At 36.2% G+C, this 72,089-nt stretch overlaps 1 protein-coding gene across 1 annotated transcript; it reads left to right on the top strand.

Moving 5' to 3' along the window:
- The first annotated feature begins 35,668 nt into the window (after positions 1-35,668).
- LOC131068939 (GDT1-like protein 5) lies at positions 35,669-64,626 on the top strand. Its single transcript, XM_059207812.1, has 11 exons — positions 35,669-36,142; positions 36,494-36,562; positions 55,282-55,341; positions 55,505-55,552; positions 62,411-62,499; positions 62,607-62,643; positions 63,087-63,155; positions 63,274-63,318; positions 63,429-63,490; positions 63,797-63,869; positions 63,953-64,626. Exons 1-11 carry the CDS (start codon positions 36,122-36,124, stop codon positions 64,025-64,027), a joined length of 648 nt encoding a protein of 215 aa, XP_059063795.1. The 5' UTR covers positions 35,669-36,121; the 3' UTR covers positions 64,028-64,626.
- Positions 64,627-72,089: the final 7,463 nt, after the last annotated feature.

Here is a 72,089-nt window from a genome sequence, read left to right as displayed (position 1 = left end):
CCAATCCTTATCCAATACTGCCTTCTTACCAAGGGTTTCTTGCTCAAGCTGATCTGGAGCCTTCCTATAAGGGTCCTCTATATCTTCCCCTTCTATCAAAAACTTAAGTTTATTAGCCAAACCCTCCTCAATAGATTCCTTACCTTTTTATGAACAAGACAATTTGAGGTAGTGTGGGCAACCATCTTATACTACTTACAATAATCCATTTCAAGAATCCTCAACTTCTATCAGTTGCCACCAAAACCCAACATTAGTCCTAATTTCCATGGATTTTGGTAGTGGGTAGAAAGGTTTCCAACTTATACAAATTTGAGCATACATGCTAAAATCCTTTTTTTCATTTGCCTCATTTGGTTTGATAAAAAAACTCAATTTATTACCAATGTTTTTGAGGGTTTCCACATCCTAATATTCTCAAAGTCTTAGCCAAATAGAGATTTCATCAATACTTGTCTTAAGAGGATTGAAGTTTCATTCTCGGTGCATTCAGAGGGTTTGCAACTTGGATGATCAAGGCTTTAAGGGCTTCTATACTTGGTGATCAACCACTCGTGGGAGTATTAGACAACTCAAATATTCAGAGGACAACTGAGAGGGGGGGTGAATCAGTTGTCATCAGATTACAAGACTTTAAGCATTCCAAACCTTATTACTGGAACACATAAACTAAATACCATAATAAAAAATATAAAAATTAAACATAAGCATAAATCACAGAAGAATTACCATCCATCCATAACACATGACACCAAGATTTGTATGTAAAAAACTCAGTAAAGGGAAAAACCATGGTGGGAAGCCTACCCACAGTCAGATAATACTTTTGCAGTAAGTATGTGATTACAATATGAGGGAACTACACGTGCAGAAAGGCCAATAGCCTAGAGGGCACTTCTCATCACAAAAAGGAGCCTCACTGACTACAAATACATCAGACTACAATTCGGAAAGAAGAGTGAACTGCAAGTATAGCATCTCCTATGCCTGAGTACAGTTTTGGTTAATCTCAATACCGGAGGCCTTAAACCTCTCTTACAAACCCAATTCGATCACCTATGATCGACCAAACCTTCTACATATGATTACAACATTATTTGTACACAGATAAACCTATAACCCACATACCATATACCCATGATCTACAAAGAGATCTTACATCATATTTATACCAACCTGGGGCCTAAACAATTAGGTCGGCCACCTAAAAGATAATACAATAAATTCATAACATAAACCCACAATCTAATGATCAACCAGGTCATCTTAAGTCGAAAACAATGTAAACCAATCCTTAAATCCCATCGGTAATGCATCAGGAACATCCTCCAACACATTACATAAACCGATCCATAACATAGATAACACTGGACCCAAAATAGGTCGCCATAAACCAAATCCAACACCATCGATGAACTGGAATGTGAACAAGATAACCAACAACATCCCGAAAGCCATCTAGAAGCTGCACCAACACCACTTATCACGTGCATCAAAATATCTTCAGCAAAGCTCTGTTGGTAAAACCCTTACCGGTGACCAAAAGGCATACTAGAATAAATGATAGCTCCTGATTCATCAAATCCCAAACCAACTGATCGTGATACACATCTAAATAGCATGAATGACAAATCCAAACCAATTCCACAAACCAAAGCATACCGGATCATCTAGATCAATATCATAAACCAACCACTCTACCAAAACCAACTTGAAACTAGTAAACAACCGATGTTGCCATCAATGATAAAACATCAATGCAACACATAATCAATTCCTCCAAATTGCCAACAAGGCTTACCTCACATAGGCCTAGGTCGACTGGCCTTGATTGTTCAAGACTGCAATTCATGGTCATTGGTGAGTGCCTTGTTTTATGGGCTCATTACCACTGAGAGATGGATCCAATTTGGGCACCGGTTTGAGGAAAGTTAGAGTTAAATATTTCAAGAAGGTAGTGGTAGAGAAGCACAACCTCCCCAAAGGAGTCGAATTCCTCACCAAAGACGTGGAGAAGGGCAATAGTGACAATGGCAGAGGAAGAGGTAAGGAAGTCCCTGCTGAATCTTTGGTTGTTTTTCCTAATATTCAAATGGCTAGTGTAATTTTAACTGAGAAGAATAGGCTTAGACATTCGACAGTTTTCTTAGTGGCTTTGGACTTTCTAAGTTACCATCTAGAAATTTTATGAATGATTGGTTGCATAATATTTGGGTGAAGAAGTTGGGGTTTGCATTTTTCTTCTATGGAATGATTCAAAAGGGTCTTTTCGCATTTTACTAAAAAACCCTAATAGCCAAAAAGTAGTGGAGCAACAATTTTGGGTGATAGGGTTTGGGTGTTTTAGGGCCTTATCTTGGGACCCAGATGCTAATAGTGATGAAATTTTGGCTCTGTTGAGCCCTAGATGGGTCACGATTAAGAATATTCCTCCATATTTATGGAATGTAATTCCTAATGCAATGGAACCTCTTGGAAGTGTGCTCTGAATGGATGAATCTACATCTTTGTTTCCTCACATGGATGCCCATCTATTGTTGTCTATGAAAACTGGGAGAGATATTCCCAAGGATATCAAAATTAAATTAATTAATGAAATTGTTACCTTCCCTATTGAATTTTTGGGAGGCATAACTACCTGCTTCCTCTGCAAAAGAGAGGGGAATCTCAATAAAGAAATCTCTCTCCTAAAAAAGAAAGCTAATGTGGTTAAACTCTAACTCGAACCCTTCTGCTACTCTTATTAATTTTGTTATTCCACCCCTATTGATTACTCAAGTGCCCCCTTCTCCTCTTTGACCTCTCACAACTCCTCAAGTGACCTTCTAGGTGGCACCAAGTCAAACCTTGTTGAGACTATTGATAATCACATACATTGCCCTCTATTGGTGGCTCCCGCAGACCCTTCTTGTAAGGCCTCCTTCTCTACTGGTAGTACCCTTTTGATGGAAAAATTAAACTCCTTGAGTGTTGAGATTAGAAAAGTTAATTGTTCTTCGGTTGGGTCTAAGCCCACCACTCCCCCTTCTATTGATAAAATGGGTCCCCCTAAGCACATGACTCTTAATGCTCAACAAATTATTTTGGAGAAATTTAAAAAGTTGAATAACACCAAACTTAGAGTGCAGAACTTGATGGAGTCTGGGTCTGGGGTGAATAAATCCACTGAGCATAATGTGCCTTCATCCTTGGAATCACCTTATTAGGTTTCCCCTTCTCGTGATAGGCCCAATTCTGATAGGAGAATTTCCCCCCAACTCTGTTGGTAGCCTGTCGAAGCCCGAAAAGGTGGGGTCTGATTAGGGGTCTAAGAAGTTCAGGACCAATAAAGAATTCAATAGCTCTTCTGGTGATCAAGATAAGCATTTTGATGACAAGATGGTCGGTGAGGGTTTGAATTGCCTTTTAAAGGAAGATATCCCCCATGAGACCCTCCACACCCCCCCTTTCAGATTTGGATTAGAACCTAACAAAGGGGTGGATATTCCCCGTTTGAGCATTGAGCCTATCATGAAGGATGGGTTTCTTGATAAAATGGAAGTGGAAGATTATGTTGAGATGATTAGCTCTAAAGGAAAAGCTGAGAAATGGGCCATAGTCTCATTTAAGGGTGCTCCCAATCATTATGAAGGAAGCTATGAAAGAAATAGGACTTATAAAGGCCAACAATAAGAAAGGATCTAAAAAAAATAAAGGAAAGAAGGTGCGAATAGATACCTCTCACCCAGGATCTGAGAAAATTTTTGAGTTTAAAAGGAAAAGAGGGAGGCTCAGTGGCTCCTCTGCTATCTCTAAAGAGATTAAGGCCCCTAAAGGTCAATTTACTAAATGTTATAACAATTTTAGGGAACCTCTGGATTCTACCTCCTAATGTTATCCATGGAAGTTAATATCACCTCTTGAAAAGTGAGGGAACTGGAAACCCCAGACATAAAATACATTGTGAAAAGGTTCCTTAAATTATATTAAAAAAATGATATCATTCTTCTGCAAGAGTTAAAGGTGGTTGAGTTTTGGCTTGACATCAACCTTAAGTGCATATGGAGAGATGTTGAATATTTTACCACCAAGCATGTCAAGGGTAAAGGAGGAGCGGCTACCATGCTGAGTAATAAATGGAGTAAATATGTTTCCAGATGGGGTTGTTCTCCTTGTAATAGGCTTGTGAGGGTTGTTCTGAAATTCAAAGACGTGGAGTTTGGGGTATGATTCGTGTATGCCTCTAACGATTATAAGAATAGAATAAAACTTTTGAAGTGGATGTTTGACTTAGAGAACATTCCTTGGTTAATTGGAGGGGACTTTAATATGGTGGAGTGTCACAGAGATAAATCTAGGGGTTGCAAGGTGGAATTCAAAGGGGAGGAGAGATTCTTCTGGAACAAGATGATCAAAAACTTGACCTTGTTGACCCCCTAGCAAGTTGCAACAGAGAAGAGCAGGCAATCTGGTTTACATGATGTAATTGCTAGAAAGGTAGTAGGAGGATCTAATACAGACTTTATAGATTTTACCATAACAAGGATTTCTTCAGAGTTGGCAAAGGCCAGGATGGTTCCACTATGAGGGCCACCCCCTACACTCTCTCTCACCACCATCCTATCCAAGTTGTTTTTGTCACAAGACTCTACCCCAGAGATTGAAGAGTAACCAAGAGGCTTTTTCTATTAATATTAGTCTATTAAAAGAGGAGGTGAAACAAGCAATTTATATTGTTAGGCAATTTAATAAGAATATCAGCCAACATGCTAGCCCAATACATGAATGGAATCAAAATGTGCTTAGTTGGAGAAATTTGTTTCGGATAGTAGGGAGGAAGATGGACAAAGATACTAGAAGAGAGGAGACTATTGCCTACCTTTGTAATATCAAAAATATTGTCCCTTGTAATTAATGTGACAAGTGACACTTTTCCTCCATATCGTCGGAGGTCAGGATCCGCCATCATGTCCGTTTGTCCACTCAGATCATCCATGTCAGCTTTGGCTGAAGCATTACCAACTCTACCAACTTGTCACCTTCAGGGATGAATACACAATGCAGAGATGCCCACACGGCACGCTAGCATCCCGCAAATCTGACAGTCTGCAGGTGGTCGTTTGAGTGTTACGCTTGTGCCTGGAAGGAATTGTAACGCCTTTGTATGCACCCACCAACATTTGTTTTCCTTCCAGAACCTTTATATATCAATTTCAAAGGCATTTGGGAGGATTCTTTGGCAAGTTTGGTAATCTTCTTGCAGGTTAAGCTCTTGGAGATCACTTTGGACAACATTCCATCAACACCACCATTGTTGCAGCATCTCAAGCACACTACACCAGCATTTCCAACAACTATCCGTGACATGGGAGTTTCCTTAATCTCTTTCTTTCATTTCCAATACTTTTTATCAATCTTTTGTTGCATCCTTTCAATTATCTTTATCATATTATTATTCCCGTGGCTTCTTGGGTTGTTCGTGGAGGTGAAAACACCAAAACAGGGGCCTGACTTAGGCATGCTCCAAAACACAACCCCAACATTTTTCCTTCTTGCTTGTGTGTAGATTCATGAAAGTGAGAGAATCATCATTTAGCGAGAGGCTTCAATCATGGACTGATTGTGAGTGTTTTCATCCTTCTCCCTTCCTTTTCTTTTATTTCAGTCATTTTGCATCTCGCAACTTTTATCTTAGTTCATTCATTTTCTGTGTTTCATTATATTATCCATGTATCAGAACTTTTCGTACGTGCTCTGTACTTCTTCCGTATAGGGTGACAACGCGCCACATTGGTGTCCCAGCTCTACATGCTCTTCCTTGGGACAGAGGCTTGACAAAGCCATCCGTGAGTCCTAGATCGTGGGAAATTGCCCTAGTTTTTTATTTTATAACCTGGCTCATCTCAGCGCCAGTTCGCAGAGGTAATCGAAAGGACAATTTATCCTCAAGGATGTATCATCCTTGAGGTGGCAAATTCCCTCTGTTACATTTTGGTGAACCTGACATGAAACAAGATTATCTTTGCATTACTTGCTTTTTGCTTCATTAGGTGCATTTAGTCTTTTAAATTTTAAAAATTTTAAAATCTGAAAAAATTTTAAAAAAAAAGAAAAAAAAAAAGAAGAGGAAAACCAAAAACCAAAAACCAAAAACTTTCATTCTCATTTAGTTTAAATTTTTGCATTTTCCATTTATCATTTAAAACCAACTTTATCATTCGATGTCCCTGTAGTGTGGTCCTAAACGTCGTGTAGCTTGTCTATGAGCTTTACGACTCAGATTGCAATAGGAGTTGTAGTCAGGAGGTCATCCAAGTGGAGATTTTCCCTTGATCGCTATAGTCCCCGACACCATGCAGGGTGAGCAGTCATTCGATCCCAATGAGTTCTTGACCTCTCACAATCTGAAATCTATTCTAACTAGGGGGTCTTCCTCTTTCTAATTTGCAACCTAACTCTCCTAGAAGTTCTACCCCATCAAAAGTAGGGGTATTTGGCCTCAGGGAACAAGGGACTAGGGGCAAGAACAAGAGCAAGAAACAAATGCTTATAATTAGAATTGATTAATAGGAAGGAAAGAAAAGAACAAGAACAAGAGACAAGGGACGAGGAACAAGAACAAGAGACAAGTTGTTCTCTCTTGATCGATCATGATTTTGCGGCCATTATAGAATTTGAGAAGATCATCATGTTGGAGTAGAATATGAGAGACTTTGAGGGTTTCTTGCATAGACAAAATTTCCTCCCCCAGGCCGAGAATGTCGTGAGTACCTTGAGAGAAAAGTTAATCTCCAACAAGAGAGGACTGGAGATGTTGAGGGCCTTGTCCATGATTTTTTTTAAAACCATGTGCCCCTGGAGGATGCACCCTTAGTGGAAAATCAATATGATCCTTTTAGTTCCCAGGTTAGTGTTAGCATTCCAGGGCTAAGCACACACATGGTGGACTCCACCATACCTATTGTTAGTGCTTCACTCACTCCCTTGGGCTACACAGGTATGACTAGTAGTTTGACCTCCACCGCTGCTTGGGTTTTAGTAATCAGCGCTAGCACTACATCTGTTGGTGGCACTAGTCCTTCTGGAGGGTTTGGTGGAGGTGGCGGTGGATTTGGCCCACCTCCACCTCCTTCACCTTCTAATCTTGTCCTGAATACAATCTTACAGAACATGGGGTAGTTGTAGTTGCAGTTGACGAACTTAGTCTCTACCTCTAGTCAAACATCTATGCATGTGTATTACAAGAAGAGTCCCCTTAGCATTACCATCCTGAATACTATCCTTCCAACTTCTGTTGAGTCCCTGAAGTTTGATAGGTTTAATGGTGATGGGGACCCGAATGTGCATATAGATTCCTTTATGACTATGTGTAGTGACTACCATAGTCTAGATTTCATCTTGTTGAAACTATTCTCGTGCTCCCTCAAAGGGACAATGTTAGAATGGTATAGCTCCTTACCTAACCACTCTATTTGTACCTTTGATCATCTTATCGACCTTTTCCTCAAGCAGTTTCAGGCAAACATTGGTAGCAGGGTCACTATCACTGACCTTGTTAATTGTAAACAGAAGCCCAATGAGAAGATCACTGATTTTATTTCGAGATATCAAGCTATCTCCACCAAGATCCCCTTTGCCCTACCAGATACTGATTTGTAGAGAATGTTTATCGGTAATCTACAACTGGCATTAAGGGAGAAACTATCTCTTAATCGATATCAGAACTTTGCTAACATGTGTTCTGCTCTCACCGATTACCAACACATTATGTCGCAGTTCAGAGATACTTCTTCGAACCCTCGCGGTGGGTCCTTTGCAGGAATGACCATGGATGGGTCCCGGAAGAATAAGGTTTTCGCTAATACTGTGGCTATTCCTCCGATGGTTGTTATGCAAGCCTCGCAACAAAATAGAGTCTTCACTAAGTTGAATGACTTCTACTTGAGCATAATGTAACGGTTGTTGAAAGACAACCTTATTACCCTTCCAGAAATCAAACCATTGTCTAATAGTCAGCCTTATCCACATTGGTATGATGGTTCAAATTTTTGTCATTATCATTATGTGCCTGGTCATGACACTGAGCGATGTTATCATCTTAGGCATGTTGTCCAAGACCACATCGACAGTGGTGCAATCAAGGTGGATGCACAAAAGCACAAATCAAACAAGTCTGTTGATAAAACCAAAAATGACTTGCAGATTTATAGTGATCCTTTCCCTCCGCATTTGACAAGCTTTATCTTTGCATCAGATCCTTCTTCGAATGATGGTCCATATGTGAACATGGTCACCATCATCCCCATTAGCTCACCTCCGGCCCATAAGGGGAAGATATCTGATTTATCCTTATCATTTACCCCTCAGGATACCCCGTATTGCAGAGAGCCTGCTCCTCTTTACATCCCTGCCAAGCTGAATGATCAGACTATCATAGGTGTGATGATTGACCCATCTAGAAAAGTCGATGTTATCACAGAGGAGACTCTCTTTGTGAATGATTGGCATAGACTGACGTATGATGAATGTCATGCAACTTTGAGGACGCATGATGGGTTCTCTATCTGCCCCTTGGGTAGTATCACCTTGATGATCCTCGTAGGGCCTAAGGCGGTGTCCTATATGTTCATCATCATTCCTGAATCAAACCTCTTTCGAGTTAAGCTCGACATTCCTTGGCTGATTTCTATAGAAGTTGTCCCCTCGGTTGTACACAAATGTCTCAAGTTTCTCATGAGAGCATGATGCATGTCATCCAGGACACTAGATACTAGCCCCTAATCACCCATGGGGATTTTTTGTTGGAGCACTTTTGGCTTGCTTTGGTGGGGCCCATGCTTCCCCATGGTGATTTAATGTACCGCGCTTATTATTAGCATAAAATGGGGGAGTCGACCCCTAAATCTATGCAACCTAGTGTTTCATTGCCACCTCCTGCATCAACCCCTCCTCCATCGATTCTGGTCTTGGAGTAGGTAGTGCCTCATGTCTCCTCATCATTGAGGGTCGAGGCTAAGCCTGCTCCCTCAAACAGACCTCTACATCCGCCTAGGACAATACAGCCTCCAACGGTGTCTATTGTTCTTGCGACTGCGCCAAGTGCAGCCAAGGGAAAGGCACCCATGCTGTCAAAGTCTGCGCCCCGCCCTCCCTTCGAGCTCTCAATCATGGTTGATATTCCTTAGTCCTCTCATTATGAGAAAGGGAAGTTCTCTTCTTGTGTCCCTTCATCACAGCCTATGTCGATGCCCTCTATTCCTCTGACCACTCCTCGAGCAAAATGAGGTCGAGTGTCCGTTGTTGTGGATGTGGTGCCTCTCTAGGATGCACCTCTTATTTCATTGGTTGGGCCTTCTCTCATCCTTGACACAATTATGGAGGCCTCCCCTATGGAGAACAATTCTTCTAAATCCTCTCCAACTTTGGTTGGTGGTCTTCACCTTTGTCAAAATCAGTGTGCACGTGAGCATAAACACTTTCAACAGGCTTGAGCACGAGAGTGTGATGCTTCCTTACAGTCTGCTAGTGTGGCTATGACACCCAGTGCTACTGTTTCAGAGCCTATTCCCTTGGTTGCTCCTATTTCTGCACCTATTTCGGTCTCTCTCCCTCCTGCTTCAGGGGCTTTTGATCAACTTTCCTCTAAGAAGGTTCAGGTTTTCATCACTCCTTCTTTGGAGTCGCTTCTTATTACTACTTTATTGGACATGCCTCCCTTGTCCTGACTCCTTAACATTTCACATACACAGGTTGTGCCTAGTGCAGCTTTGTCTGCCCTACCTACTTCACCACCACTCCAGCATTAGAGCTTTCTTGGGGTCCTTCACCCTATTACGGTTGATATGAGGCCTGACACTCCTATCCCGTGTAAATGCAAATTTGAGCAGGGTCTTGTTCTGAAGTTTTGAAAGCACAAGTCTTCATAGGTATGTTCTTCATCCCTTCCTTTGCCTACTGGTTTTCTTTTTTCTTTTTGCATGATCGAAAAGACCCCGCCTTCTCTTGAGTTTATCACTACCCCTCTTCCAGAGGCTGACAATCTTGTTCTTGTTTCATCTTCTCCAGGTGAGTCATCTACTTCCTCCATGGAGGCCTGCATGTTTGGCTCCTTGGAGGACATCCTGACCTTATCTATGATCTTCACACGATCATTGACACTCGTCTCCTTTGAGCCTATAGACGAAGACGTCATTGTTGCTTCATCTCTTGCTCTTGTTGTTGGTGAGGTACCCAGTGCAACCCTTGTGGTAGTCCCTCTCCGAGCATGCCCCCTTATTCCTATGACCTAGATTGGGAGGGCAAGGCTCTTCTTGAGGATGATGATCTCCCGTAGTACTATCCCCTCCTAAGGGCTTCTCGTTAGGACTTTTATTTTTCATCTACATTTGCTTGCATGTGCGTGTAGTTGTGTTCCCTCGTGCTTGCTTTATCTACATTTATTCCCTCTCGGAGGACCCAAGTCACTCTATAGGTACTTAGATATAGGAGGTTGACTGTCTTTATCCGTTGTGCTCTCCTGAAGGACCCGAGTTACTCCATAGGTGCTCAGATACAGGGGATTTTTTGTCATACACATTCCTCTATTTGTCTACCTCCTTCTTCTATTTGTCGTATCTTTCTTTTCAACATTCAAGGATGATGCAAAGCATTGGGGGCATTCTTTTCCTTCTTCTATGTTAACCCGAATTTTTATTTTATTTTTATCTTCATGTGCTCTTCTTCAGATCCGAGAAATTTGGCACTATGACGATATACCCATCTCGTAGTTGTATTATGTATCTTTTCTCACTGCTATGGGTTCTGATGCCAAACTATAAGATCCTCCTATCCTCTTGCATTGCATCTTTTGATGTTGTGGATATCTATGTGCCACTTTCTCTTGGTGGCATTCCACAAAAACATCTCGGTATGTTGACGTGCCACAACTACTCTTCTCCTTAGAATGACATGTCTTTCATGCCTATCATTCTAAGGGGGGGCACTTATCTTTTTAGCTTTGGCATTTATCCTTTCAACTTTTGCAATGGTGTCTTTTATCAATTGTTTTCCTCGTTTGCCTAGGTGGAGGCCAAACCACTCAATCTTTTTCTTTTCTAAGATCGCCTAGGTGGGGGCCAAACCAATTGATCTTTTCTTTGCCCACGATCACCTACATGGGGGCCAAACCATTCTTGAGTGCCTTTGTAGGGGCCAACCTACTACTTACCAAATTTATCTGCTGTATCACATGGCTATCTAGTACATCGCTACCCATGCTTGCAAATTTATCTTTATCTCCCCTATCGTATGGCTATCCATACTGACATATCACGCCCTATCGTATGGCCATCTAGCATAATGCATGTTGCTACCCATACCAATGTATCTTATACCAATGGCAACCACTTATCTCTCCCTCTCTTCCTATTATGAACATAACATGAGCTTAACTATCTTCGCAATTTATAGGTTTTATTTCTCTTAATTGGATCTTTGTAAGTGGAGGCATAGTTGATTTAAAGATATCATTTCTTCATTAAGACCTTTGTTGCACAAACAACATCACTTGCTAAGTGGCCTACCAATAGACCTCATTTAATACACAAGAGTATGCAACTAATAGACCAAAAAATTCCCTAATTGACCATCCACACCTCTTTGACATATATATTGCACACCAAGGTGCAATTTCTAGTTTTAGGCTAATGTCAAATTACTCCATCAATTGTCTTTTTTCACTTTCACTGTTGAACTACCTATATGTTTGTTTCAGCATCAAAACAAAAATGGTGGCAAACAAAAAGACAGCTGACCTGAGGTACTAGACAATCCAAAAACCACATAACTGTTGGAAAATGCACACTCCAATGAGAAATTGTAGGTGATTGAAGGTATTGTCATTGATAGCAACCTTACAATCATGTGATACTGGCAGGCAGACATAGGCACCGACACCGACAAACTCTACACCGACATACAGATCACCGGCACCAAAAAGACTGATCACCAACACCATGGCCGACAGGAATTTTGTTTAAATGTATTTTGTAATTAATTGTAAAATATTTTGTAAGCCGACTTGGCGTATTGTAATATGACTCATATATGTATGAGATCATTATAGATCATTTAGAAGGCGAAGTATGAAAAGAAGATAGCAGACCTAATGTGCGAATTATTGGGATAAGGGTTTATGTATATTGCAGAGCTTCAATCGGTACTGAATCTAGCATAGCAGATGTTGATCTAAATTAGTACAAAACATTGGATTAGTATAATCTATTTTGTAAGTCAGTGTGACTTCTTTGTAATTGAGCAGTGAGCTCTAGGCTCTTGGCCTTCCTGCATGTGCAGGCCCCTATTGTAAGCAGTAATATTCTCTTATTGGCTAGTAAGTGAATATTGTGGGTCACAAATCCCACCAAGGTTTTTACCACACTGGATTTCCTCATTAAAATATTGTGTTATGGTGTGTCTCTTATGTTGTGGTTGCTATTCTTATTTACTGCATTATTTTTGGTTTATCGATACACAATTTTGATATGCTTTTCATGTTATAAGTTAAGAAAATTATAATATCGGTTAGATACTAATTCACCCCCCCTCTCAGTATCTTTGGGAATCCTAACAATTGGTATCAGAGCCTGGTCCTCTATTTTCAAAAGCCTAATAGATTGAGGAAGATCTTGACACCGGTAGAGATGGAAAATTTGAGAAAGCAATTGGAAACAACTCTTTCAGACTATGGTGTAAAAAAAGTAAAGAATATAAAACTTGAGGATGATCTGAAGGCTGCATAGGATATTATTCGAGGACTTCAAGAAAATTTCACTATAGCAAGGAATAAAAGAAGAGAACTTTGTGAAAAGATGCAGAATGATGAAGATGAAAAAGAAACTCTTAATGATCTGGTAAACAAATTGAGACAAGAGAACAATACAATGAAGAATGAGATGCAAGATATGACTATGAGATTTTGTAAAGAAATTGAAGATAGAAAGAAGAATGAAGATGATTTGGTTAGAAGACTAAATGATGCTGGAAATGAAAACACAAAACTCAGTCATGAAAATGATATGTTGAAGACAGATTTGATGCATACACAAAATGACAAAACTAAACTCATGAGACAAAAATGAATCTTGGAGAATGAACTGGCTGCTGCAAATCAACACAAGGAGAAATTCAAGAAAATTTCAGAAGAACTTGTTGACATGCTAAAGAATCAGAAACCTAATGGTGATACAAATGGCCTTGGCTTTGAAGTTGGTGAAAGCTCCGGTACTGCAAACAATCATGATCATAGTAAACCGGTACGACAACCTAATGCTTACAAATTCAATGGGAAATGCTTTAACTGTAACAAGTATGGTCATAGAGAAAATCAATGTAGATATAGAAATTATCAGAACACTACTACACCCACCGGTCAATGTTCTAAATGCAACAAAACTGGTCATAATTTAGAAAACTACAGAATGAATGTAAGATGTTATATTTGTGGAAGATTTGGACATCTATCTAATCAATGCAGAACACAAACCAACATAGGATATGGGAAAGCTATTCAGATAAACAATGTGACTTGTTATGCTTGTAACAAAATTGGACATATTGCAAAATTTTGTAGAAGCAAGACACCACCAGCAAATAACAAAGGACCTAGTTTGAAAGGTAAAGAAAAAGTTGAAGAGGTAAAGCAAGAATTCTCAAAACAATGGATCATAAAGTTAGATCAGAATGTTGATGGGAATACTCCTCCACCGGTAGAACAGAGTAACACTCCACCGACAGGAGACTCTTCATCTAACTGAAGGAAAATCCTTTGTGGGTTTAGCAACAAACTGAAAAAACATGCTAACATACCCTCGGTTGATGGTGAGACTTCTTGAAATTACTTCTTTACCGGCAAATGAGTTAAGTTGTGACTTAATCGGCAAGTATTAAATGTGGTAGTTGGAGAAAATAACATTATAAAGCAAGTGTTTTGGCTCCTTTTTCATTCACCAGGCATTCAAATCTTTGAGAGCGCAAAAATTCCTGAGTGAAGGCATCCTTAGCGAAGAAGTAAAGCAGTTCATCCAAGCACTCATCCTAAAGGCAAATTGAGGTATGTATAACTATGGCTTCCTCATCCACTCCTGAATTTATTGCAAACTTTACTGTGATTGAAGTTATCAAGCACCCTAGACCCGTATTCAAACTTGTTCCTGAAATAGCAAAGAAATATGATACCCTAGGTGCATTTTCTCAAATTCCTAAGGGAGTTGTATATGCTGAAGACCCTAGGATATACATATATTGTAATATAGAGGAATTAGGAGATGATGAAATCAAGAACATGTATCAGACTGTGATTTGTGATGAATCTGGAAATATCAAACCAAAACATAAGATAGTGGAAACCCTAGGTTTTACTGAAATCCTTAGTGTCCCAGATTTTCCCAAGGATATTATAAGGATTGTGCTAAGCAGAGTGCATGGTGAATTCTTTTGGTTGGATTCAATTCATAAGATCACCAAAGAAGCAGTAAAGGCAGTAACAGGGTTACCTTCCATCGGTAGCAGGCCTGACAGAACTAAAAAGGTCTCCAATGACACAGTAATGGACCTAACTGACGCAACATTTGACAAAAGGTCTCTAAGGGTAAATGATGTAAAGGATATCAATATCAGATTTGTTAGTATGATTTTAGGCTACAAGGCTACACATGCAAATAGGTTAAACTCAATATCAAGCCTATGTATTAAAAGTGCATATGATATGGTTAACAACAATGCTAGAATAGATGTGTGTGAATGGCCCAAAGATGAATTAATAGACAATCTGAAGAAGATAAAGGGAGATAAGAAAGGAACCTTTAGATTTGGAAATTTGCTTGTATGTTTAATGTTGTATATTACTAAGCAAGTACCCGGTATTGGTAGGAGAGATTTTGGTTTTGACATACCAGTAGGAAAGCAACTTTTGGATACACTAAACAACATGGGAGATAACAGGGAGAAAAAATTAATTGAACATTTTCAGGCACTAAAAGCTCGAATGAAGACCAGAACAAGGCTGTCACAGGAAATTGTGGATAAATATCAAAAGGAAATATGTTTTGTAATTAAGAAAGATGAAATCTGGATGGAGGCAGTTGTCCCTAGGACTATCCGGGTAACAGAAATGGGCTATGAAACAGATGATAACATCATAGAAACTTATGCAAAAGCCCTCCTTGAAGCACCCAAGGAACCTATTGAGAAAGTCTTTGGAATTGCAAAAACAATTGAAAGTGGAATTCAGTCAAGGAAAAGGGTTAAGAAAGTTGAACAAAATGTGAAGAAGGGAACTCGACAAGCAAAGGCAATTGAGGAAAATGTTTTGAAACAAACTGGTATCAAGGAAAGTGAGCTGGAAGGACTTCAACCGGAAGCTCATCTTTCACAGGTTGGGACTTCTTCTGAGAGTGATATACCAGCAATATTCAAAAGGGTGGAAAGGAAAAGAAAACCCTCACTGATACCCTTACCCACACCCAAGAGAACCAGACAAAAGCAACAAGCAGTGAGGCCTCTAGTAAGGAAGTTGACTTCAAAGAAGAAAAAGGTAAAACAAGACATTGCTCCATTAGATAATATCCTTAGTGAAATAACAGAGGATGGAAAGTTGAAGAACATTAGCAAACTATACAATACACTTTCCGCTGATGACAGAGAGAGCATAGAAAATAGTGTAATTTTACACTTGGATATTTACAAGAAATTTCTGATGGAAATTGTTGATGAAATACCCACTGATCTTTACAGAAGACTTGAAGCTATAAGGGTAGCTATTGTTGAGCTGGACAAGAAAATAAAAATTGAGAAATTACTTGTAGTTCACCCAATGAACTCACCTGAAAAAATTGAATAATTAATCAATGAGGCCAACCGGACTGTATTCTCAACCGGTCACCGACATGTAGCACTGATGGCAGGGAGAATGAATGAAATTTTAGAAGAGATGAATGAGACATATTCTTTGTTGAAAAGGAGAAACATAAAGAACTCAAAAGACCCAAGACTATCAGAGTATATCAAAAAGACAGGGATAAGGGGAAAGGCAAGGAAGGTGGACCTCCGAACCTTAAGATAACTGACAACTTACCCCCACCTCCTTCTGATACTCCATCAGTAGAAAAAATTGACACACAACCCGCTATAGAGAGTATGGAGACTCCTCTAGAGGATACAAACCTTGAGTCTAAAGTTTTGTATACCATGAATATTGATACACAAGAGGTTAATATTGTGGTAGATAAAGAATCCACTGAAGATAAGAAGAAAGATGTGGCTACTGAGTCATCGACTGCAGATGTGGAAATCAATGTTAGCACAGAGACAAAGAAACCGACAGATGACTCTACTAAGAAACAATTGGAGAAACCAGAAATGAATAGTGCAGAGGCAAATACACACAAATCGGAAGTACATTCAGAGGCTACATCTGAGAAACCGCTAGTTGAGAGCTCAGAGAAACCATTGGAGGCACTAGAACAGAAACAAGTTGATGTACAAGTTCAAACTGAGACAACGCCACCGACAAAAACTGAAAAACCAAAACCTTTGTTGATAGAAATGCATACCCAAATAGATCCTCTTGAGAAAGAGGAAAGAAAGGTTATTACTACAACTAACATCATGGAAATTGTAAAAATAGTTGGACAGACATCCGGTACTTCTATAGCAGAATTCCAACCTACAAATGTAACAGAGGTCTTATTAGACTCAATGAAGAAAATCACAGAGTGTAGTGCACAAGCCTATAAGGCTATTGATGATACAATCCCCATTCTTAAATTGATAGCACCCAAGTGCATTGTGGATAATAAAGATTCTTTAGGTCAACTAGACACATTGTCTAAATACATCACCAGCAACATTTTGACAATTGATCAAATAAATGAGGACATAGTTAAGGAGAAAATGAATAAAGAGAAAGAGAAAATCTTTGATGAAACAATAAAGAAGTGCATGAGACACATTGGCACCCTTTTACCGGCACTAAACAAAACAATAATGGAGTTTAAGGAACTATATAGAGATACATTCAAGACAAATGTTCTGACAACATATATAGACAAGGAAATAAGTAAAGTACTAAAGGAGATTGACAATATAGCTAATAACCTCATCGGTTCATCTGAACCATTATCAGTTACAAAGTAGAAGATACACAGTCTTGAAGAAAAACTTGAGAAATTTGAAAATGAGAAAGACAAAATAAAAGGGAAGGCAAAAGACCTTAAATGCAAACTTAACCCCAAATTGGAGTACCTCATCTCTTTGAGTAAAGAGATCTCTGAGGCACTTGTTCAAGGACTGAAGACACCAGAGGAACAAATGCATCACCTCACTAGTACTATTCAAAGGACAGAGGCTGCACTGAAAGACAGTGAAAAGTTCACTGAGAGTCTAAATTTGGTATTAGCATAACTCTTTCAGATTGTAACCCACAGGATACACTCCACTAACAGCAAATGACAACCTTTGTCATTGATGTCAAAGGGGGAGTAGTGAGATGAGAAAAATGATCAGAACAGGACATCATCCGCTCAGGGGGAGCATGGATTTTTGACAACACGGTTTTGGTAAGAAATTCTTTTTGGACATCATTTTTTTTGGACACTTTTTTATTTTTCTCATGAGTGTTGCCATCAATGCCAAAGGGGGAGATTGTTGGCAAATGCACACTCTAATGAGAAATTGTAGGTGATTGAAGGTATTGTTATTGATGGCAACCTTACAATCATGTGATACCGACAGGCAGACACAGGCACCGACACTGACATACAAATCACCGACACCAAAAAGATTGATCACCGACACCATGGCCGACAAGAATTTTGTTTAAATGTATTTTGTAATTAATTATAAAATCTTTTGTAAGCTGACTTGACGTATTGTAATATGACTCATATATGTATGAGATCATTATAGATCATTTAGAAGGCAAAGTATGAAAAGAAGATAGCAGACCTAACGTGTGAATTATTGGGATAAGGGTTTATGTATATTGCAGAGCTTAAACCGATACTGAATCTAGCATAGTAGATGCTGATATGAAGTAGTACAAGACATTGGATTAGTATAATCCATTTTGTAAGTCAATGTGACTTCTTTGTAATTGAGTAGTGAGCTCTAGGCACTTGGCCTTCCTGCATGTGCAGGCTCGTATTGTAAGCAGTAATATTCTCTTATTAGCTAGTAAGTGAATATTGTGGATCACAAATCCCACCAAGGTTTTTCCCACACCGGGTTTCCTCATTAAAATATTGTGTTATGGTGTGTCTCTTATGTTGTGGTTGCTATTCTTATTTACTGCATTATTTTTGGTTTACCGATACACCGTTTTGATATGCTTTTCATGTTATAAGTTAAGAAAATTATTATACCGGTCAGATACTAATTCACCCCCCCTCTCAGTATCTTTGGGAATCCTAACAATAACATCAATCACTAAGGTGCTTATGAAATCTAAACAACAAGCAATCCTTTTTATTTTTCTTCACAAAAAACAATAACTCATTAGTTTTTAGCAAATAGGTAGGGACTCTAGTTGTATCGCAGCTCTTGTTATAAAAATGTATACTAATTCAAAACATTTTTAAAGATAAGATTATAAATGATTTTTTGTTTTAGAATATTTTAAATATTATCTTAAATATTTTTTAATCAATATAAAGAATTATTTTTAATTTAATAGCAAACTTAAGATTTTTTGTTTTGTGTGCTAGAATTTTATGTTTACCATTTTATCATATTTATTGGAGAAATACATACTAATTTAGGACTATGTTTTTTGTCTTTTACGATATCTTAAATATTATATCATGAATATGTTTTAATATCAATTTTAAAAATATCCAACTTTACTATGAATATATATACTTATTTTTGTTTTGTGTGCTAGAATTTTATGTTTATCATTTTATCATATTTATTGGAGAAATACATACTGATTTAAGACTATGATTTTTGTCTTTTAGGATATCTTAAATATTATATCATGAATATGTTTTAATATCAATTTAAAAAAGATCCAACTTTAATATGAATGTATATACTTATTTTTAATTTGATACTAAATTAAGATTTTTGTTTGTTTGATATTTAAAAAGAGCTAAAAAGATACCTATATTTAATTAAAGAATATGAATAAATAATATAAATAAAATATATTTTATATTTTAATTAATGTTATATGTTAAAATTATAATATATTTTTATTTAATAATAATGTATATTATTAGTTCCTCCCAGGATACTATTGCATCCACTCAATTTAACATTTTAATTAATTTGTCCATAAAATTAAAATTTCTCAACAAAATTCTATAGTATTTGTTTAATTTTTATTTTAAATATTTATAAAATTGTCATTTTTATTTTTTCTTATTGATTACAATAAGCAAAGAAAATCAATTTTACAAAAAAAAAAATTCAATTTTCTTTTGTAAAATAATATATTTATCTCTTCTATTAATTATTTGTTAGAAAGAATATTTCAAATCTTTTATTTTTCTTTTTTAGTAAAAGCTTATGTAACATCCAATAATATTATTTGAAGATCTTGTTTTATTCTTTAATCTGATTTAAAAAATGACATTATCATAAAGAATAAAAATAAAGCTAATTTAAGACAAAAACATTTTTTACAAGATAGATATAAATATTATAAATATTTAATATGTTTTTTTTTAATTTATAGAAAATAAAAGATACAATTTAAATGCTTTTATTTGAAAGGAGACAAATATTATTTAACTTTTTTAATTATATATAATTTAAAATATATATATATTTTATTATTACATATTATATAATAATCTAAATAAGTTCAGTTTAGTATTATGTATTATTTTGATATAATTTTAACCACTAAATTTATTTTTATTTAGCATTATTTTTTATTTATGCTAGATATATGATATGTTTTTATATTATAAATCGAGAGACCAAAAAAAAGATGTTTATATAGATGAGTTCAGGGGAGGGAGGGCCTCAACAGTGAAACCAAAAAGAACTAGACGAGTGTCATATACAATGCACTAAAAGAAAGCTCCAAAATAAAGTTGTGCTTGCTGCCATAAGGAATTAGAGGAGTATTTCATCCTAGTCTTCTAGCCATGTGGTCCACCCCTGTGGTCCTTCCATCCAGACCACCTTCTTCCTTTCCATGATTTGTATGCACATGTCAACCCTGTTGAAGGGGGGAGCTCTGGTATCTTGGAGTTCTTTAATCAGTTTCTTAACTGCACTCTCGAAGGCAATTTGGTTTTTTGCGATCCTTGCCCATTCATAACCATCTTGCATCTTGTATATAAACATGGTGGCTCGGCCTTCTTTGAGGAACCGTAAGAGTTTGTTTCATTCAACATTCATCAAGAAGCAAACATGTACATCAATTTTATAATGTGTTAGTTTTTTTAAAAAACCAGTAAGTTCCCTAGCATTACCTTGGAACTTCTCCTAATTTCTGAGTTTCCAAATAAACCAAAGGATAAAAGAAGACAAAATTTGCCAAATTAAGTTAGCATCCTTTTTAAGATTATGGACGAAACCAGTAACTATATCATAAGTAAAGACATGCTCAGTAATGGATATTCCAAACATTAACCAGATCTCCCTAGCAAAAGGGCAGTTAAGGAAGATGTGCCGAGTGGATTCAGGTTTATTGCATACAGAACAGAGATCATATACAGCTAGATTATTCCTAATAGGCAATCTATCCAGTAAGAGTTGCCATCTGAAACACTTGATCTTAGGGGGGATGGGAGATTTCTAAAGGTTCTCAAAGGTTTTATACCAAGTAGTAGGGTTGTGGTGGATATTCCATAGGGTGTTGACATGGTCAATCACAGAGGTGTCCTGGTTAAGAAGGTTGTAGATAACTGGATTTAATTTTTGGGAGGGGGGAACCATCCTTCCAAAGGAATGAGAGGTACCTGTGGGTGTCAACATGAGTGTTCTTAGGGATATTGAGGGTGTTACAAGCATTCCTAATCATATTGTAGGTCCGCTTATGCAAAGCAGGGAGATTAAATTTACTACTAAGTTCCTCCCAGGTGATGAGGTTGTCATTTTCTAGGATATCCATAAGATACTTGATCCCCTTATTATGCCAGAATCTAGCAGAACAACCTTGGGTTAAGGCCAGTGGCTTAGAGTTGTGGTGGAGGTTCCACCAAATTGACCTTTCACCATGTATAGTATTGTCACAATCAATGCTAGAGTTGCAGATAAGTCTATGCACATGCTCCTAGGCTTTCCAGATGGACTTAAAGACCTAGGTGCCTTGGACAAACACCGAGAAACTTCCAGCAAGTAGATCACTGAGTGGGAGGGCTTTCCATGATTTGGTAGCCTTTGGGAATCCATTCTGAATGTTGTTTCTGATAAGAATCTTCCAAGGTTCTTGCCCATCCAGTGCATGAAATATCCATTTGGCAGCAAGAGAGGTTCCTTGCAGCTTAAGATCCTTAAGGCCCAAACCTCCAAGTTTTTTGTCTAAGTGGCACCAGGCCCATTTTACCGAATGGGCCTTTCTGTTGCCCTTACCATCAGACCAGAGAAAGCGCCTGATAGCCTTTTGAATTTCATAAATTTGATAGTTGTTGAACATCCAAACCGAAGAGTAGTAGATACTGTATGAGGAGAGGATTTTTTGACATACTTGAACCCTACCTGCTAGGGAGAGGATCCTATTGTCCCACTTGTTGAGCTTCTTATCAATTTTTCCCTTAACCCAGGTCCACATGTCCCGAAGAGAGGGGGAAATAGAGAAGGGGATACCGAGATACTTGACAATCATGTTGGGTCCTCCCCATGAGTACCCATCTTGTTGTAGCCAGTCTGGAGGTTCATCCTTCCAACCAAGTAAAATAGATTTAGAGTTGGAGATCTTGGCTCTAGAGGCTTTACTGAAGGTGTCAATTTTTAGGTTGAGGGAATCTATGTTTTTCCTAGAGAGCTCTAGGAAAAGAGAGGTATCATTAGCAAATTGGATATTCAGCAATTCAGAGTCATCTGGCAGCACGATGCCATGGACTCTAGGAGATAGAGTATCATCTCTAAGGAGATAGAAGAGGGCATTTGAGGCAATAACAAATAGAGCAAGGGCAAGAGGGCAGCCCTGCCTTATGGGATCTAGAGAGAGGAATAGGCTGGGATAGGGTTCCATTAACTTCAATCATGGCGGAAGCATCTTTGAGGAGAATTCAGACATAGTCACAAAACTCGTTAGGGAAGCCAAAATCTCGGAGCATCATGAGGATGAAATCCCACTCGACTCTGTCATAGGCTTTTTCAAAGTCCACAAGGAACATGGCAGTGTCTTGGTTAGAGGTTCTGGCCCATTCCATGGATTCCCAACTAGTGACAAGGTTTTCCAATATGTACCTGCCTTTAATGAATCTAGTTTGGGTAGAGCAAATGAATTTTGGAAGAATATTTTCAAGGCAGGTAGCTAAGGCTTTGGCAAGGATTTTATAGGAGACGTTGAGGAGGGTGATTGGCCTCCAGTTCTTAATGAGTGCTTTGTCTCCATCTTTAGGGATGAGTTTAACACTACATTTATTTATGAATTCTCCCGGCATGCTATTGTCAAGAGCTTCATTGTATATGTCATAGAGGTCATGCGTGACCCAATCAAGATTGGCTTTGTAGAACTCCACAGGGAGACCATCGGGGCCTGGGGCCTTATTATCCTTGAGGGCTTTAATGGCATCGACAATTTCTTGTATAGAGATCCTAGCTTTGAGGAGGAGAGCATCATCATTAGAGATCCTTTTAGGGATGATGGTACTACATTTGTGTCGAGCCTCTTTCGAGGCCTCATTATCTTCTGAGGTAAAGAGGGTTCTACAGAACATTTCGAAGGCCTCTTTGATATCATTGAGATCTAGGAGTTCCTTGTTGTCTACAGTTATTCTATCAATTTTTTCTCTGTTTTGTTTCTGCTTGAGGAGGTTAAAGAAGATTTTGGAGCCTTTATCTCCAAATTGGAGCCAGTGGTTGTGAGCTCTAATGAAAGCTCCCCTGATTTTGACCTGCTGGTGCTTTCTGAGGATGTCTCTGGCTTTAGAGACATGCTTGGCCAAGGTGGGGAAGGAGGGGTTATTTTGAATATCCTGCTCTAGGGATTGGAGGTGATGGGTGAGAGTTTTTTCTATTGCTCTAGAGTCCTTGGCTTTCTTTTGGCCAATGGTTTGGAGTACTTTCTGCCAGGAGGAGACATTCCTTGTCCACCTAAGTGTGCAGGATTGGGGAGGCTGAGGCTGAAGGTTGAAGAACCTGACCACCTTAAGGGCACCTAGAACATCTTGGTCTTTGAGGAGGGAGGTGTTGAGAATAAATTTCTTGCTACAGGGGCTGCTGATGGGGATAGCGTTTCTAGTGTTAATGACCGCAAGGATAGGGAAATGGTCAGAAAGGGTAACTAGCAGGACAACAACTGCACTCCCCAAGTGGTTAGGGGAGAAGGAGAAGAAGTCATTGTTAACATAAAATCTGTCTAGTCTGGAATAAATACGATTGGAGCCTTGTTGAAAGTTGCACCAAGTGTACCATAGGTTAGAAGCAGCAGCTTTAGTGCCCTCGAGGGGGTCAAATAACATGATTTTTTGCTTAAGTTTGTCCCAGTGGGGTTTTTCTGCATTTTTCCATTCAAAAGGAAGTCCCCCAGCCTTGTCATCTTGATGCTCAGTCATATTGAAGTCACCAGCCACTATCCAGGGGATACTTGGGAGGGAAGTCAGCCAGATCCAAAGGGACACTCTTTCCTTGTAGTCATTAGGTGCGTAGATAGAGCAAACGCCAAAGCTAGAGCCCCTAATATCTAGGGTAGCCCAGGCTGCTCTGTTGCAAGGGGAGATCCCTTTATCCTTAATGTTACTTGCCCATTTGGGGGAGATAAGAAGGCCAAATCCTCCCTTTCCTTTCGGGTGGTTGGTGCAAATTTTGATTGCATCTCTCTAGATAAAGTCAAGTAAGCTGTCAAGATGGAAGCCCACGGATTTAAGTTCTTGCAGCATCAGGAAATCTATGTTCTTGTGGTGGCTCAGAGAGCTTTTGATGACAGACTTCCTATCAGGTGACTCAAGGCCTCTTATATTCCAAGAGTTGTATTTCATTAGAGAGGAGGGTTAGGAGGTTCAACTAGGGAGACCACTGTTGGCAATATTACATTATAACAGACAATGAAAGATTGTTGACATTTCAATAAGGATATTGAGAAGGTTGTTGATGATTATGGACATAACTGATTAAAGATGTTTTACTATCTTGATATTATTATTTTGTCATTGATGTCAAGAAATTGATTTTCTAATTCAGTATGATGTTGTCATATCTTGAGAAGTATGATATAAAGATTATAAAGAAGTCGGTAAAGACACAGGAAAGAATATGATGAATAAGGGGATAAGTTATTCAATGGGCAACTCTACCAAGTTAGACAATGATGAGATCTTGATGTTTTAGATTGTTTTAACATCATACATATGTTGTAAAATGTAAAGGTTAATACTATACTATGTTATTAGGCAAAGAACCTAGTCGGTAAACCCTAAGGAACCTAGTCGGTAAACCCTAAGGTTATCACTGTCGGTTAATGAAGGTAGAATGTCTACCGAGTGAAGTTTAGTGTTCACCGAGTTGTAACCGAGCTATAACAGAATGCATTAAATGTTTACATGTGATATTTAATGAAAGAAGTTGATGAGCTAGAGTGGATCAATGATTGGTAAGCCGTGGAAGAAGTTTGTTAACGAATCTAAGACAATGGAAAGTCGGCAGGAAGATCTACAACTTAGATTGAACCGCATTTCCCTAACACAAGTTCCAAGGTGAATGTGCAAGTTCCAAGGCAGGGTAAAACGTTTTCAGATCGAAAGATACAATGAACCTGGACAAGATTGAAGATCTGATGGCTATGATTGATCATGGGAAATGTGATCAAGGAGATTAAGCAGTTAGAAGATTGTTTATAAATAGAAAACTGTTGATAAACAATGCATGCGGGCAAGTGTATGCACAGGGATGCTACATAGTGATTACCGAGCACAAAAGCTTGAAGACCTGTTAGAATAACAGAGTATTGATGCCCAATAGATAGACAAGATTAGTTCTATGTCTAGATTGTATTGAACAAATAGGAATCTGCTTTATCATTTTAGATGTGAAGTTGCATATAGATTTTATTACTGTTATTTTGTGAAAGTGACAGGAAATCTCTTAACCGAGTGGACTTAACAGTCTTATATGTAAATCCTCTAGAAAGGTGACATTCTGATTGAGTGTTTGAAATCCTTTGACAAGGTCACTTCTAACAAAGTGAAGATCCTAATAGATCTAAGGGAAATCCCTTAACCGGGTCACATCTAGCAATGTGTTTGTAATCTTTAATAGGATTTGCTTTTAACCAAGCATACTCTAGAAGAGTATATTTCTTAGTGGGTCCGAAATCCCACAGTGGTTTTTCCCTATTTGGGTTTCCACGTTAAATCTGGTGTTATGAGGTTTATATTGTTCATATGCTTTATAGTGTACAAGACTAAAGGAGATTGTAAATCAAATCAAAGGAGCAGGAGGAACTATTGAAGAAAAGGATGTAACAAGTAAGTAGTTAAGAACCCTTCTACCTGCCTATGCAATCCGAGTCTCTGCAATAAATGAATTGAGGTCTATACCTAATATGCCAGTTTCCTTGGATGCTACTATTGGTAAGCTACATGCATTTGAGTTAAGTAATTTTGATAATAGTGGGTCATCGGTAAATAAAGTTGAATCTGCATTTAGTTCTTTTCATTTGAATGAATATAATGATTACAATGAAACAAAGTATAAGTACTTTGAAGGAGATCACAATGGAGCAAGTGAAAGATTTCGGAAGAACATGGAGGAGGTACACAAACTGTATGAAGAAATCAGAAAGCAAGAAGAGTTTGAATCACTATTGGCCAAAAGGTTACCGAGAGGCAAAGGTAAGTATAAAGGAAAACTACCTTTGAAATGTTTCAATTGTGATAAGATTGGACATATGGCTTCTAATTGTCTTGACAAAGATTTTACTGAAAAGAGAGATTACCGAGATGACAGACAGAAAGATAACCATTACAGAGGACACCGAGACTTCATAAGAAGAGATAGAAAGACATGCTTAATAGCTGATGAGGAATCTAACGATGACAAGTCAGATGAGACTGATACAGAGGAAGTTGTTTATGTGGCTATCAAGGATGGATCAGATGAAGAAAGGTATGAAGAAAAAGCCCTTATATCTCACATAAACCCTAATGATTCTTGGATTATAGATAGTGGATGCTCACATCATATGACAGGAGATAAACACAAGTTTGTTATGTTAGAAGATTATGATGGAGGCTATGTTAGATTTGGTAATGATACACCATGTCCGGTAAGAGGTAAAGGATCCATAACACTTCTTGATAATGCAAGATGCAATGATGTTTATTGGGTTGAAGGTTTGAAATACAATTTGTTGAGTGTAGCACAGCTAAACAACATAGGTTACCGAATAGAATTTTAGAAAGGAATTGTCAAAGTTCATGACAAGAATGGAAAGTTAGCTGCTACCGGGACACAAACAAAAGGTAATACATTTCACCTTGACTCAACTCACAATAAGTGTTTGCATGCAAAGATTGATGATACCTGGTTATGGCATAAAAGGTTTTGTCATGTTAATTTTGATAATCTGATCAAAATAAGTAAGAAGCACCGAGTAAGAGGTCTACCGAGTTTGAAAAACCTGAGAATGCTATGTGCCGAGGATGCCAGATGGGTAAGATGACAAGATCAAGCTTTACAAGTAAGTCCTACACTTCTAAGGGAATTTTAGATCTTATGCACACTAATCTTTGTGGTCCTATGAAAGTTCAAAGTTATTATGGTGATAAGTATTTCATATTATTTGTGGATGATTATTCAAGGATGATGTCAGTAATGTTTTTAAAAGAAAAATCAGAAGCTTTTCAAATGTTTAAATGGTACAAGGCTAGAGTTGAAAATGAAACAGGAAGACAACTTAAATGTCTTAGATCATATAGAGGAGGAGAGTTCACATCTGATGAGTTCAACCTATTTTGCAATGATCATGGTATTAAAAGACAAGTCTCTGCATCAAGAACTCCACAGCAGAATGGAATAGCTGAAAGAAGAAACGGATCTATTGTCGATTGTGCTAGAACACTGATGATTGAGAAGAAGGTTCCACAAACATTTTGGAGAGAAGCAATAAGCATAACTGTTTACACCTTGAACTGAGTTCAATTGAAGAAAGGTACTCTGAAGACACCTTATGAAATCTGGTATGGCAAGAAACCTAATGTAAGTTATTTTAAGATCTTTGGAAGTAAATGCTATGTTCATAAAGATGATAGAAATGGCAAGTTTGATCAGAAAAGTGAAGAAGGAACATTTCTAGGATATTCTTCTAGAAGCAAAGCATTTAAATGTCTGATCAAATTATCTAACAAAATAGTAGAAAGTGCAAATGTGAAAATTGATGAATTTGCAGAAAGAATTGATGAAGGAAATTCCAAAGAACCAGAAGACTATGATGAATTTGTCTATGTGCAACCAAGAATTCCTACTGAGATAACTGTTGACGAAAATGAAGAAGATATCTAGTTACCGAGTGATGAAGAAGATCATACAGAGCATACCGAGCCTGTATTAGCCAAGTATGTCAGAAGACACCATGCACCAAGTCAGATTATAGGAGATAAGGATGATCCAGTGATGACAAGGAACAAACTGAGATAGAACACATGTTTGATATCTGAATTTGAACTGAGAATAGTGAAAGAGGCATTTAACATTGAATATTGGATAAATGCTATGATAGAAGAGATTGATCAAATCAAGAAGAATGACACATGGACACTGGTCCCAAGACCGAAGGACAAAAATGTAATCGGTACAAAGTGGATCTTTAGAAACAAGCTAAATGAAAAAGGTGAGGTCATTCGGAACAAAGCAAGATTAGTTTGCAAAGGTTATGCCCAAGAAGAAGGAATTGATTATGGTGAGACTTTTGCACCTATTGCTAGACTTGAAGGAGTAAGAACATTGTTGGCATATGCTGCTTTCAAGAACTTCAAGGTATATCAAATGGATGTCAAATCTACATTTCTGAATGGAATATTAGAAGAAGAAGTTTTCATTAAACAACCTGAAGGATTTGTTGACGACAATGATAAAGATCAGGTATGTAAATTGAACAAATCTTTATATGGTCTGAAACAAGCACCTAGAGCATGGTATGAGAGAATGCACTCTTATTTGATTAAGATTGGTTTTATAAGGACAAGTGAGAACAACAACATGTACGTGAAGAATGATGAAAATGGAATACTAATCTCAGCCATATTTGTTGATGATATTATATTTTGTGGAAATGACTCTTTATGCAAGAACTTTGGAAATGAAATGAGCAAAGAATTTGAGATGTCATTAATCGGTGAGATAAAGTATTTTATAGGTTTATAGATACTGCAAATGAAAAATGAGATTTTCATTACCCAATCCAAGTACATAAAGGAAATCTTGAGGAAATTTGGAATGGAGGATTCAAAACCAGTAAGTACTCCTATGACTACCAACTATAAACTATCAAAGAATGATGAATTTGCATCTATTGATGAGACACTCTACCGATCTATGATTGGAAAGTTGCAATATGCTGTTCACAGTAGGCCAGATATAGCACATGCAGTAGGTATTGTTGCAAGATTCTCTGCAGATCCTAAGGAAACACACATGACAACAATCAAAAGAATTTTTAGATACTTAAAAGGCACTAAAGATTATGGCTTAGTATATCAGAAAGGAAATGATTTTAATTTAAAAGTTTATACTAATGCTGATTGGGCAGGCAACATTGATGACAGAAAAAGCACAAGTGGAGGAGCTTTCTTTTTAGGAGAAAGACTAGTGAGTTGGCTTAGCAAGAAACAAGGATGTGTTTCTCAGTCAACAGCCGAAGCTGAATATGTTGCTGCAGCACTAAATTGTACCAACATTGCATGGATCAAACAACTGTTGGAAGGCATAAATGAGAAAGTTACAGAGCCAGTAACTATATTCTATGACAATACTAGTGCCATTAATATTTCAAAGAATCCTGTTATGCACTCTAAGACAAAGCATATATCTATCAAATATCATTATCTTAGAGAAGAAGCTCAAGAGAAGAAAGTGGTGTTGGAATATGTTAGCACAAAGGAGCAAATAGCAGATATCTTCACCAAGCCACTACCAATGGACACTTTTGAATATCTCATAAGTAAGTTAGGGGTCCTACCCCTATCTTCTACTCACTGACCGAGTTCGGTGAAAGCTTCAATTTGATGACTCTATTGAATATCCTTTGGGGAGTTGATGCTGGAGTGATACACTTTAGAATGTTTTTCTGAAAGTGTACTGGAAGTAATACTGGAATAATACAAAGAATGATACAGGGAACAGGAATTGAAGACAAATGCTCTGATCGAGACTCAGTTGATACACAACAACAGGAAATAACTTCTTACAGAAAGAAATTATGTTTTAAGTTCTTTTCTTTTTGGCATTGTCAGAAGACCTACTAAGGGGGAGAAGATTGAGAGAATATATGGGAGAATTGAGAAAAGACTACAGATTGAAATAAAGACTGAAAACAGAAGAGAAGTCTAATGAATGGGGGAAAGTATTTCAAGCATTTCAGAATCACAACAATCCGAATCTTTTAAAGGTCAAATCAATTGGTTTTGCCATCAATGCCAAAGGGGGAGATTGTTGGCAATATTACATTATAACAAACAATGAAAGATTGTTAACATTTCAATAAGGATGTTGAGAAGGTTGTTGATGATTATGGACATAACTGATTAAAGATGTTTTACTATCTTGATATTATTATTTTGTCATTGATGTCAAGAAATTGATTTTCTAATTCAGTATGATGTTGCCATATCTTGAGAAGTATGATATAAAGATTATAAAGAAGTCAGTAAAGACACAAGAAACAATATGATGAATAAGGGGATAAGTTATTCAATGGGCAACTCTACCGAGTCAGACAATGATGAGATCTTGATGTTTTAGATTGTTTTAACATCATACATATGTTGTAAAATGTAAAGGTTAATACTATACTATGTTATCAGGCAAAGAACCTAGTCGGTAAACCCTAAGGAACCTAGTCGGTAAACCCTAAGGTTATCGTTGTCGGTTAATGAAGGCATAATGTCTACCAAGTGAAGTTTAGTGTTCACCGAGTTGTAACCGAGCTATAACATAATGCATTAAATGTTTACATGTGATATTTAATGAAAGAAGCTGATGAGCTAGAGCGGATCAATGATTGGTAAGCCGTGGAAGAAGTTTGTTAACGAATCTAAGGCAACGGAAAGTCAGCAGGAAGATCTACAGCTCAGATTGAACCGCATTTCCCTAACACAAGTTCCAAGGTGAATGTGCAAGTTCCAAGGTGGGGTAAAACATTTTCAGATCGAAAGATACAATGAACCTGGACAAGATTGAAGATCTGATGGCTATGATTAATCATGGGAAATGTGATCAAGGAGATTAAGCGGTTAGAAGATTGTTTATAAATAGGAAACTGTGATAAACAATGCATGCAGGCAAGTGTATGCACAGGGATTCTACATAGTGATTACCGAGCATAGAAGCTTGAAGACCTGTTAGAATAACATAGTATTGATGCCCAACAGATAGACAAGATTAGTTCTATGTCTAGATTGTATTGAACAAATAGGAATTTGCTTTAGCATTTTAGATGTGAAGTTGCAGATAGATTTTATTACTGTTATTTTGTGAAAGTGACAAGAAATCTCTTAACCGAGTGAACTTAACAATCTTATATGTAAATCCTCTAGCAAGGTGACATTCTGATTGAGTGTTTGAAATCCTTTGACAAGGTCACTTTGTTAACAAAGTGAAGATCCTAATAGATCTTAGGGAAATCCCTTAACCAGGTCACATCTAGCAATGTGTTTGTAATCTTTAACAGGATTTGCTTTTAACCGAGCATACTCTAGAAGAGTATATTTCTTAGTGGGTCCGAAATCCCATAGTGGTTTTTCTCTATTTGGGTTTCCACGTTAAATCTGGTGTTATGAGGTTTATATTGTTCATATGCTTTTGAGTTTGCATGTTTGACAATTTTTGGTTATATAACTGATATATGTGTTACCGAGGTTGAATCTGATGTTTTTATGGATGATTAAGTTTGTATGATTCACCCCCCCCCTCTCATCTTGTTGGGTATTGGATCTGTACTTATATCAAGTATCAGAACTATCAACCACAAGGATCTCCAGACTTCTTTTTATTCTTGGAGCCCATAGGCCTACCTTTTTTTTTAGTCAAGGAGGATCCTTTTATAAGGTCGTCCTCATCTTCACTAACTTCAGAGGGTTCATTCCTAGTAGCTGCAATTCCTCCTATGTCGGACCCAGATATCTGGGAGTCTGGAAAGCCAAGGAGCACTATGCTAGACCTAATTTCTTCAAGACCCTTATTGGCGTAGATTACTTTAATAACATGATTATCTTCTAACTCTTTGAGCATAGAGGCTGTCGAAGGGTTGGTGATGTTAACTTCAGGGGTAAGCCCTGCAGGTAATGAGGAGTCTGAATTCTTGGGGGTTTCAGATCTGATCATCACACTTATAGGGTTATCACTGGTGCTAGCAACATCAACACTTCGGCTAGGGTTCTCAAGTTTCTTAACCATTTTTTTACCACAGAGTTTGCTGGGGTTCGAGCGGGAGTGGGTGAGCTAATATTTGAAGGGAGGGGGCAATCGCAGATGCCCATTACTTGGATGATAGTTGGGATAGAAGGATGGCTTTGATTTGGGGCATTTTGGTTGCTAATCTTCCTCCTACGCTTTCTAGAAGTGACCAGCTTAAAACAGTCAGAGGGTGATTCTGGAGGGCCAATTGGTGGGTCAGGGGCTGGATCGAGGTGATTAGAGACAAGGGATGAGTGATCAATGTGCATGGGTTTTAATTATGAAAAATTGGTGATGGGAATAGCGGCTTCTTCGTTAACAAGGAGCGGGGTGGATGAGTGTTGAGAATCCTTGGATCTAGGGTTCGTGGGGGCATTAGATGAGTTACTGTTGGGTTTATGATTCCTGTGATTAATGATTGGGTAATTTTTTCGAAGATGCCCTTCTTTTTTGCAGCGAAAGCATGCATTTAATCCACCAAGCATTTCAATAGGGCAGACAAAGGTTTCTTCATTGACGTTTAGGGTTAAAGATGGTGGGATATCAATCCTTGGCTTGATCGATACAAGCATTCTGGCATCCAGGTTAGGGACAAGGTGGGTCGTTTCATCAATATAGATCATTTTTCCAAAGGGTTCCATTAACTGTGGAAGAAAACGCCAGAGGAAGGGGGGTACATCCTTGAGGATGACCCACCTAGGGGAGGATAGTGTGAGAACCTCATCACAGACCGCCTCTGGAGACCAAGCTAGGGCACGAAAGGAAGTATTTCCAACTGTCCAGTATTGGCGCTTTAGTGCCTCCCTTTGAGCCTCGTGAGAATTAAAAAAAATAAGGTAGAGACCCTTTTGAATTTGTCTGCAAAAAGATATGTTAAGCCCTAGTTTTAAATTCTAGAGGTTATGAAACCAGTCATCTAAAAATTTCCTAGGTGGGCATTTCTCGACATCAACACATGCAAAGAAAATGACGGTATTACTTAACCTAGTCTTTTCCGAGGTAATTTCATTCAACATTTCCAAATTGGGTGAAATGCAGAAGGAGCCTGAGATAGTGCTAGGGCACTTACCTACCTCACTGGATCTTTCTTTGCCAGGAGCCTTAGAAAATCTTGCGTTAGGGTTGACTCCATTTGTAGGCGGGGAGACGGTTTCGACGAAAGATTTCTTTGGCGGAGATTTAGATTGATCTGCGGATTTAGGGCCGTTAATGGCATCACCATCCGATTCTGACTCCATAGGAAGCCAAAGATAAAGCCGCACGAGTGACCAGGTAGGTGGAGGGAGTTGCAATTTAAATGAAGTGTAGTATTAAATTTGCAAACAGAAGGAAAGAAAAGAACGAAAAAAAAAGCAGTGGAGAGGAGTTTCAAACCGGGTGGAGGAGAATTAACCCCTCCACAAAGATGCTGCGGTGTCCACGTCACCACAGTTGCCTCGAACAGCTTGCATACAACCAGACTTAGCGCTCGTAGGCCAGATTCGCAATCGCCAAGTTTGCAGACCCCATTTTAATCCGATATCTCAATTATATAGTTTTGAGTAATTGCAATCCCGTTTCACATGATATAACGCTGCGTTGCTTTCATTCACCACTTCTTTCATTGCATCGTAAGCTGGTTGGGCCAAATTGTTTTGCACTCTAACTCCTGCACTCGTTTCGCTCCTTCTATTCCTCCCTATTCGTGCTAGGGTTTTCTTCATCTGCAATCCATTTTAGCTGCTTGGTATATTTTTTCCTTGGCAAAATCAGCCGCCCAACCCTTACAACTTGTAATCGGCGTAGCTTTGTGCAATGCGGAACCAATCTGCACCTAGGGCATCTGCACTCGGGACAATCTCAGGAGTAAAGTTTTATTTGTTATAAATACTGCTTCAATACTCTGATGAAACACACTAGATCTCGAAGTTCTGTAAAGTTGGACACAAATCTCCTCCTGGGTAACGCTTATCCTTGTCGATATATGATATGTTTATTATTTATTTATGTTTTATATAGATAAGATTTATATTTATTATTATATATCATGCTCAATAATATAAATTATTAAATAAAAATATATTATAATTTTAACATATAATATTCATCAAAATATTAAATATACTATTTGTATTATTTATTTATATAACTCTCTTTAAATATTTATTTATAACTCTTTAGCTCATTTCATGCAAATATCTAGAATGTCATCTGCAACTAATAAATATATTTCAAAGCATTTTATAACTAATAATACTTTCTCACTCAAACACAAACTCTTTGTTTCTCCCCTCCATATCTCTATCTCTATCTTCCCTTTCTATCTTTTTCTTCAAATCTCTCCTCTCCTTCTCTATCTATATCTCATTATCTACATATCTCTCTTATTCACTCCATTCCTCCCCTATCTTTATTTATCTCTCCCTCTCTTTATGTATATATCTACTTATCTCTACTCTATATATATCACCTCCTATATCTTTACCTTTCCATCTCTCCATCTCCCCCTCTCTCAATATCTCCCTCTTTATCGATAGGAACTTGACACATTGCATCCCTTGTTAAAGCATGATATATAATAGTAAATATAAATCTTATTTATATAAAACACAAGTAAACAATAAAAATATCATATATCTAATATACATCAAATATAATATTAAATGAAAATAAATTTAATAGTTAAAATTATATCGAAATAGTATATAATACTAAATTGAATTTATTTAAATTATTATATAATATAAAATATTCATTGTATCTTTTATTTCCTACAAATAAATAAATAAAAATTAAATATTAATAATATCTATATCTATGGTAAAAATGTTTTTATCTTAAATTTTCTTTATTATTATTCTTTATTAATTTTTATAATAAGTCAAATTAAAATATAAAACAAGATCTTCAAATAATATTATTGGATGTTATATAAGCTGAAGAGATAAATATGTTATTTAAAAAAAAATGAATTTATTGTTTTTTGGTAAAATTGAATTTTCTATAATTATTTAAAATAAAAATTAAACAAAACTATAGAATTTTGTTGAGAAATTTTAATTCTATGCATTGATTGGACAAATTAATTAAAAAGTTGAATTGGTGGAGAACTAATAATAATAAATGTTATTAATTAGAATTTAGATTATTTAAGTGATTTAAGATTGAAATATTTTATTTCAAATGATATAGAAAGCAAAGGAGATAGGATATTGTTTAGTTTTTTCTAATTATATATAATTAAAAAATATATATACATTATTATTACTTTTACAAGAAAAATAAAAAGTATTGTCCAATGTGTCATCAAAATTTCATATAACATATTTATAATGAATGCAAAAAAATAATTGAAATAAGGTCTAACAATATTATGAAAAGTAATGAACAATAAAAAAATATATTTTTTGTCTACAATATTAAATTGGAATAGATAAAATATAAGTTTTTTTTTTTAAATTGAGATCCAATAATATTATTTGAAGATCTTGTTTTATGGTGATTTAAAAAATAATATTATGAAAAGTAATGAGATGAAACAAATTTAAGATAAAAACACTTTTTATTCACAATATTAAATTAGAATGAATAAATGTGTCTTTTTTTTTAATTAAATTTTATAATTACTGTAACCAGTGAAATTTTTATTTTTGATTTTTTAAAATTATGAAATAAAAAATTTAATTATAAATAATTAAAAAATTGTTAAATTTTTTAATTCTGATAAACTAATTGAAACTAACCTGAAACAAACCTTGAGAGGAACTAATAATAATAATAAAAATAATCTTTAAACTTTTTGAATATCCAAAAGCAAATGATCCGTTTTTAAAGGATTTAGCAAATATCTTCCCGCAAAAGAGAGGAAATTAGATTGAGACACTTTTTGACTGCTTTGCAAAAGGAATCGTATAAGTTGTAGAAATACAAGGTAGGCGGAGAAATAGGATAATGATTGCATCATTACTATTATTATAGTAAAGACGACATCTTACAATCTCAGACGCAACGCATGTGGGCACGCTAATCCAGATTCCAGATTCTGACTTTTTCGCCCAATTAATTTATGTTATTCCATTCAATTCACGCAAAGATGATGTTGACATCCGTTGAACCAATGTAATTTGATTTCAGACTCCATCAAAAGCTTACAACGGAATCGAAAATCGTCGGGTGTGATCGAAATTTGACAACCCATCCGTTCGTTTGTTGAAATTCTAATCAAAATTCCACTACATTGAGGACATTCTGGTAACATAACTGTTCTTTTGGCCGAATTTTAGCCCCTTTTTTGTTTGGGTCGCAGATATTGCTGTAGTTGAGTGATCAGATCGACTCATCGGTAACAGAGGTAGCAGATAAGTAACCTGTGGACTGTTACATTGTAGAGACAGTTATGGGTGCCTCATTAATGGAGGTATGCACATGAATGTCTGCCTTTTCTTGCTTGAATTTTTTTCAAATTTGTAGGTTTTATTCGTTTCATAATAAAAATGAAGGCATCAATCTTGTCGGGAAAAGCATTGAGGAAAATCTTCTCTCCTTCGTTTTGGGTGTGCGTATGCTGTGATGTTCGGATTAGTTCCCCCCAAAAATTCAGTCATTCATTTATGATACCCCTAGTCTAACCGAAACTACAACACGGCTGTATTTTTGGGTTGCTGTATTCGATCTGTTTCTGTAACAAAGTTTTAAAATTCCACTTCCACTTCTTTGATTTGTGTATATAAAACCTGACTATGTGGGCTTGCATATTGGTTATCTGCAGGCATTTACAAAGTCTCTTGCAATGACAATTCTTTCAGAGATAGGGGACAAGACCTTTTTCGTCGCTGCTGTAAGTCTATAATCTAATTGTTGGTCAATAGGAAAGTTCTTTTCTTTTCGAGTGTCTGGCTGTACACATGAGGTCAATATAGTTTTATAGAGCAATTGCAATTGTTTGGTGCTGGAAACTGCAGGAGTTTCAAGAATAGATTAGTTAACAGTGCTCGGTTGGACCTTGTGTTGTACTTCCCATTTTAAAATCTGATTGCTATCGTGCATGCTATCTTTCGTTTATGTCAATTCTGGATACTGCATTTATGGATTGGCTATCTGCTTTCTTGTCCTCTTACTGTTTTGAATTGATCCTTTAGTAGGCCAAGAAAACCACTTTCTGTTAATAAAATAAGGAATGCACTTTTATTGTGTATATTTTTTGTTTGCCTGGATCGTTCAATGGAACTTGTATTTGGAGATTGTATCTAGTTTGATCCTGGAAACACATCAGTTCTGATTGAATTAGGTACTGTTTATATGTGACGAAGTATCATTTCCCAATTTGGTAACTTTTTCAATGCATTTTCTTCTGCCTCAAGAATTTTCTAGTTTGTGCTTGGTTTTTTGATTGGATGGTTCAAGGGAAACACTTGCACTTTGATATTGTAATACTAGTGGGCTTGGCTCTGCGGTTTACTTTTATACAGCAACTCAACTTGTTTGGTGCTGGGAATCCTTCATCATATGGTTCTGCTGTGTGTTGTTGATTAGTGAAGACACATTAGGGGCCAGTATTATAGTGCTTTTATGAGTCTGGAGGGATTTTTAATTATACAGCAACTCGACTTGTTTGCTACAGGAACCCATTATCTTATGATTCTGTTATGTGCTATTGATTTGTGAGGATGCATTAGCAGCTTCTATTCCAGTGTTTTAATGAGTTTTGAGGGATTCTCTGGTTTCTCTTGTAATTTGAATGGATGGTTCTAGGTAACTACCAAACCTGAAGCAACATGTATCCCTTGTTCTAACTTACTTCTAAGATATGGATAGTTGTGATATGACGTCCTATGATGCCTATGCCTTATTGATAATTTGAAATCTAACCATTGGACTTTGACATTGCCTGATCCAAAACCCAAACCCAGTTGTTTCATTTGTTTGTGGTCCTATATAGGTGGTCAGTGTTGCAAAAATTGCGTTATCTTTGCTTTGAAAGCATGCAGCTTACTAGGTGAAATTGCAGTTGTATCTATGGTTCTGGTTGAACCATTAAAGAATTGGTTATTTCATCTTGTTTTGATTTGAAACTTTAATTATTTAACTATTAGATTATTGTTGTTGTTGCATGGTGTGCCAGATTCTGTACACTACAGGTTTCCCTGGAGGTTTTCCAAGTTAAATTACAAGTTTAGGAATAAAATAGAATGCTTCATGCAGAATCTTAGTTCGACCTTTATTATTTATGAAGTGGCATTTACTGTAATCTTGAAAAGAAAAAGTTTCTTAAATGCATCATCTTTGATGTTCTTTTGTCATAAGCAAGCATTGTTTCCCCCTTGCTTGCTATTTGGCTGCATATTACTGCCATCCATATAAGCATATATAAGTTTAACTTCAAACTCAGATAAGCCACAATCATGCTGCAAGGTTAAAATCAACATTAATCACACTGTTATTTCTTTTACCTTTCAGATCTGAATTTAGCTACCAGATTAGACTAGATTATGGCTACGAACTCATTAAAGCATATGGTTATTTCTTTTGCATTTCTAATCTGAGATTAGCTGCCATATCAGACTAGATTTTGGCTATGAGCTTGTAGTGAGGTTGATGCTTGTTTCTTTTTTAAAAAACTGTTTCTGCACTGCTTGTTTTAGGGCAAAAGACTCCATCCTCACCCTTCATGGTCTGCATCTTTTCACTTGTTTCCACGTTCACTTCAAGTTCAAACTGAGGTGGCTGCTACTGAGGTTGGAACAAATCCTCAGTGCCTTGGTCCCCTCCACCAATCTTTTCACTGTTCCAGCATGGGGCTAAATGCCCTTGAAATGCTACATAAGGTCACCAAGTATCACCTCATCCACACCAAAAATTTACATTATTGGAAAAGTAATTTTTTTAATTGATAAAATAGGGGTTGGAACAGAACCCTTATCCATTAAAGGAACAATTTGGCCAGATAAGCCTCACAACAAATACATGATGTGAAAAATTTCTAAGCTTGATAGGTGAGGATAGTGAATTGCAGGTTAAGTCCTTCTTCAGTGAAGTACTGCAGAAGCAAGCCTTCTTGTGAAATACATTGGAGACCTTACACCTGATTGCAAGTTCTCTGTCAAATCTGGATTCTCATACCAAAAATGTTAAATTAAAATTCTGCTCCATCCTAATCTCAATTCGCCACTTAAAGTCAAACCCTGCAAACTTGTATAAGTCAAACTCAAGTTTTACAAATATTTTATCCAAGGAGCACAAACAGCAAGCGTTATACTGATTTTCCTTGTAATTCAAGCCTCTGCTGGGGAAGGACAGCGGCTAACATCTTCACTCTGAATTTTAACATATTCAAAGCTGGATATTACCTGGAACGTTTACAAGATGACCACAGAGATTAGGAAGCAGATTTGGTTTTATAAATTCATCAGAGCTATATAAATCTACAGGAGATCAGTTTGCTGCTTAGCTAACAACAGCCTGTATCTGTAGGCACCAACAATGGCAGTACATTATGAAAAATTTGTGTACAGCAGCTTCCCAAAATTTATTTGTTTCACTGAAAGCATAATAGTCCATGATATCATTATATTTACTTGGTATTATCTCAGTGAATCAAAAGTATGAGTGGAATTCAGGAATTCAATTACATCGGATAAAATAAGGAAAACTCAGGATTTGGGACAAAATCAGGAAAGGCTTGGGACTTGCCAGGTGGTTAAAGTGCAATTTATCACCTTTCGGGATTTGTGCTTGATTCTGGAAAAAGGACCTTTGTCGGTTGTCCAATTCAGATTGGATCAGCTTGTTATCCAGTTGGTGATTAATTACAATTTATTCATGATCTATAGCTATACTACTATTCTCTTTACAGACATCTTGAACAACAAGATTGTGAGGGCATGGAATAAAACTAGAAATCTTTTTGTCTTTACAAAATCCTCTAGAGAATTAGAAGATAACCACTTGCACCTTCAATCCAAAGGGACACAATCCTACAACATCAAAAGAGAGGAAGTTTTATACATTGTGCAAATTTTCTTAAAGATGGGCATTGGCTTCATGGGCTCTATGGCTTCCATGGCCATGAAGCCAATGCCTATTGTTAAGTGATCTGAAAGTGGATTTGCGGATAAGGTTGGTTGTACAATCAGACAAACTGCAAGTGCACTTGCAACAGAGAGAAGATTACTTTAAGTGACTCTGAGCATTTTGTATTGCTGCAAGTGAAGGAAAATCTCTTTGACAGTGCTGCAGGGGTTTTAAAATCTGCTACGGGTGAGTTGGCAACATGTTGCAGGTAACTTGAAAACAATCTTTTGCTGAGGTTGTTTTGTTTAATTATCTATATTGCTTTCAACAATGTTTTGAATGCCTGGTATATGGACACTGAATAGGTGTCTGGAGTTTGGGTCTAATAGCATCCTGGTGGTGGTATGGAACAGTGCATGTGCTTGTCTTATGTTGTTTTGGCTAATTCAATAATGCTAGAGGATGGTTAGGGTAGTATAATTTCGGAGGTCTTGCACTAGCAGGAGCACAGTGGAGAGCATGGGAGGCTGTAGGTTTGTTGTACAACTCCAAAAGACCATTAAAAATGGGTTTTGGCATTTTATTCCATTTATTGACATTGGATATTGATGGAATGTGGTTATCATGACCATCCTAGTGTTTTTTCACCCTTTTGAGTTTTCTCCAAGTGAAATCTTATGTTGCGTGTTCTGTTTTATGCATGTTTGTGCTCTTTTTAGTCATTTTTTCCATGTTACCATCTTAGAACTTGACCTCATCACTAGTACATTTTGATGTTACAATCTTAGAACTTGACCTCATCACTAGTGCAGTTTGATGTTATTGTGACTTCAACAATTTGTGAAATAATTTGTAGCATTAATCATATATCGAATTGAGGGACCTTTGCAAGTGGGTGTCTTGGGCATAAAAAATTAGATTACACATTTCTCACAAATAGTTTGGCTTCCTTAAATTGAGTTAACCATTCACCTAATTATCTCTAAAACATGGCTAGACTTGGATGTTTTGTAGAAAGTAATTAATAGTCAAAGTTTGACAAGGCAATCCTAAGTAGTTATTGGGATGTTCTCTATCATATAATTCGCTAGGGAAAATGGTGAATACTACTAGAGAGTATACAAAACCCTACTTGGGACTAGCAACAACTTAATTAAGGCTGCTTTTTGATCAATTTTCAAGTTTAAAGTTGCAAACTTGAGGATTGTGTACGTCAAAGGAAATGAATCCAAACTTGGTGGCTATTATCGACATGGAGCCAATAGATTTTTTGCATGCAATTATCTCTAGTTGGAGGACTATCCAAATTACATTAATAATGTTGCAAATGCCATGTTCCATATTAATCTAAACTTCCACTACCTGAAAAAAATGATTGTTAATGCCTACTAGGTTCTCATACCATGTCAAGAAATCAAATCTTTAAGCAACTAATAAAAAATATAAAAGAGAGTAAATGAATTAAAAAATATGAAATATACAAAGATAACACATTACACCATATATACATGGGGAAAACCCCGTTGGGTATAAAACCCCTTAAAGCATTATTCATAATTGGGAAAACTTACAATAAGTCTCTATGAATATAGACATCACAAGAACTTGCAAATTATAGTATTCTCATACTCACCTTTCCATCATGCCTATTGTGCATGTACAATGCATCAATAAACCACCTTTGTAGTCTTGCATCTAACACACACTAATGTATATAAAACATATTCACACAATGTGTGTTATGCTTTATGATTGCCTATATTTAAAGCAATTTGTAGGGTTGGTGAATAGGTCACAACCTTTCACCTTGTAACCTTTTGGTTATATATGTAATAAATAAGTAATTTATTTATAAAGATAAAATTTATAAACTACCCTTGATTCTATATTATATGGATAAACTTTATCCGTTAAAGTTTAATAAATTTTATTTAGGATTATTTTTTATTTGCTTGGCACCTCAAGATTTTTTTGCCTAGCCTGAGCCAAGTGAGGCCACAAACAAGGGACCTCATCCTTGGTATTAATGCTCAACACTAACACAATGGTCCAAGTTCACGAGCTTAGTGGCTTGGCAGGGGCTAAAAGCTTGTGAGCTCAATGGCCTAGTGAGGGTTTGAATCTAGAGGGGTGAACAATTCAAAACTTGTGAGCTTAGTAGCCTAGTGAGGGTTTTAATCTAGAAGGATCCATGAGCTTAGTAGCCTAGCAAGGGCTTAAAGCCCATGAGCTCAATGACCTAGAGGGGGCTTGAACCTTGGTGACAAGGACAACACCACCACCACAATTTAACCATCTTATTGTGCCATGAATGATGTTATTGAGGAGTACTTACATTACATGTAATTCCCACATTATGCTCTAATAGTTATCTTGCTTTTGTCATTTTTATTCAAAATTTGTCTCTCATATGCTAATCTTATCTTTGGTTTAAGTTTGGTGTTAGATCTTGTTTTGTTATACATGGTATTTGGATTAGCCCCCTTGTATGATCAAAATGTTTCCTTTATGATGAAATGAATTTCAAATCATTGTTAAAGTCATTTTGAGTTGTCTAGAAAAAGAACGAGTCAACCAGACCAAGTTTTAAAGGTTTTTTGGAAATGCAAAGTTCTCATAGTAGTAAGGAGTTTTTAACACTTGTCCTTGTCAACTCCAAATTCCCACACAAGGCATTAATGTTACTTTGTGAGGAACTTGGTGTCTCAATGAACCATGGTGCAAACATGGCTTTCTTCTATGCTTAGAATATTTGCAAGGCTTTTTCATATAAGCAATGTGTGGAAGTTGACCCTCTAAGGAACCTTTCTTGACACTTGTCATTTCCTTGCAACCTTGGAAGTTCCACAACCACACAAAGTCTTTGCATTATTTAAAAATGTGGAGTTGTTGAGGATGTCACGACTTCCTTGCAAGTTATGCATTTCCCACCATGCATCACTCGAACACATCCTTCATGTGTTTCCAAACTTCTCATGGCAATAAGGAAATGTTCCAATTCTTTGTTTCCTTTTGCATCTTGCATTCATGCAAGCTTAGATTTGTGGGTTTGTGGAACCACAAAGGACATTTTTTGCATTTTTTGAACTCCTAACTCCCTATCTCCTTTTGGTTTTTGCATTCTTCCATGGTGTTGCTTGTGGGATTGTGGATTCATGAGCAAGCTAGCCAACTTTCCATTTCCTTACCTTCCTCTGCATTGAGCATCTTTGCAAGACTTTTATACCACTTTTGTGGGATTTACCAAACTCAACGCACAAAGCTTCTTTTTGCAAGGAGATTTCTGCAAACCCTAAAACATGTTAATTATTCACACGTGAACAAAACCTTTACAAACCACTTTGTCTTAATTTGTTTTCACATTTGCAAATATTTTTTAGTATCCCAAATGCTCCTCTGCTTCCTAAACTGTGGCCCTTGCTGTTAACTTTAGTGATCAGATTGCAGAGAACAATGTGAATGCAAGAATACAAAAGAGACAAGACACAACACATACCCTGGGAAAACCTCCCTCTTGGAGGAAAAACCCAGCAACAAATCAGATCTAGATCCTTTTATTAATTGTAGAATACAATGGCAATAAAGATCAGATTACTTATCTGATATAACTGTCAACCTAGGGCAGAATTAGAGTTACAGTCGTAACCCAGCTAGGGCACAATGTAACAGCAGAAGATAGCAGACTTATCTCTTTCTTATATAAGAATATCATCAGCATACAGCTTCCAGCTCTTCGTAGTTCTTCACTGAAGATTGTAGACCTAATGGTGTTTGTAGACCTTCAAGAGGAACTCGCTATCCTCTTCAATGTATTCACTGTCCAAGATCGCATGTATGGCAAATGCTGATGGCAGAAGTAATTCGCTGATTCCTTGATCAGAATTTGCATTGACCTTTTATTGCCAGAGCACAGGGTCTTCACATTGATTGTCTAATATTCGGATTGCTTGATTGCATTTACGACTAGTGATATGCTTGTGCATATATACAAGAGGTGAGCCCTATCTTGGGTCGGCCCAATCCATCCTTGGGGCCAACACTATAATATTAGTTCCACACGCCACCATAAGCATGGAACCTAAACAATATAGTTTCCACGTTACAAGAGCTCACGCTACATAGAGATGTGCTAAAATAAGATATAGGACCACACGTTTGGAGAAGGGATGGGTCCTTTTAATAATACAATCATTTGGGCCCAGCCCATCATAAATGTTCAATACATAAGACTATACACCACAAAATGTGTGTGCTGGAGATAGATCCACACGTTGGACCTAGAGATGCGCCCCTTTACATGTTAGGTCCAGCCCTTAATGGTTTTACACATTACATATAAATACAATAGATAGGGCCCTGCCCTATAAGGATTCGGATGATGCCTTAAGGCAATCCGAATCCTATTTATTTTCCTATCCTAGTTACACAAAAAACCAACACTTGCAACTACCTTCTAGATTAATTCACAATTAGTCAATCTTTTGCATGCATTGTGAGAGTTTTCTTCTCAATTGAATCATTCATTCTTGACTCGTCTAGTGTATCCTTTGCAAATTTTGATCAATTTCATTTGCTTTCTATTGTAATTAAGGTGTTATAAATCCAAGTTCGTGTTAAAGGTTTTATCTCATGAAAATTTTGTGCATGGTAGAGTTTCATCATATTTCTACTTGAATGTATTATTTTTTAGTTTCCTTAATCTTAAGCCCTAGAATTTTATATTGCACATGCAAAATCTATTGTCCTGTGCCTTGGAAATCATTACCACTAGTGTATGAAATTGAAAGTTCTCAATTGCAATCATTCCTATTGCTTACCCTAAGTTCCTCTTGCAGACTCATAGAACCTCAATGCCTTTGTGTCAAAACTCCCAATTCCTTCCTTTCAGATCCCACATTCTCACAAGCCTATAATTGTCTAAAAAACGAGCATATACACATTATCTATTTGGATATTTGAGCTTGTCCTATGTCTTTTTCTTTGTTAGAGCTCTTATATGACTTCAGCCAAGTTGAAATAAATGAACAATAAATTCAAAGGACTAAAACCATCTTCCAAGATTGCCTCTACAGTTAATGAGGTATCAAACATTGACTTAGGGCATGTGAATTTAGAGGAATTCTTTAGAAAAGTGTTTGGAAATGATAGAACAACACAAGAAAGATGTATTACTAGCAATGGAATCTTATAAGCAGCAGGTTTCCCTACTTCAGTGTCTCCTGAACTTATCATGGCCTATGCCAAGTTTTATGATCTTTAAACCAAAAGGATCATAGGCACATTGCAAATGAAGTGTTTCTTGTTTGTAACTTTGTGGGCTTGACAACATTGTGGAAACCTTTCAAGTTCCTCATTATGAGGAGGTAATAATGCTGAATATTGCTGATGGGCTCAAGTTCTACAACCTTTATCCAATTTTATATTGGAAAAATCTGAACAAGAACTTGTTAATCAAAACAAGGATTGCTGCCTAAAAATTGCTAAAGATACTTTTGAGAAGCAAGTTTCAATTCGAGATCAAGATTTGATCACTTTCTTGGCAAAAAGTATTGGGATCTCTTAATGCTAGGGAATTCCAACCATGGATGTTTAGTTTCGTTAACATTATTTTGGATAGTAAGTAAAGGATTGATTGGGCCACCATTCTTAGTGATAAGCTTCACAAGCAACTTAGAGAGGTTCAAGACTCAAGAAGATTCTACATGACTTCTTACATTATTTTTTGATGGCTAGAACTGCAATTTTCTTTGGATTGAATAGATTTGGGGCATTGGGTGTTGGAGAAGGATAGAAAAAGGTTTGTGTTCTACCCAAGTTAGAAATCAAAGTAAAAGGCATTTCAAAAGATTCAATGATGCCTTTTTCTTATTTCTCATTATAAGAATTGTATGCGGGAAAATGCGGTGACGAAAACGAATGACTCGAATCCAAAAGACCCACACACCAATGAGACTCTTGGTGCAAGTATATGAATTGATTCAATCAGTTCAACTTCCCAAGGGGTGTCCCATTGTTCTCTATCTCATAGAATCCTTAAAGTCAATGTTTTTCTCTCAGATCATTGAGCGAATGACTTAGGAATGACAACTCCAAGAACAGGCGATGTTTGATTTATATGCATGAGTGCATTCTAAGATGTATGATATTGAAACTATGATGATTAAGCTAGAATAAAGAGGATGATATAATAAAAGACTAGCAAATTATCCTAGCAATGATATACTATCCTAGCATGAATATTCTATATTAAAATGCTTCTAAATGCTATTATGATGATTTAACAAAGAGAGGCTAAAATGTTTAGTAATATAGACTATAATGTAGATGCATGAAAGATTGTTCATATGAAAAATGACGAATGAGAGCTCTATTTATAGGGAAAATAGGGCAATGGATGGTTAAGATTGAATAATCTTAACAAGGGCGAGGATTGAAAGTTAATCAATCCATGTTTACAATTCTCACCAATGAAATGGTGACAATTGTCAACAAAGGGTTGCTTGAGAGGAGATGTAAGAAGCATTAAATGCTTGAGAAGACATGAAGGTTACCTTAGGAGGTAAGGGTTAAGGTTAGGTTAGAGTTATCCAATGGATACAACTTTTACCTAAGGGGTAAACTCTTGTGCAAGGGTTAATAGAATAACCAAGGTTAAAGCCATGCATGCTTGATGAGACCCTTGGGTTAGATGAGGGTTAAGTTAGAGAGAAAGTCTCTAACCATGCAAGAAGGTTGAGTTAACCATTAATGGTTAGGAAGACTTTGAGGGTTAGCTTGTTGAAGACATAAAGCCTTTAATGCATTTCAAAGACTTTGGAGGCTTTGAGAAGTGACTTCTCTTTGCTTAGGAATGTGACAATAATTAAGAGATGAATTAGGCTAAATTGGAAGTGATTTAAAAGAATTTAGAAGGGATTTAGGAGGCAAGTGGGAGATGTAGGAAAATGCAAGTGGAGGGAAAAGGATTTTAATTAAAAGAAAATTACTTTATTTCAACAAAAATAGATGCAACTTGCATAAATACAAGTGGAGGGATTTAATAAATAAATTAGATTTCCTTATTTGCAAGGATCAATTTAATTAAATGTAAAATTAATTAAAAAGGGAGAAAGGGGAATTAATTAAATAGAGTGATTTATTTAATTAAAGGCTAGGAAAGGTTTAGGTGAATTTAATTAAATGAATTGAGTAATTTATTGAATCAAATAGATGAAAATGAAGAAATTAATTAAATAGAATTTAATTAATAGGGGGAACGAGGTTAAAAATAAATATTAAATATTTATTTAGGAAAGTGATCAGATTTATATGTCTACACGAATAAAAAGTGATCTCAATAAATATTTCTCCATAGAAGCTATCACCCCAATTGTAGAGTGGAGAATTGGTTCATCCAATTTTCTACATTCACATACATTAGGCTTGGGGTATTCAAATATGCCTCTTATAGGTTACCAAAATATGTGAGTGATAAAGTCATTCTACTTGAGCTGACAAGGCGACCTTGTGAAGTGCACAATATTTTGTTTGGAAAATATAGAACTCGTGTAAGATTTCTTATCACTATCAAACTCATATACTTGTTTGTCCTTATTGCATGCCAAAGGATTAAATGATGAGTTATCTAAGCTGAATCTGTACATTCATGATGAAAAATCTTCCTTTGATCCCGTAGAGAACATAGAAAAAATTGTTGGCTCTAGCTAAAAACATAAATACGACTTAGAAAACTTTTGGGTGGATTTTGACAATGAACATACAATTAGAAAGAAGAGCTACTCCCTGTTAACTGCTTTTCAGATTAGAGCATGTGGGATTGCTAGTGTGCTTGATGGAATATTAGATGATGGAAATATTTTAAGTGGTACTTATAATAAAATAAGTGTTTTCATCTTGCTTATTCCACTCGTAGATTGATTCAGGAAGGAGAAAATCCATTCGGAAGCTTTACGAAAAAATGTTATTGATGACATTCTAGCATGGCTAGACATGAAAATGGAAGAATTGAAAATTGTGACTAAGAGGACAATAAGAAGTGGTTAGACTTCAAAGGGATCTCCTAAGAGGAAGCCAAGAGCTGAAGTAAAAAACAAACATGTATGAAAATCAACATTATGAATTTGGAGTTGGAAGAATGAATTGAAGAACAAACACTCCATAGGAAAAACGCTCCAAAGTATAAATTCAAGGTTGGAGATTCTCCATCCTCAAAGATGGCTCACTCCCAATCTATATGTGTTCCTCCTCTACTTGCATAGGATGAAGATAGATAAAACAAGGTGAAGTGCAGGTAGGGCAAATTGAAGAAGCAAAGAAAAATAATGAAGAACAAATGCTATGGGTTGTTGAGAAACAACCTGAGTTGGCCTAGTTGTGGAGAACTTGTGCTCTTGAAAGAGAGAGAGGTCACAAGTTCAAATCCCACAAGGGGGTAAGGTATGTACACCTCGTTTGTAGTGCAGTTAGGTACTGTTGACATGTTTTTTATGACTACGTTGAACACAAATTAAAGTTGCCTAATGGTCACTTCACTCTCTCTTGATCAAAGTGCGATTGCATGCTAAGATTGCAAGAAGTTCAAACAATCGACTCCAAGGTTCCTTTATGCTACGGACGTGACTCAATTGGCTGATGTGATTGCTGGTAATCCAAGGGCCTTACGTTTGCATCATTCTTTCACTTCTTTGTTGTGGCTGGAACTCCATCATCGGATATGGCAATTTTGCGATGCTGCTGCTTCGAACGGACTAAAATGAATTGAAAGTAAAAGGGAAAGGGTTCAGAAGGATCTAAATCTATTCCTAAGGGCCATGATATCAACAGTTAATGCTTTGGTGGACAAATTCCAAACAAACCAAGCTGTGCTTCACCAAGATCAACTACAACTCCTCAAGAACTGGTGCAATCTTCTGAGGATGTTGGAGGATTTTCACATTGAGAAAAGTGCATCTGAATACCCAACACGACGCAATCCAAATGATTATTCACAATCAAACTTAGCACAAATTTGGGGGTTCAGGCTAACTTTACACTGCAACTTACAATCAACAAGATGCAAAAAGTATGAACCATGGAAATTCATTAGACACCATTACATTCTCCATTGAAATCAAAGCACTTTATCTAACAACTGAGAAAATAAAATTCTACTCTAAGTGAGGAAGGTGGTGAAACCATGCAAGTTTTGAAAAAATAACTTAAGTGGACACCATTAGAGAACAATATTTCACTGTTATTATCTCAAAACTTATTGCAACAATTTCATACAAGTTTCCCTCCTTTACAAATGAGGGTGGTCACCCCTTTATATAGGCCTCAGGGCATGATTATATGCAAAACCCTAATTAGGGTTCCCCCCTAGAAGATTCCCCACTCAAGATGTAACAAGGTGGGAATCAACAATAAATACCCCGTAAAGCCCATATACAATTAATTACAATCCTTCCAAAAATGGCACCCATAAAGGATTAATTAACCATTACATTCAAAAGGTGCCCACTATGCAATGAATGTACCCTTATGCAAAAAATCGCCCATGATGCAGTAAATGCACCATCATCTCCTGAATGTGACGGCTGCATGCGGAAGGAATCTGCCATAATGCCATAAATGTGACGACTGCATGCAAAGAGATGCTTCATTAATTCAACGTGCGTTGACTTGGTTGCCACTTGGCGAGAAAACCTTGGAGAGAGAAAACTTCAGGAGAGAAGAATTTTATCGATGAAGAATTTTCTTGAAGTTTCTCGAACTTTCCTTGCTCTGGAGGAGATTTTTAATGATTTTCCACCATCTCCTATTTTTTAGGAATTTTCCACAAATTAGGGTTTCAAGTCCAGGAGGGAGAGAGTTCTCCTACGAATCCAAATCTATGAAAATTTTGAAATTGTTTTTTTCTACCTTCAATTCATCTCGGCGTGGAATTCATGTTGTGAAGGAATTCTCCTTTGGAAAGAAATTTGTTCCTTACCCTGAGGAAGGAAATTCTTCATGCCTTAGCCAATTTTCATGATTTCCAAGAACTGTGTCTTGAAGGAAGAAATTTCAAACACTTAGTCAATTTTTCACCTTTCCTATTTTTCACCTTTCCTAGAATTGTCCCGAAGGAAGGAATTTCGGACACTTAGCCAAATTTTCACCTTTCCTGGAATTTCTTCTTCTTGGGCACAATTCTTCCCTGAGGAAGGAATTTTTTATGCTCTTTGAATTCATCATGTTTGCAGGGAGCTTTTCGACCAATTTTCACATCTCCTATTTTTTAGGAAAATTCTCCAAATTTTAGGACCTGGGTCCAGGAGAGAGAGAATTCTCCCACGAGTCCAAATTTGCAAAATTTTTCAGATTCTGATAAGATTTGGAATTTGATCATTTTCCATGCCTCCAAGCACCCCTCAATTTGGCGCTTTCCATTAGTCTAGGGTGCTATTTCCATGTGCAGAGGAATTCATCAACTTTTGATTTCTCCATGACCCCTCTCTTTTGGCGCTTTGATCATGGCTTGGGCGGAATTTCACTGTGGAGGAGGAATTTCATCAAGTGCTGAATCCTCCATGACCCCTCCATTTTGGCGCCCTGTTGAGTGCTTGGGCGGATTTTGGCCATGGAGGAGGAATTTGATGTTTTCTACCAATTCAGGTCATGTATATATATGAAATATAACATTTAAGTATAAGTTATACTTTAAGTTATATTTCATATATATTGTCAGGATGTTTGAGAGTGGTTTCAGGTCTCTAGGAATCATAACGCAAATTCTGGATTTTGGAAGATCTTTCAAATTTTCAGACTTAGTCAAATTTCAGGCCATTTCCGGATCAAGATGACATTGGTGGATTGATGTGAATTTCCAGACTTATATGATAATGCATGCTTTCTTCTTCTGGAATAGGAGTTCCATACTTAACCATTTTTTTGATCCAACTTGTCTGCCTTCTGATTCTTCTGGATTTAGAAATGGTCTTCAGGAACGTTCAATCTTCAGCGTCTTCAGAGATATTCAACTTTCAGTGTTTTCATTGTGAAGATCCTGCCAAAAATAGATTTTCCCAAATAGTAAGTGTTTCAAAATGTCAAGTTTTGGGCAAAATAGGTCAAAAAAGCACTTACTAAAAATAGAAACTTACTAAAAATAGAAATTACTAAAAATAGTAAGTTTGATTTTTGACAAAATTAGACCAATCCGGGAAGGTAATGAAACTTACTAAAAATAGTAAGTGCTCAGAATTCACTCAAATTTTACTGGGAGGTTCCTTGAAGGGTCCCGATTCCAGTTCTAAGTTCAGTTTTTTCGAAACCCTAACAAAAACCCCTAAAATCTAGGACTAAAGGTAGAAATCCTAAAATTGACGAAACGAGTCCTAGACTTAACCAAATTTGCTCAAACGAAAAGCAGACTTAATCAATATGACCCCCAAACACTTGCAAAGCAGAGAGACTGACGAGATTGCTGCGAAGAAGACCCAAAAAACAAAGCCAAAAGACCGGAAGGGCCTAAAAAGTAGGGGGTCTCCATTTGCAATGGGGCGATGTGTGAAAATGTCACAACAGGTTGCTCCTGCAAGGAGTACGAGGTAGTCCCATATTGTACTAACCCATCTCTAGACCCATATATAGATTGCTGGCATCATGGACTATAAAAGACCCTTTCCTTTCCTTTCCTAACAAATATTGCAAAATGTGGAGAATGAGATGTAACAAAAAGGAGAATTAATGAAAAATGTAGAACAAGCCATGGAAGATGTTGAACAAATGATTCAAGGAGAGACTTCTCAGCAGGATGATTCCATCCTAGTCATAGTTCCTACTTGTCTAGATATTAGATTAAAAAGAGAAAAAGGGTTGTAAAACCATTGTCTGATGATTTTTCATTTGTTTCTTCTATGATTGATAAATTACCTCCTAGCAAGAAGCCTAGGGTCATTTCTTCCATTTTTTTAGATGCACAGGTTTCAAGACTTGATGAGATTGCAACTCCTATAGTGGATAAAATATTAAAATCCTAAAGATGAAAAAAAAATGTTACTATCTAAGTATCAAATCTCAATGTCAACTTGGGAAAACAAATAAGGTATGCTGAAATTCAAGACATGCAAACAATTGTTTCTGCTGTTGTTTTCAGGACGGACAAGGATAATATAACCAAACAGGAGCCAAAAGAACAGGTGAAGCATTTGAATTTCTCCATCAAATTGCTCAGTCCTCTACAGCCCTTTAATGACCCTATTGCTATCCAGCTACCATTCTCAGAGAGATGCTTCAGTTAAAGTGGAGATGAAATACATTTCAATTGCCACCAAACAATGGTTGAATGTTTTTCTTGCACATGGATCAAAGGTCATTGATGAAGCCGTGGGCGTACATGATAGAAGCTAAGATGGATTCTGATCCGATTAAAGGATTTATTGAACAAATTCATGGAGGAATTACAAACACACTTCTGCAAATCAAGGCCATGTTAAAACTCAGTTTGTATATCATTATCATTCAATGAAGGCATTGTGGACAGAGCCGATACTTATTTGTTAGTAGAATGGATAGATACAGTAAAGCTGAGAATTGACTTGCTCGAGGAAGGTATTAATAAGATGGAAGCTGCTCATAGTGATACTGCTGATATTATAATGGATACACATGATCTGATTTAGAAAACAACAGGATTACTATAATTAAGTTCAATCCATTAATAATGCTGATGCTTTCAAGCAGTTTTTGATTTAAGTTAATAATTAAAGCCTCAGTCAACCATTCTGTTTTGATTCTTTTTCCTTGGATAAATTGATGAAAATGAAACTTACATTCAAAGAATCTGAAAAGTAGATGATAAAAAAGCAGGTCACATAAAGGAAAATTTAGGAGGTAGAATCCTTAATGAAAACGTAGGCCCGTCACATAACTTTTTCACAGCTAATACATCTTTTAGTATTTTACTAGATTAATTAGGAGTTAAGAACTTCTGACCAGTCTTCAAGGATGCAACCAGCAATCTATTAACAGATTTTGGTTGAATTCAATGTTTTACAGGTGGTCTGCTGGTATATTTATCTCTTTTAAGCAATTGCAAAATCTTACCTTTGCAAACCTTAGAGCAAGAGCTGTGATATCTTTTAGCATGTTGTTAGTTTTTGAACAAAGGGTCAATCCTTTCAGTATTACATCAATTATAAGCATTGAATCTTCTTCCATATTTAGTAATTGTATGCCTAGCCCAGCAGCCAGTTTAAGATCTTCAAGGAGTTTCATAGCTTGTGCTTTTTTTTTAGAGACATGGGGGATGAAGAAAGAAGCCATTTCCAAGAGTCCCCCATTCTGAACCTGAATTAGATTTGTTGCTGTAGCTGGTCCCAGATTGGTCTTTGAGGCACCATCTTCACTTTTACAAATTCTAATGTTGGAATCGCAATTTTGCATTTTGGTATGCCCCTTTTTGTCTTAACCCTTTAAATTTTTAATGGGTTATCAGACAAGATAATTATTATGGCTAAAAATTTAGACCTTTTAATATAACCATCAGAAGTGGTTCCTACAATCTCACTCATTTGTTCTAGTATCAATCCTACCAAACATTCTTTTGGACTTATGCATCTGAAGCAGAGTTTCGTGACTCGCGGCGAGTCACGCGAGTCAGCGGGCCGAGTGACCCCTGCCGGGTCACGGTGACCCTGACCCGGGCTCGGACGGGTCAGAGGGCGTGACTCGCCTGACTCGCCGAGTCAGGCGAGTCATTCTCTGACTCGCCGAGTCCGAGGGTCGTGACCCGGCTGGAGTCACTTAATAAAGTGCAATAAAAAAAAAAAAACATAACATTTTTCAATGACTTTTTTCACCATTTCCCTTTCTTATAACACCCGACGCCTTTAGAAAATAACAAAAGTATTTTTGGCCTCGCGGGGCGCTGCCCCTCGACCCCGCCCTGTATTGCGACAGGGAACGTGCAAGGGGCGCTGCCCCTTGACCCCGCAAGGGGCGATGCCCCTTGACCCCAAGTTGGGGGCGCTGCCCCCAAACCCCCGTTGAAAAATATAGGGGGAAACTGCACCGATAGAAGTAGGGAAAATCTAACCTCTGACTCTGATTAGGCTCCATATAACAACACAACTTAGAAATCTTGGTAATTGGTATTTAGATTTAGTATTTCAAATTTCCTATAGTCTCATTTGAAAATGTAATTCTTATATTGTAATACTGTCATACATCTTTTCAAAACTAGTTTTTCAAGTACTATGTGTATATGTATAACTATATCAGCACCACCACCCCGCCACCCCCTCGTCGCCGTCCCCCTGCCGTCCCCAAACTTAGGCCCTTGGTCCCCCCGTCCCGGAAACGCATCCCCTCGTCCCCAACGTCCGTGGAACACTGGAAAAATAGGAAGCCATAGTTTTGCAACTAGCTGAGAGGAAGAGGTGAAAAGCTTGCACAAATCACATTGGGGCAACACTACAGTTCGATTGGCTCACTCAGTCCACCGATCCAGTCTTCACTAATGAGGACCTTGAGTGGGTTGACCAAGTAGATAGAAAGGTTGAGGTTGTGGCTATGGCAGAGGAGGAGGATAGAGCATGATCAGGCACAACACCTATGGCTACTCAGACTGGCACATCACAGGCAGAGACTATGGCTACTTAGTCATCCAGGACCTACCTTAGACGCCTTTCTAGGAGGCAGATAGACGAGGCTGAGCCAGAGCCTGAGCCATAGACTTGTTTTTGTTTACACTTTACAATTACATATATGTTTGGGAACATTTGAAGTCATGGACAACATTTATAACTCTATATATCTATGTTTTCTAATTCCTTCAGCTACAATTTACATTTCTACGCATGTGATGGATGTATGTTTATGTATGTGATCAAATTAGCTTCTATTTGATGATGTTATAGTGTCTTTAAGCTTAATTCAATAATGGGTGTATGAAACAAGTTTTAAATCGTTAAAAATCTCTAAATTTCAAGGGTTTTCTTATTTTGCCGAGTCGTTGCCGAGTCATTGCCGAGTCCGAGCCGAGTCACGAGTCGAGTCAGCCTTGCCGAGTCAGAGCCGAGTCCGAGTCTGGGAACTTTGATCTGAAGTGACTTAGCTATGATGTATCACAAACTATAATGATTGTATCTGACATGCCAAAGCGTTATCTGCATTCTTTACTAGTTTTCAAAAATAATATGCTGGTGCTATTAGGGTTAACATTTCAGATGTGTTGCTTGCTTGGCTTTGTATCAATGTCATTCAATTAGTATTTCTTGAATCCATAGACTAGCCTGGTGGTTTACTGCTTATTATTAGTAATTTGTATATATATAACTCTAAAATGGGTTTGCTAATAATCTCTTGCACTATTTCCTATCTTAGGAGGCACAAAGCATTTTATGGTTAAGTTTCAATCTGTGCTTGTTTAAACCTAAGAGATGTGTGTTGTTCTTTGAAATTCTTCTGACAATGGACTTGTTCAATCCTTTTACGTGATAGAGAAATACAAATCTAAATAAAGTACGTGACAGTATTTCTTTATTTGAGCTTACATTTTCTATTATTATGTATTCAACAAAGATCATGGCAATGCGGCATTCAAGAAGATTGGTCTTAGCTGGATGCCTTGCTGCTCTTACTGTAAGTGCAATTATTTTGTCTCATTTAGTTTTCCAAGCTAGTTATCTCTGTTTATCAAATGATGATAACTAATGCCATCTGAGTAGTTTCTGTTTTTTATCATAGCAGAGACTTATTGGTAAAATTATTTTGGAGTATTACTTATTGTTTCTCTGCAATGCAGGTAATGACAATTATCTCTGTAGTTTTTGGCTGGGCTGCACCAAACTTAGTAAGTTTGAGTTGGTCGTTTCCTATTTGAGTTCATAATCTCTGGAATACATTGTATTTTTGTTTTGGTTTTTGCATGATCTCCATCATGAATATAGCACATGAAAGCAGAATTATTTACTATTTTATTTACTAAGCAAGTAAAGATGACATAATCTAGGATATAGTACACTTCTTTACATGTAAATTATGTAATTCATAATATTCTGCATTTCTAATGCATGGGCTTTAAAATATTAAGTCCCAATGTCGCATGCTATGATCAACATGACATTATCTAATGATCAAGACCTTTGGTTACATTTAGTATTTTATTTTTATAAACGGTAGGCCTAACATCAAGGCTAATTCTTGGGGCTTTGAAACTTGCATCGTATGTTGCAACTTTCTCTCATGGCCATCGAAGTGCCTATTCTTTATAACTGTCACAATCTAACATCTTGAAGGTATGTGCTCATGATGTGGATGGTGTATTGCATGGATGTTGGAGTGGCACACAGCTTTTGGTGCCTTTCGGTTGCAGAGCTAATCTGTATAATGTAGTGAATGAGTGTGTATGTGCCAAATTTGTCTTGGAAAATGGTCAAATGTTCATGAGGCAAAATGGAATTTTCAGAGTTGGTATTATAACTCCATTGTAAATATAAATCAAAATGTGCATGAAAAAATGACATTTTTTGGGAAAAGAGAAGAAAAGTTATGGCTCAAAACATCAGTCATGTATTGTTCCAGAAATGTTGCCAAAGTACTCAACATCCCATTTATTATTTTGATATCGTGAAATGTTAGATGATAAATACTATTTTATTAATTAAAATAGTAAAACACATTATACAAATGACTTGCACCCTTGAAGCCTATAGGCTATACATAAATATTTTCAGTCTATTTCTTACAGCATCGAGAGCATGGACCAAACAGGATTGAACCTAGTTCCTTCCAGGTGCATCTCTAGGTGCTCTGCCATTTGAGCTGCTGGTCTGATATGGTTTGAGGATTCTGGACTGTGGACTGACCTTTCAATGCTACCTTTGAGATACAAACGGTTCAGTTCACTCAGTCTGGCTTTGATGCCATGTTGAAAAGCACATACCAGTAAGGATTTTATCCTAGAATATCTTAGTTGCACCTTTGGTTGCTCTGCCATTTGAACTGCTGGTTCTGTATGATTTGTGATTATATAAGTATAGTTTGACCTTCCAACTCCTAGGCCCCTTTAAGCTGCACACAACCTGACCTCACCTGGCTTGGCTCTGATATGGTTGTTGAATGCACAGTACAGATAGGACTCCAATCTTGGATATTCCAAGTTCACATCTGAGTGCTTTGCTATTTGGGCGTCTGGCATATGGAATGGGGATTGAACTTCCACCGTGCCTAACTAGCAGGACAATTATTGCTCACTTACAAAGAAAGTTGCATGGACACAAATATGGATACAAATATGAATAAAGTATCGGATACGGATATGGCCATTTTTGAAGATCCCCCAATATGGATACAGCTGGATATGACATTCATAAAAAATACATACACTTATATTTAACACAATTTTCTAAGTTATTAGCGGAAATTTTCATTACTTTAAAAGCAATATAGACACATTATTCCTACATTAATAATTGTAAGTTGATTTAACAACTTTCAATGTACAAAAAAAATATACAGATCAGGGCCTATAATTAAATTAACAATAATGTCAATTAAATCTAAAATAAAATAAAATCTAAATCTAAATTAAAAATATATATATCTAATTGTATTAAAAGTAAAAATTTAAATATAAAGAAAATAAAAAATAATAATCTAGACTAAAAAAATAAAAATTCACTTTCAACTCAAATTTTTTAAATCTTAATTGGAAATTAATTGTAATAAAGTAAGTAAATATAAATTAAAATAATATTAATAATTTAGTAAAGAATAAACAATTAAATATATATTATTAATTTTTTATTTATATATAAAGAATAAATTTTAATTTTTAAATTTTTTTTTAACATTTAAATTTAAACAATATAATATAAATATAAAATTATAGACAATTAGTTTTTTAAATCTGTAAAAATTAGAATGCTAAAAAAGTGGGTCGCTGAAATAGAAAAATATTTCATTTGTCTTCCTCATTTGGTGTATGTTTTGTTTATACCAATTTTAAAAAAAAATTTGCATGATTAAAATCTAGGAATATTTATGTTAGATTTTTAAAAATCAAATCACATAGTATCTGGCACGATTGGAAAATCAGGGTTTTTTGGGCACACCATCCAATGTGTATTCGTGGCATATAGTACTTGTATCTGTATCAGATATGGGGATACACATGCTCAGGGAGGGGCGGGGGCATATCCAGCTACTTGGCTTACAAATTGACTTAGCATGATGAAACATATAATTGCATGATTTACTTATGTGGAAACATATACTAAGCACAAAGATATTTCTAAAAATGAGGCCCAAACAACAGTCTATCCTGGTAATTCTGCATAACCTATTGCCTTTTAGTCATTTATTCAGTTTCAGATTTGAATAACATCTATTTTTTATCCCTGCTCTCTACCATGTGTTTTCTTTAGAAAAAATTCCTTGTAGTCCAAATAAAAGAACCAAATTGACCAAACAGTCCTGGTCTGTACAGATAATAATCTGCAGCTATAGTAATGCACCAGTTGCTCAGCTTCTGTGTTCTTGCGGTTGTATGAAATCTATTAGTAGGTCTTTTCAACTTCCCTTGGGCCATACAAGTTACCTAATATTTTGAATCAGGTTTCATGTTCATACTGTAGTGCTGTTTTTGATTTATGGGCTTATTGCCTAAATAGTAAAATGCCTAATAATATATATATATATATATAGAATTTGAATTCATTATACCCTATACTAGTCTTTGTTAAAAGCACATGTAAATTCACCTCAAACATCGGAACAAATGGATGAATGGATGGTAGAAATATTAACAAGCTGTCTGAAAATTCCACACCATAAAACCAGACCTCTTGCTCAAGAATACATCTCTCTGGCCAAAGGGCTCAGGTGTTTTGGATGTTTTAAGTTTTAGTCTATGCTAAACAACTAACAATTAACCTTCTCGGAAATATCATTAAGACATAGCCATCAGTCGAACATTACCAAATCATGAAAACTTGAGAGGAATATTTTCAAGTCTAGAAAATGGTGGGAAACATTGAAAACTAAGCTGGGCCCATGTCATGCCCATTTGATGTTTTAAATTTTCAATTCTTCAAATAGGCCTGTATCAAAAAAGGTTGCAAAGGGAATTTAATTCAATGTTCAGGGAACTGAAATTTCAAACTATGAACTTCAAAGTTCTGGTTGGTTGAACCTGCTTCTAGGAAACTGGTACTCAGGGAAAGGAGGATTTTTGATGTTTTACTGCATGCCATCTCTCAGAGCACCTCTACAGTAAGAGAAATCTTAGGTGTTTGGATGAAATCTCACATCCCTTATTCATACTTGTCATTACTAAAAGGATGGCTTTGAAAGTATGAACTACAATCTTAAGTCACATCACCAGAGCTAATTGAAGATGGACATGGTTGCTTCATGATATCACCTAGAATGTCACTGTAGGACAAACCTTGATAAATCTTTATTGAGAACTTGAGGTTGTAGTAAAGTTGTAGTAAGCAATATGCAATCTGATTCTAGTTTTGTCATTGCCCTGTTGAAAATTATACCCTATCCTTAATGAGAAATTTATTCCTTTGATGAAGAATGCGCAAGAACCTGTGATCCATATATGTAATCAAATCTTCAAGTTTTGTTTTTGAGTTCAATTTGACAAGCTCTCTCTACAAATCTTTAACATGAGAGAAATAAAGGTTGCAAATTCGACCTTATTGTTTTTGTTGGCTACCAATATTTGGTTATAAACCGTAATGATTTTTCCTGTTTGATTCATGATGAATCTCCTATCATCATCCTACCCAATTTATATTTGATAGCTAAGTTATAGAAAATGTCAGGAATGATCCTGATTATAGCCTTTGTAAAGAGCTAATGGAAGTTGAAACAGCTTTGCAAAGTTTTTATTGGAATTTTGAATCAACAAATGTCAACGATAGATCAATTATTTTTCAATGATACTTGGTTCTTGTATGTTTTGATTGAGAAGACAGTATCTTTAATATGCATCCAAATATTAAACTATTAAACATTTCTACGACCTGCAACTCCTTGGATTAATTAATGCATTTTCTTTGTTTGCTTATTTTTAAAACATGGATTGTCAGTCCAAATTTTGAATTCATTAGAACAATGTGAAGAAGTAAAATCAACTTATATTCATTTTTGATCTGTTAAGTTTCAAACAACCAACATTATAAAGATAGATTACATAAATAGTTGAGGACACATGGAAAATTATTTGATATGAACTAAGTACCATAGCGGGTACTGATGAGTAATGACTAAGGCAGTATAACAATGATGTTTCGCACAATAGACAGATATTGGGTACCATAAAATAATGTTAATGATGGGTCATAAGTTGCAAGAAGAATCTAGACACACTATGATACCTACATGCATGAAGGTGTCCAGTCTAACAAAAGTACGTGTAAGAAATTATCATTTTATATGAAGGTTAGATCAAAACAAATTGTGGTATTGCATCACTGGCCAAATATAGTGACATGACCGAAAGTAGAGCAGGACAAAAAACTCTATAACAAACTTTTGTAACATGCAAAGATCGATATAAGAACTTGTTGAGGATATATGTAGTTTATTAAGTAGCATTCTTTGTTAATGAATGCATTTCAGCAAGAATGGAATTCATTATAAGGCTGGGCATCTCTTAGATGAGTGCCATCTTATGTAACTAAAGAGGAATAATCAAACTAGGTACAAATTACAACCAGCACGTAGATGCCAGAATCATTGAAATGACTTAAAGCATCAAACACAACGAATATCCTACTGATGTAAAATTTGTGATTAGAGGATGAAACAAATGTTTGTGTATGAGTTGCCCATTTAGAAGAGGAAGTACAAGTTAATGGGCAAAGGAATTCTGACCCATGTTCTCCCATTCACCCATCCTATATGATATGTTCTCACATGTAGTAAATGGTAATGGTGGCATTCATCCTCCTCTTAGGCTCGGGATTGGGAAATGTGGTGGGGACGTTCCCTGTCATCCCAAAATGGTGGGGAAATCTGGGAGGCTTGTACATCTGCCCTTGTTGGTAGTGTTACCCTAAGGTATGCTCCATCCAGAGTTTTAGTGATGAGGTATGCCCTAGCCTCCCTCAAGCATCTTGGGGACCTTATGTTTATCCATTGGCACACACTTTTATTAAATTGGTAGCTTTGCAGAGCTCCTTTTGCCTATGTAGTAGAACCTGGCTGTTTTAATCTTATATTCTTTAAGGCTGTGACAATAGGAGATATTGAGCCACCAAACATCCTTTACTAGGATTGCCAAAAGTATACATGTATTAAGATTCCCATTCCTAAATAATAGAGTAGCAACCACTAGTTTTCAAATTTGTTTCAAGGATTGTTTTGCAGCTTTGGGTGCATTTAGAGTTTTGTTGCAAAAAATGAAGTCAACCATAATTAGCTTGGATAAAGGATAAATTACTCGAGGATAAAATCAAGCTGGCATCGATTCATGAGTAATTTACTCACAAGATTAGTCTAAACGAATTTCCAAGGTTGAATTTAGTGTCAGTTGCTGATATTAGCCAAGCTTCCAAATAGAATGTTTGCTTTGGGTTGAAAGAGTATACACGTAGACATAATCATCAACACTCTTGTGCCTGGCCCACCAGTAGAGATTATATTTAAAGATGCTGTAGTCTTGTCAATTTCAATCTGCCTGTTCTCTTGAGCAAAAGCTCAAGAGAAGTTCCAACTAATAGAGCACTGTTTCCAATGTGTTGCCTTGGCCTTGTGACATTTTTTTTGTTATGTACTAGGAGCTTAGTCCAAGCTAGCCTTTTAGTCATAGAAGGATCTTGTTGATGAATGAATCTATGCACCAACATATAATCAACATTTCGTGGCATCTTCAAGTATAACACTCGGGCTGGCTCCCAACAAATTCCATGCATGTAAAACAAGGCTCTCACAACCGAATCAAGGCTGCTGCACCTTCTCCAAGCTCAAGTTCCGCTCAGAGAAAACTTCACTGGCCCTTGATGCCATTCTTGTCTTCTCCTTTGTTTGCTGCTCTGTAAAATCTACTCATGATAGAGAAGATTTTATGTTTTGTTAAGTGAGGGGCTTGTGTAGTTCTGGGTTGGAGAGAAGATATTTATCAGTGCTTGACCCCCATGGGCACTTACAGACATGATCAGGATGCTTGGACATCTCATTCCCTTTCACAGATCAAGTTGATGTCCCTTGCATGGCCTTACGCAGCAAGGGATAGCCTGAAATTTCCCTTCTATTTCAGGAATATACAGGGGAGACATGGGTACTTTTCTCTCAAAGCTAGAGACATCTCCACTTCCAGTATGACTAGCAATAAAATTTGTTTTCCTATGGAGACAAATTCTGAGATGAGTGATCTTGATACCTTTATACAATGTAAGCATTTTTATTCAAATTTACCTGAATCTGAATTTATCATCTGGGTTGTAAATGTTTCGTGCAAATCAACATTGAATGTTCAAATGTTCCAGGTTCTTGTTTCTATCTTGCTCTTTCCATTTTCTTTTTTTGGGGAAAAGTGATCTTTCTGTGTTGGAACTTGGAATGTTGTAAATTTGTAGTCATGAATTTCTGTTTATATTATGTATCAAGAAACAGTTTTCTGAAATTTCATGTTGTATTTTGTAATATCTTAATATTGTATAAACTAAAATTGTGATTTTGTAAAATGATGCAGTTATCTCGGAAATGGACTCATGTTATCACAACGATTTTATTCTTTGCATTTGGATTTTGGTCATTATGGGAAGGCCTCACAGAAGGAGGGTGCGTCTATCTTACAACTCCTCAAGTTACCTAGCTTTAACTGTGTTTATCCTTTTGCTATTCTATATTAATTAAATAAGGGAATAAAGACACTTCTTCTCCTGCAGAGAGAGCGAAGAGTTGGCTGAGGTGGAAGCTAAGCTGGTTAGTTATGAATTCATTACCCTGTGGATTGACCAATCATTTTAACTTATATATAATAAGTTGCTGGTAAAGTACAAGGTTACTTTTAATTCAAATGATGCAACTGAGCGTAATTTTATAAATTTGACTAGAATTATCTTTGGGTTCATTTTTCAGTCCACTGATTGGAAGGATAATGCCCCTTCTAATAAAATGCAAGTAACTAAATCACCTGAAATGTGAATTTATAAATTTCTACTCGCAATTCAATGCCTTGTTTACCATATGTCGATTTCAGGAATTTTTATTCTAGCTCCTGTTTGCATTGCATTGAAAATATGAAACATTGGTGTTCTGGGGGTTTGTGGCATGGATCTGTCAAGGAATTGGGTGTGTTAGTGGTTTTGCCGTAAAGAGACAGTAGTAGCTTTTTTTTTCAGTAACAATTCTGGTTATGTTTGTAGGTTAAAGATGATATGAAAAAACAGCAGAGACCATTCTTCACTCAGTTCTTTTCACCAATTCTTCTCGAGGCAAGTAATCTGGTTTTGACCAAACATTATTAAATAACCAAGTATGTCATACTTCCATTTAGGTGCCTACAAAGAATTCCTATTTTTCATGGTGAAGGTTTCTATCTCACATTTGCAGGCATTTTCCCTGACATTTTTTGGAGAGTGGGGTGATAAGAGCCAGGTACGCAATGCCTCTCATTGGAGTGAGCTTGGAAAGAGAATTTTCTATTGAATGTTATTATGTTCATGATGTAGATTCAGTTGGAATTGATAACTGATATCACTTTGCAGATTGCTACTATAGGACTGGCTGCAGATATAAATCCGTTTGGTGTAGTTCTCGGCGGTATTTTGTATGTATCTTCCTGGATATTTAAGTTACGAAAGGCCTCTTATTTTGTTTAATAGAAGTTAAACTGGATTTTAAACCCTGATAATTTAGAGATTAGTTCTTTTTCTCCTTATCTGTGTTTTAGATTTAGAATAACTGTTTGTACGTGACATAATATGTTCAATTGTCATCCAGTCATTTATCTAGTGATTCTGAGTGGTGAGTAATATATTATGAAAGATCAAGTTTCTGGACCAGAGGCCAGTTAAAAACCTTATCCACATTAATCGGAAGGAATAAGAATATTTTAACTGTTTTGTCATTGCAGAGGGCAGGCTTTGTGTACCACTGCAGCTGTATTTGGTGGCAAGAGTTTGGCATCTCGTATATCTGAAAAGATGGTAAATTATCTACACCGTGTCCTTTTCCTGTTGGCAGAACTCCAGTTCAGATTTTACTGATTTAAAGCCTTTTTGCCAAGCAGGTTGCAATTTCTGGTGGAATTCTGTTCGTTGTTTTTGGGATTCAGTGTTTACTAACAAAAGTGGAGAATCCATAAGTATCCACTCATTTGTGGATGTTACCAGGGATGATGTTTTCTGTCGTTTCCTCTGGTCATTTCTACCCTTCAGAGTTTATCTGCTGGAACTGCAATGCTGCTTTTTCATGGCTAATTTTTTCACCGCATGGGATGATTGCCAGGTAGATTGCTGCAATTATTGCAACGTACGTCTTTTGGAAAAAAGCCCTAAAGACTTGTATTTTTTTCTCTTGGGCAACTCTTCTTCCTTCCATAAATTGCCACGGCGTTCATGTAATCTGTTCGCATTGGCGGGGTAAGCAGATCATTTGTTGCTTGAGATTGACGGGATTCAACATTTTCCCAGTAATCATTGTCTGGGAATTATCTACCTTCAAATTTTGTAATTCGAATTAAAACTTTTTCTGTGTGCTTTCATTCCATCCGCTGAACAGATTTACCATTTTAAAGAAGATTGCTGATAACATTGTAGAATGGTATTTACGAAACACTAGATTTTTTCAGTGTAATAAAAGTTGGCAATGGAAAAATGGCATACAAAGGCTCTGTTCTGAACTTCTGAGATGAGCATGAAAAATAATGAATGCCAAAACCCATCTTCAAGGTGCTATTTTTAGTCTTTCTGGTTGCATTGTAGGGTTGTTGGATTCTGAAATCAACATAGGGCGACACTGATGTGGGTTAAATCGATTCTGACTGCATTTATGGAAGTCACATGGTGAGAGGAAATAAAATATTATTCAGCTAAATCGGAAATTTTAAAAATGGTAAGGGTACAATTATATGTTTTGTTATAAATTGTTTTGGTTTCTCGAGGAAAATAAAACCACTCTTCACAATAAACTAAAGATTTATATGTTTAATTTTTATAAAAAAATAAAATAAACTTAGATCTAATGAGAGCTAATATTGAAATAAATTTAAATTTGAGTTATTGAGATAAAAATATATAAAATATTGAAAAGGGATATAAAGTTATTTAGTTTCTAGTGAAGTAGATTTTGATTTTGTTTTTGTTTGACTGATATGTTGTGATAGAAGATCGAGACAATTTTGTTATTTGAGATTAGGTCGAGTTCATGGTTTTGTTGGATAATTTGTTTTTATATGAATGTGTCTTCTACAAATTAGAATCTTAGTATTCATTTGCATGTGCCTATACATGTACTTATAGTTACATTTAGTGGCTTGCAATAGAGCTATAGATTTACTTGATTGTAGCCAAGCCTCATGGATGATGTAAAATATTGAGAACATGCAAACTAAGAATACAAAATTTTAAAACAGTTGATATGACCTAATAGCTCTATAGATGTACTTGATTACAACCACTTGCCTCATGAATAATGTAAAATATTGAGAACATGCAAACTAAGAATACAAATTTTAAAAAGTTGATATGACTAAGATCAAGACTAATATGATTGTAATTGTGAGTATCTTTTGAAATGTTTGTCCTAACAATTGATGATCTTGAATGTGCAAGAATAATGTCCTTCAACACAAGCCTTAGATTTGGCAAATGGGATGACTTTATTTTGAAAAAGCTGGGTTGGGAGGTAGGAGACTCAAAATTATAATGGGGACTAGACCTTACAAATGATCTAGTATAGGGATGTAAAAGCTTGATGAAATGGATTAGTCTTGATATGAGGATGAGTGATGGGTTTAGGTTTGAAGATGATTTAATCGAGAGATGGGCCAAGTTGAGTACTAAGGCCACACATATATGACATCTACATAAAGTGACTTAAGGCAAACGAGTAACATTATAAGATATGGAATTTCATCCCTTATAGTTTCTATTTGTTACAATATATTTTGTAAATAATAAAATTATCAAGTATGTGTTGCTAATACATTGTTATCTACTTTGGCAAGTTTTAGTTCTGATAGAATGACGACCTTAATCATATGTTAGTGTAGCGTAGTAGTGAGTTGTTATAGATTGGGTATTTAAGGAGTTATGATGCAAGAACATTCTAGAAGATCTCACAACAATTTATCACATTACATCAATTTGGTTTGTGGCAATGAACAAGAAATCTACAACAACGCATGCACAACATATTCAAGCTTCCAAACATTTGGATTAGTTTTTGGAAAGATATCACTAACAAAAGATTGTAGTACGAAGCCTAAAGCTTAAAGTTTATCATTCGACACATGTAGAGCCTTTTCATACCCCGCGACATCAAGGTCGACACATCATGAGGTAGATCGAGACTAGAGCCACATTTAAATGACACTACACCATATTTCATTAATTTTGAGAGATTCACCATTAAGATTGAGCCATCCTACATGTTTCACAAAACATCGGGTGTTGGGTTACCTTGTGGCCAACACATATCATTTCTAAAGTTTGAAGCATATATATAAACATCTCACATTCATGGGACAGTAGTTAGAATAGCCAGTTATTAGTTTTGGAGCAAGTTAGGGGGACCATGAGTTAGGGGAGTTGAGTATTATTTTGAGTTTCATATTTGCATATAAGCTTGTAATAAGTTGGTGTGGACGGTGAGCCAATTTGTAATCTGCACATGGCAAACAAATATGTATTCTATAATCATTGTGTCATGCGAATCAATAAGAATCTCCTTAAATCTTTTCATGATATATTTGTTGTGTTGACTCTTGGTTGCATTGTTTGGGTAGTCCTACCTTTGGACCCTTCATCCTTAACTACATCAAGTTATATTCAAATTCTTTTGGAGACAAGGATGGAGTGCCTTGGTTGTGATCTCTTTGCTTTGATAAATACAAAAACTAATAAGCATTATATGAAGTTGGTTGAATGAGGTTCCTTTATCTATAATTTTCATGTTTACTTGGAAGTAGAAATTTATCTTAAAACACCACACTTTGGGAGACCAAAGAGATTTAATTACATGTCAATGTTGTGCCATTTTTAGGGGCATTAATTACCATTTGCACTAAAGTAGATATGAGTTGCTTGGGTAGGTATTTAGGAGTGGGTTTTAATGTCTAAGAATAATAAACTGAAGTGAAAATGGTAAGGCGATTACTAGTTACATGAGTGGTTAAAAGGTTAAAGAGTGACACATACTTTTGGTTGTGTACCTCAAGTGAGGAGAGAAGATAAATACAATTGACATATGAGCTTGATCATTGTCTTTACTTTTAAAGGGTTCATCTAAAGATGACAAGATTCCTTTAAGTGGGTTTGTTGAGAGATGGTGGTGGCTAGGAGGAGTTCCATGTGGTTGACTAAGGTAGTAAATCATTGAGTTAGAATAAATATGTAATAACAAATAATTTAGTTAATTATTAGATAAGCACAAGATAAAATATATAACATGATAAAAAAATAATAGTATTCTATTATGTGAAAATAAAGATGTATAATACATTGGGTATTGTGAACACTAAAATATAAGGTAAAATAAAAGAAAAAAAGCATCAAATGTAAACATTGTACCCTTTATTATGCATGCATATTTTGAGAGTTAAAAATGAATGGAAACAATGACAAAGAGCAAAGAATTCCTTACCTAGGTGTTGTGTGCTAAAATGATTGTTATTGTTAAGTGGAAAATAGTTACCCAAGTTTATAGCATAACCTTGTTGTATCTAGTTATCTTTCTTGAAGTGGCTTAGGAATTGTTTGATTTATACATTTGGTGAAGAAAATGGAGGCTTGAGATTGGTTTAGGATTGATGGATAGGATCTCACAAGAAGAAATTTAATTTTAGAGAGAGGACGGTTTAATGCTAGTGGTTGGTGAATGGAAGTCTAGGACTGACTTGATTAGTTGAATGAAAGGAGGATTGACTTGATTAGTTGAATGGCAGAGATTAAAAGTTAGCTCGAATTTGTATTAAGTATTTGGAGGTGGGTGGTTAGGATCAACTTGGTTGGTTTGATGGCTATTATTGAATGTTGACTTTATTTGGTTTGGAAATTTGTAATTTTTAAAAAAAATTGTAGGTGGGACATGCTTATCCTATTAGTGGGGTTGTAGGAAAATTAATCAAATAATTATATTATTTAATAAGTTAAGGGAGATGTATGTATGATGTTAGTTTAATTAAATAAATATGATCTATTTAATTAATTGAATAATGGATTAAATGTTAGGGGATAAGTTCTAGCTAATCCAATAAATAAAATTTAATTAATTAATTAGTGTCGAGATGATGTTAGTGTGGTTACAATGGGCCTATCATGATGTCAAAAGTGGTGAAAGTAGAAAAAGTGGTAGCATTAGATGTGTTGTTCAGATGCACAATCAATTTTAGTTGTCTACATTGTGCCTTTCTTTGGGTCATTTTAAATAAGATAAGTATAAATGCTTGATTGGATATAACTAATAGTAGGATGCCCCAATCATTTGGAAGAATGAGGGTTAGCAAGGGGTTAGTGATGCTCCTTGAGAGAGTAGGTGAGTTGACAAGACCCAATCAATCTCTCAAAAGTAGAACCAAGTGTGAAGGGACAAAAATGGATGATAGGAGTTTCTAGATAGAGGACGCAGTGAAGGTTAGATGTATCGAGGTTAGAATGTAAGGAAAGGACTTGAGACAATAATAGGAAAATGTTAAAGTGACAAGATGAGAATAAGAAGAATGAAAGGAAAAATGATAAAGAAGGTTGATGTTATGACAAGGTGATGCAATGAAAATTGGATACAAGTATATGCTAAAGTATGATTAACAATCAAGATTTATTGTAGCAATGGGTGTTATGTAACAATGTATACGGATCAAGTTGATGATGTGACAAGTGTGTGAGGGAGTGATATCCAAGTAGGACTATGACCTTATACACCATGATATGGAAGACCGTGATGAGGTTGGTCATTATGTGCCTCAAGAATCAACTCACAAATACAAGAGTTAAATGGAACACACACAAGGAAGTATGCACAAACAATAAAATGAGAATATTTTTTTTTTTCCTTTGATTAAGCTAAATGTCAATGATTGATTAATTTGATGATGATGATAGTGCTGTAGATGTAGGAATGATATATCCCAAGAACAATGCTAAGATTGGGAATGCTACATCTCAAATACAATGATTGGTTGATTTAAGTAAGATTTAGATCTTAGTAAGCTTAACGATGAATCTTATGGATTCTTTTCAATATGCATGAGGATTTGAAAATATTTTTCTATGATTTTGTTATTTTGGTGTTTGCATAATGAGGAGCTTGGGATTGTGGAGTTGTTGCATGAATTGGATGTGGATACTAGATAGGGGATCACAAACTTGAAGTTTTGAGCATGTGGAGTTTAGGATTGTAGATCTAGGGTCAGGATTGGATTTGCATTATGGTATGTTTAGGATTGGATGACATTCAACTTTCTTGAGAAAACCCATTCTAGCACCAAGGGTGATAATGTTTGAGGGATGAAAAAAATTGAATTATTGCTAGCAATAGTGGATGGAAGGATGAGTTACAAAAGCGATAATGCGTGGACATGAGGAAGGGATTGTTGAACCCACAACATGACTGAGAGGGGAGGGGTGAATCAGTCCACATCACTTTAAAACTAATCAATCAAATTATAATCAATATTTAAACATTCTACAACAATATTGAAAATATCAACCATCAACACATGAACACCAAAATTACATGGAAAACGAAACAAGAAAAAACCACAGTGAGAATCATGCTCACAATATTAATAGAATGATTACAATATTTTAGGCTCACTTCCAAGGGGCATCATGCACTTGATGGGCTTGCAAGACTAATAATTTCAAGACTAAGGAGCACTACCTTAGGACAAGATACATGAACTTTCATAACTAAGGCACACAACTTTAGGGTAAGATACAAAGGATAGCCAAGAGACCCATTGTTTTTCAACAACTGAAAGAATAGCATAATTGATATGAAAAGAATCTCTTGATCATGAAATTATTCTTGAAGCTCTATTTCAAGGAACCGATATCATGGAAAACACATTTGGCATCCACCACTATCTCAAAATATTGTCACACTAAATATATCACCTTCAAAGCTCTTTACAAACCCATTTTCGCACATCCTCAATATCAAAAATAATTACACATCATTCACTTCCACTTCACATTAATTAATATTCTATCCCATACTCAACTCATACATCCACACTTCTTACATATAAGTTAGATCATCAAAAACCTAGTTGAGGGTCAATCACATACAAAATAAACAATATTGCACAAAATTAGCCCCCCGAACCAAAATACCCAAAGCTGTCCACTACAGGAGAAAGAAGGAACCCAAATTCATCACAATACATCCTTCCAAGTCAAATCCAACAAACTGCACATACTAAAACATCCTCCAAAGTCGACACCACATGTAATGTGTAGATAAGTAATAAAACTCAGCAACCAGTCGACCAATGAAACATCTTCCAATGCAAATTACTCAACACAAATCTCCATGCACTATTGTGAGACCTATACAAACATTCTAACTCAAATTCCAATGCATATCCATACCAAAAAGTATGATCCAATCAATATAATACAATTAGCACATTGGAAATAGATCACAGGTGAATATACTGAGCACAAACCAACATAACTCACTTGCAGAACAAAAACACCACTAGAGAATTGAACTAAAATAATACACAAAGTAAATAAACATGTCCACCAAACTGCAACACGAGATTCTGCAAATTTGGAGGCCATCTAGCATTTTTCAAGCTAGTCTGACAAATTCCCTTATTGCCAGAAAACAACAACAATGCACTTCTGCAATCCGTGAACTAGAAAACCAGATGATACAACATCCTCATAATCTATACAATATATCTAAGAACATAAAACATAATCTCGATCATCTAGAGGAATGTAAAGCATTCTTCCACCGGGGCCATTAAATAGTGTTTCTTGCATATTGAACTAACCACAACTATAACTTTCCAAATAAATTCCACCAACACAAATTCAACAGCAACACTAGACATAGAAACACACATCAAACTTAACAACACCACCAATTAAAGAAACCCACAATAGTACACGATCATATCTAGACCGGACACCATCCAGACCACCAAGTTTGGCATCAATGACAACACAACTCAAATATCCAACAATTAACTCAAATTTCCAATAATCCCCCCCCATTTGTCATTGATGAGAACACTTGAGAAATAAACATAGAAACACCAAAAAATTCTCTCCCAAACATCAAGAGTTCTATCCCCCTTTGATATTAAAGACAAAGGGCACATCATGACATATTGATCTCCACATTAATCCATCAGACACTACTATCCAATAAGGATTTGGAATGGACATGGAGGAGGGGATGCAATATGTGTTTTCCAAGGACTATGTTGCATAGAAATGATATGAAACTACTCCAGATATGTCATTCACGAACAATGTTATGCTTGGACATATTGAAGGATTGCCAAAACATGTTTTGAGATCTTGTTCACTTGTCAAAGTTAAACATGGGAAATATTAGATGGATAGGTACACTGGGATAAATATGTATACATGATGGATGAGAACGATACACCAATATGATATAGATGATGAATGGAATGATAGGTGGGAGAAGCTTACCCACAAATGTAGGGTGCACATAGGTACCATTTAACTTTGATTTAACTGTGAAAACATTATATTTTATTATGTGCACTTGGTGATAATACAACTATAATGATATCACTAAGAGACCACCCTAAGGATAGAAAAGTAATTTAAACATATTTGGGGTTAGCAAAACTCATCCAACCTCTCGACAACAAAGGTAAGTTAGAAGGGATCTAAGGAGTCTCAAATACGACCATCTCAAGATATATCCATAATAAGATACTCTATTTATTTTTATAATAATAAAAATAAAGGTCTAGTCTACAAAACAACACCTATATTTTAAACTTTGATAAAAACTCAGTTCTAAATAATTATAAATTAATATCTACCTAATAAATAAAAGATTCATTATAGTAATTAAGTAAATCTAATTAACCAATAATATTAAAAGATTAAAAATTTATAAAAAGAATCACATGATTTAATTCAAAATAAAACGTTTCTCATTATTTCATAAAAATAAATTTAAAAGACAATTAATTTTTTTTTTAAATA

Source organism: Cryptomeria japonica, chromosome 7, assembly GCF_030272615.1.
Source record: "Cryptomeria japonica chromosome 7, Sugi_1.0, whole genome shotgun sequence".
Classification (NCBI taxonomy): Eukaryota; Viridiplantae; Streptophyta; class Pinopsida; order Cupressales; family Cupressaceae; genus Cryptomeria; species Cryptomeria japonica.
The sequence above is the reverse complement of the archived record's forward strand: the minus strand, read 5'-3'. Positions and strand labels throughout refer to the sequence as shown.

What these genes read in the sequence shown, in the direction of transcription:
- LOC131068939 (XM_059207812.1), top strand. Translation starts at nt 36,122, where the DNA reads ATGGGTGCCTCATTAATGGAG. An exon ending in AGACCTTTTTCGTCGCTGCT is followed by an intron (nt 36,563 to 55,281) that starts GTAAGTCTATAA and finishes TATTCAACAAAG; the next exon opens with ATCATGGCAATGCGGCATTC. An exon ending in CTCGTATATCTGAAAAGATG is followed by an intron (nt 63,870 to 63,952) that starts GTAAATTATCTA and finishes TTTGCCAAGCAG; the next exon opens with GTTGCAATTTCTGGTGGAAT.